The sequence below is a fragment of the Pseudonaja textilis genome, chromosome Z, assembly GCF_049901715.1.
Source record: "Pseudonaja textilis isolate UNSWEBS1 chromosome Z, rPseTex1.2, whole genome shotgun sequence".
Taxonomy (NCBI): domain Eukaryota; kingdom Metazoa; phylum Chordata; class Lepidosauria; order Squamata; family Elapidae; genus Pseudonaja; species Pseudonaja textilis.
The window spans coordinates 8,655,441-8,727,529 of NC_142008.1; the positions used below are offsets into that span (position 1 = coordinate 8,655,441).

The window sequence follows — 72,089 nt, forward strand, 5'->3', positions numbered from 1 at the left end:
TACATCATCTCCCTATTCTGGTTCTTGAGAACTATAGTTCAGTAGCCTATGTCAGTTATAGGTCTCTAGCCCAATTTCATAGATTCCTTTATGTAGTTCAGAACAGTGGTGGTATTCTACCGGTTCAGCCTGGTTCAGCCGAGCCGGTAGCGCCAATGAGCAGTGGAGACTGAACCGGTTCTCTCCAACACTCTGCTGTTTGGCCCACCTTCCTGCCTTGGCTCTCATACTAACCTTCATTCCCTGCTTTTGAAGTGCAGCTGCTTTGCAGGGCACAGCAGATTGCTGCACAGCAGCTGCTGAAGCGACAGGGAGAGTGCAGGATTGCAGGAGGTGAGTCCGAAAGACTCTGTGCCTGCGCAAAGTGCGTATTTGGTGTGCACACCAAACCTGTGGTAAAAAATTTTTGAAACGCACCACTGGTTCAGAATCAATAGTGGGTTTATTTTTTGCATTTATTTTATTTGTTTGTCAAACATGTACTAGATAACAAGTATAGGTATGAACATAAACACGAACAAAGGGAGTAAATACAGGTAAGTAGAGACAGTGAGACAGGGATGGTAAGCACGCTGGTGCGCTTGCGCATGCCCCTTTTAAGGGCCTCTTAGGAATGGGGTGAGGTCCATGATAGACAGTTTGAGGTTGAAGAGGGGTTGTGGTTGTAACAATGGAGTTGGGTAGGATGTTCTAGGCATTGACCACTCTATTGCTAAAGTCATATTTTCTGCAACCGAGTTCAAAATACAGCTTAAACCAAGCATGATAGTCTTTATGGGACAAATAACAGAGCAACAGAGTTGGAAGGGACCTTGGAGGTCTTCTAGTCCAATCCCCTGCTTGGGCAGGAAATTCTATACCATTTTGGACAAATGGCTTTTCAGTCTCTTAAAATCTATATGAGAATTTTAGATATTGAAAAATAAGATATAAGAATATACTAAGAAAAATGGAAGGAAATATGCTAGGATTTGGAATTGAAGAAATGAACATAGAATTGAGACGATAATTTTAGATAATATTGTAAAATAGGATAAGAGCACATGAACTGGGATTGGATAAGATAAACTTAATATTTAATAATGATAAGGATGACACAGTATGAAATTAAACAAATAAAATGAATAGGTAACTATGGTCATGTTTGTATTGAGATGTAAAACCTGGAACCACATTGCTTGCCAAATGAGAATTTTTTATTTAAAAAAAAAATGAAAACAGGGAGAAAATTGAATAATGGAATAACTAGGTATGTTTAACTGATATGGTGGTAGGCATTTGGAGAGAGTAAGGCTGAAAATAAATATTGAAGAAGTATGAATTAATATGAATATAATGCAATGAGAGATGTATGATATATTGATGCCATGTTAATGTATTGTTCTATGCAGATTGAAATAAAAAAAACGGAAAAAAAACTTTGTTGCAGCATCCATGACTTCTGGAGGCAAATTGTTCCACTGATTAATTGTTCTAAGTGTCAGGAAATTTCTCCTTAGTTCTAAGTTGCTTCTCTCCTTGATTAGTTTCCATCCATTGCTTCTTGTCCCTTTAAATGCTTTGGAGAATAGGTTGAGTAAGAGGTAAACATGGGGGACATTGCTAGAAGTTATTGATTTTTTTTTCTGGGCAAAATTAACTGCAATGAAAGTGCATGGTGCTGAAGACTGGCAGAGAAGAAAGATGACACCAGTTATGGGTGATGGAGGAACAGAAAACAATTTTGCTATCCATTGAAATTCCAAGCATAAATAGATTTAGCAATGTGGTGACTTAGGAAAATTCCAGCCGCTCAGAATCAGAGGTGGTATTCAGCTGGTTCTGACCAGTTCTGGAAACTGGTAGTGGAAATTTTGAGTAGTTCAGAGAGCTGATAAATACCGCCTCTGACTGGCCCCGCCCCCATCTATTCTCTGCCTCCCAAGTCCCAGCTGATTGGCTGGGTCTTCTTTGGTTGCCCTGCATGGGAGAATGGAGCTGGAAAGCAGATTAGTGGGGTGGGGAGGGAATGGGAGTATCCTTCCCCTGCCATGCCCACCAAGCCATGCTGCACCCACCAAGGCAGGCCTACAGAACTGGTAGTAAAAAAATTGAATCACATCGCTGCATTTACCATTTGGCCTGGTAAGGAGATGGCAATTAGTTCCTTAGGTGGGAATGTCCATTTAGATCTTGAGCAAAGTTGTTCTGGATCTTAAACCAGGCCAATATTTTTATGTCTGAAATACTGCAGCAAATGTCATTCTTATTCGCCCAATCTCATATTCAAACTCATCAGGTGTCATGCCCCTGTCGGAATCTGATTTGGAAGGGGAGGCTGAGCAGCTGCCAGGGAGTGGGCGCGTGGCTCCATTGGCTGTGGAAGAAACTGGGGAAGGGGAAAGCTGGGCAGAGCAGGGGAGAGGTAGAGCAAGGCAGAGGGAATTCGGAAAAAGACTCAGAGCCGCCTCCTCTTCATCCTAAGGCACACAGGGAGGAATGGAGAAGGGAACAACATGAGTTGCGTGGCTTACAGGGAAGGAAAGGGCCCTGATTCCCTTCATTAGCTGCATCTGGGAAGGCAGTTGATAAGAAAGGTAGGCTGCGTGTGGCAGGCTGTTGGGAGCAAATGTGACTTCATCCTGTGTTGTCGTGGCTTATATGTGTTCCTGGCATCTTCCCAACTGTGTAAGTTTTGCTATGCTTTCAAGGATGAAATTCCTTCTCCTGCCTGTCAAGTTAATTACTGCAGCTTGGTTTGTTTGGATTTTTAGTCACAGTTTGCATGTACCTTGTTTGGACTTAATTTTCTGCAGTCAAAGGCTCTGGGAGAGTTTTTTCTCCAGCTGAAGGTAACCTAGACATTGGGGACAAAGTTGGAGATAACAAAGGAGCTCTTCTTGCTTATTTGACTATGTTGCCTTTGTGCCACACCCCAGGTCATCACATCAGGTATCTGAAGTACTGAAGTATCTGTGATGTACTTTTGCCTCAGTCTCAAGAGAAATCCTGAGAAAATTATATTTCATACTGACAATCCTCAACTTATGATCACAACTGAGGCCAAATGCAAGACAGTTGTTAAATGACTCCATCTCCCCATTTTACAACCTTTCTTGCCACAGTTTTTAAGTGAATCACTTCAGTTGATAAATTAGGAACATGACTGTTAAGTGAATCTGGCTTCCCCATTGAAATTGCTTGTTCGAACATTGAAAAAGATGATAGCAATAGCACTTATACCGCTTCACGGTGCTTTACAGCCCACTCTTAGCAGTTTACAGAGTGTTCTTATTGCCCCCAACAATCTGGGTCCTCATTTTAGCTGAGTCAACCTTGAGCCTGGTGGGATTTGAAATGCCAAATTGCAGGCAAGTGGCAGTCAGCAGAAGTAGCTTGCAGTATTGCACTCTAACCACTGTGCCAATCACTGTTGTATCATCAGCAAACTTCATTTTATTTTAACAGAGGGATCATTTGAGATGCAGTCATTGGTATATATAGAGAAGAGAAGTGGAGATAGCACACAGCCTTGGGGGCCCCCTGTGCTGATTGTACAGGTATCAGATGTGATTCTGCCTAGCTTCACCTGCTGCTTCCTACCCAGTGGTAGGATTCAATGTTTTTTACCACCGGTTCTGTGGCTTGGTGAGCGTGGCTGGTAAAGGATACTGTAAAATCTCCAGTCAGAGGTGGTATTTGCTGGTTCTCCGAACTACTCAAAATTTCCGCTACCGGTTCTCCAGAACTGGTCAGAACCTGCTGAATACCCCCTCTGGCTCTATTTGTTAGGAAGCTTATGATCCACTTACAAGTATGTTCAGGTACCACTAGTTGGTTTAATTTACTTAGAAGAGTGTCGGAATGATGGTATTGAATGCTGAACTGAAGTCTACAAAGAGGACCCTTGCGTAGGTATTTGGAGATTCAAAGTGTTGTAGGATGTTATGCAGAGCCATGTTAACAGCATCATCTGTCGATCTATTTGCTCAGTATGCAAAGTGCATGGGATCTAACAGTGGATCTGTGGTGGTTTTCAGGTGGGACAGCACAAGCCTTTCAAAGATTTTCATAACTGCAGATGTTAGAGCAACTGGTCTGTAGTCATTCAGTTCCTTGATGGAGGGCTTCTTTGGCACTGGGATGATGGTAGCACGTTTGAAGCAAGAAGGAACATAGCACATCTCTAGTGCATCTATAGGGCATATTCTGTCTGCTGTTCAAGCCAATGTTCTATTTTTGATTGATATGACTCACTAGGAGACACCTATCCTCAAACACTTGGGGCCTGGGTCCCTGAGATAGAAATGTCTTTAAGATCTTCTCTGACAGCAAGGGTAAAATAACCCCAATGATTAAGTTTGGTACTCTTCAATGACTGCCAAAACGCACTTCCTGAGATTACTGCTTCACTCTGCTTGGATCCCAAAGTTAAAATAGAATGAGGTAGAAGGGACCTTGGAGGTCTTGGAGCAGGATAATCTATACCATTTCAGATAAGTGACAGTCTAGTCTCTTCTTAAAAATCTCCAATGATGGAGCGCCCGCGATTTCTGAAGATAAGCTGTTCCACTGGTTAATCGTCCTCACTGTTAAGAAGTTTCTACTTCAATCCAGGTTGCTCCTCTTTCATTAGTTTTCATCCATTGTTCATTGTCCTGCCTTCTGATGCTTTGGATAATAATTTGACTCCCTCTTCTTTGTGGCAGACCCTCAAATGCTGGAATACGGCTGCCATATCACCCCCTAGTCCAGTGGTGGCTAATCTTTTTGGGCTCCTGTGCCAAAGATTGTGGATACGCTTGCATGCTCACACTTGTGTGCCAGCACCCAGAAGGCAATGCACGTGGCCCCACACCCCCTACACATGTGCACACAATCCGGACCCATCCCTGCTGCCCCCTTACCTGCACTGCGCCTCACAGCTGATTTTTGGCTGGTTTGAGGCCTTTTCCGGCCTCCCAGAGGCTTGAGAAAGGCTTCTGCAGGCTTTGCAGGCTGAAAACTAGGTCTCTTTCATCCACTTCCGGTAGTTTTGGAAAAGCAGGAAGTGATGAAACGGGCCTAGTTTTCAGCCTGCAAAGTCAGCAGAAGCCTGTAGAAGCCTTCCTCAAGCCTCTGGGAGGCAGGAAAGGCCTCAAACCAGCCAAAAATCAGCTGTGAGGCACGTGCATGTGCAGTGAGGTAAGTTTGCCTGCTCGCATGCCGGCACAAATGGCTCTGCATGCCACCTGTGGCACACGTGCCATAGGTTCGCCATCACAGCCCTAGTCCTTCTTTTCTCTAGACAAGCCAAACCCAAGTCCTACAACCGTCTTTCATATGTTTTAGTCTCCAGGCCTTTGATCATCTTAGTCGCTCTTCTCTGCACTTTTTCCAAAGTCTCGGCCTCTTTTCTTGTAGCATGGTGACCAAAATTGGTTGCCGTATTCCAGGTGTGGCCTGACTAAGGTTTTATAAAGCGGTACTAATACTTCACGTGATCTTGATTCTATGCTTCTGTTTATACAGTCCAGGACTGCATTAACTTTTTTGGCTGCTGCTGCTGCTGCTGCACACTGCTATGCAGAAGGCCATCATTATTTCAAGGAGTACAGTGTCATATTTTGAATTGTCCTTCTTATTAAAAAAAAAATCTAGATGTTTACAGCTCATTCTGAGCTCTGGGAGTATTTTTTTTTTTTTTGGTTAGGTTTTGGTGTTTTTTTTTTTTAAAAAAAACCTCTTGTTTAATGAAGGAAGAAAAGGATGGGATGAAATCTTATTATAGCTCCAAAGCATTTCTCTCTTTGGAAGTCTCAGGCTTCTTATTCCCATCCCAAAATCATGTGCCACTCAGCCAATGTCAGATCTTGCAGTCTCCTGTCTTACACAGGGCTATGTGGTCATGATGAGTCATAGTATTCAAATGTTTTTTACTACCAGTTTTGTGGGCGTGGCTTGGTGGGTGTGGCTTGGCTTGGTGGGCATGGCAGGGGAAGGACACTGTAAAATCCACCTTCCCTCCCCACCCCACTAACCTGCTTTCCAGCTCTGTTCTCCTATGCAGGGCAACAAAAGAAGACCCAGCGGATCAGCTGGGACTCAGGAGGCGGAGAATAGATGGGGGCGGGGTCAGTCAGAGGTGGGATTTGCCGGTTCTCCAAACTACTCCAAATTTCCGCTACCGATTCTCCAGAACCTGTCAGAACTGGCCATGGTGGCATGTTTTGATAAAAATTGTGAGGTTATTATTGTTTGTGGACAGCTTTTCTACGTTGGCTTCCCTTGAGAATGTCTTATTAAAGAACTCCTGACAACTTATAAGAGATTTGGCTATTATCTTGCCTGTTTATGTTTACTGTTTATGTTATGCTTTTAAATCTGTTTGCTTGAACTAAGAATAAAGCTTAAAAATCTTTATATTTATTCATTGTCTTTGGATCTATCAGAACCAATTCCCTGGACCGATCACTGCCCTGACACTTGGCAAAACACCAAACTTCTTTTGTTGTGTTTCAACTTCCAGAACATTACGGTTGGTTTCATATCAAGTGTGCCAAACTTATGGAACACCCCAAACAGTCTTTAGAATAAAAGAGAAAATTCTGCCTATATTGCCACCAGTAGTTTAGGAAGTCATTGATCGATTCACCTGTAACTTATTATCAACTCTGTTCCAAATAAGTATCCACTGTTAACAATGTTTTGCCCACCAATCAACATACCTCATGTATGTTGCACAATTAATCAGAAAAGAGCTGAAATGCGTGTTTCTCCTCTGCTCATCGCTCATAATGAGGAAATTTAGTTTTGGAAGGAGTCTGAAAAAGGCCCTTTTAGGGAGAAGGTAGAGAGGGGGAAACTTAGAAAGAAGACACAGAGATACATTTTTGCATTCTATTTTATCCCATCAATCAATTCTGAACAAGCTATTAGGTAGCACAGAATAACTTTGGATGGATTAACTATGTAATATTTTCAGTAGATCAATAGTAGTCAATGCAACTTAAAGTCATTTTAACCAACTCCAGACCCATTAATTTCATTGGGTCGTTTTTAAATATACAAAATAAAATGGATGGGAAAGTCAATTCCTCTTGAGCTTATTTACTTATTTATTATTATTATTTACTTATTTCATAGTACTTGCAGAAAAAAATTATATCAGAACATCACTCCCAGCTTCATAGAATCATGGATTAAATAGTGGGAAACAATTCATATAAATTTTCTTGTGTCTCAAACAATATCAAAGATTTTAAATCAATGTTTCTCAACCTTGGGAACTCAACCTTGTGTGGACTTCAGATTGGCTGGGGAATTCTGGGAGTTGAAATCCACTCAGTGTAAAATTCCTAAGATTGAGAGATATTGCTTTAGATTCCTTCAATCCATCCATAATCATTGAAACTCTACTCTTTTTAAATGTACAGCATGCACACAATGCATGGGAAATATTTTTTTGCTTTTTGGCCCACATTATCTCTGAGCTCGGAGAAAAAAATGAAGAGGTTTAACAACTTAAGAATATCAGGCTTCATTTATTTAATTGCAAAGATAATGAGCTAATATGACCGTCCTATTGTTTCCTTTAAAAATCTTGCTTTAATTTTTCTAAATATGACCATAAAGCAAAATTAAACATAAATTGAGACTGGATATTCACATTTTCTATCTGAATAGCCTTTAAAAGAAAAAGAAATGTGATCAAAACCAGAAAAGCCTTGTTATTATATACTAACCAGACTGTGCATGGCACATTTTATTTCTATAAAACTATTACAAAATATTCAAAAATACATTTTAGTAAATTGACAGCAGTTATTTATCAGTTTATTAATGCAAAACATCCTTTTCCTGCCTGTACAAACTATTCTCCATTCTCACCATAATAGTCAACCTGTGCACGTTTTAAAAAATATTTTCTCATAAATTTCTTCTTGATTTTGAAGACAAAAATAAGAATTTCTTCCACCTCCCCACTGAATAAAGATGTGTAACAGTCTTGAGTTTGAAGAATGTGGATGAAAGCGTGCTATTATTTTTATACAAAACAAAATGTTTCAGAGGCAATAGAAACATATAGAAGATGACATTACATTTCATATTATTTAAATTAAAATAATATATTCTCATATCTTACATTATTTCAAAAGAAAATTGAAATGTGACTGTTAGGTATTGATCTCTCTTTCTATCTCTCTCTCTCAAAAAACAAAACAAAACACGAATTTACAATTCTGTGTATAAAAATATAATTTACGGATTTCCCCTCCCTCTTTGTTGTATGTTTTGTTCTGAGACTGGCTATTGGGAAAGATCAAATCCAGAGTGGGGGAGGGGAGTTCTGCAGGGTCTGTCAAGAAAGGCAAAATGACGGCCATTAAGATATGATCAAAACTCTAACCAGGTTTTTTTTTTTGTAAAAAGTAGGCGGAGCTTTGATCACATCTTCTGGTCTGCCATCTTGATTTGTGTTCACTGCTCACTGCGGACATCCCTGAGCAAATCCATGGATAGTTGGAAGGAGAGTCATTTTGCTTTTCGAAATTCTGGACATACATAGAAAAATAGAACTCTGTGCAGTTTTGCTAGGCAGCGCAAAATAATTTGCTTTTCCCTGTGAGTGTACAATTCACATGATAATAAATTATCAAAGAAACTATTTAAGGCTCTTGAAGTTGGGTTCATATTCCTTAAAACATCTATTTCAAAATACCAAACAAATAAATATCCAAGAGATGAGGACAACAAAACAGACAGACAAAAAATATAAATCAAATAAAAATATAATATATATATTTATATTTATAAACTAAAACAAAAACTTCCTGGGTTCTTCCTGTTTCTTGAAGTCTACTTTGGACCGTCCTACTATTATTGTTATATTTTTCTTTCTTTCTTTCTTTCTTTCTTTCTTTCTTTCTTTCTTTCTTTCTTTCTTTCTTTCTTTCTTTCTTTCTTTCTTTCTTTCTTTCTTTCTTTCTTTCTTTCTTCATCTTAGTTCCCCCACCCCATTGGTACTATTTTAATCTTCGGATGGGTATAAGTGGACTTGCCAGCTGTCACTCTCAGCTGGCCATGCCCAATGGGTGCATCATCTCAGAACCCAAAATCCAGCGGCCAATGTAGTAGAGAAGGCGGGAGTACCAGTGGACTCCAGCCAATGAGGCACCCTCTTCGGGTACAGCAGCTGGAAAAAGGAGAGGGGAGGAGAGGCCCTCAAGATTCAGCACTGCCAAGGCTGCGTGGGCAATGCGGAAAGGTGCAAACGCCCAGTGAGCCCAGCTGTGCTCCTCAATGACAGCATAACAGGAAGCCAGCACCTGGTTGATGAGAATGGTGCCCTGAGCGGTGAGTGGGGCATAAGCCCCCGAGGCCTCCTCCTTCAGGGACACGCTATGCACTGCCGCTGGTAACAGCGTCTGACCCCCTTGGGCCAGCACGTAGACATGTTGTCCAGGTTGTACGCGGCTGGCAAAGATAGGCTGGGGTTGGGAATGGGAATGATTGTGTGGTGGGGCCACAAATAGCAGGTGGGCAGCAGTGAGCAAGAGACGGGTCTGGGGTGTTTGCGTCTCAATCACGTAGAAGAGTTTGTGGACAGGAGGTTCCTCTCGGTCCAGGAAGGCTAGGAATTCGCTGTAGAACAGCTGTCCGTGCACATCTGCTGCCAGCACTCGGTCCCCTGGACGAAGGTCTTTCACCAGCTTTGTGCCTCCACCTTCCAGGTTCACCCAGGCGGATCCAGGGAAGCAGCCACCCGATTTGGCAGCCACCGAGTTTTCTGAGAGAGGGAGACAGAAATCAGCATTTAGAGAAAGGCCAGAAAAGGGAATAAAGAAAATCCTAATGCCTGGGCAATCATCCGTGTTCTAATAGCAGAAGCAAAGAATGTGAAATCATGGTGGGGATGCCATATAACACAACAATAGAATTGGAAGGGACCTTGGAGGTCTTTTAGTCCAACCCCCTGCTTAGGCAGAATACCCTATATTACTTCAGACACACAGTTGTCCAAATTCTTCTTAAAAACTTCCAGTGTTGGAGCACAGACAACTTCTGGAGGCAAATTATTCCAACTGTCAGGCACTTTCTCCTTAGTTCTAAGTTGCTTCTCTCCCTGATTAGTTTCCACCCATTGCTTCTTGTCTTGCCCTCAGGTGCTTTGGAGAATAGCTTGACTCCCTCCTCTATGGGGCAGCCCCTGAGATATTGGAACACTGCTATCATGTCTCCCTGAGTCCTTTTCATTAAACTGGATATATACCCAATTCCAGCAACAGTTCATTATATATGTTTTAGCCTCCAGTCCCCTAATCATCTTTATTGTTCTTTTCTGAACTCTTTCCAGAGTCTCAACATATTTTTTTACATTGTGATGACCAAATACTTAATGCAGTATTTCAAGTGTCGTCTTACCAAGGCATTATCAAGCGCTAATAGCACTTCACTATCATCTATCTATCTATCTATCTATCTATCTATCTATCTATCTATCTATCTATCTATCTATCTATCTACCTACCTACCTACATATCTATCTATCTATCTATCTATCTATCTATCTATCTATCTATCTATCTATCTATCTATCTATCTATCTATCTGTCGTCTGTCTATCTATCTATCTATCTATCATCTATCTGTTGTCTGTCTTTCTATCTATCTATCTATCTATCTATCTATCTATCATCTATCTGTCGTCTGTCTATCTATCTATCTATCTATCTATCATCTATCTATCTATCTATCTATCTATCTATCTATCTATCTATCTATCATCTATCTGTTGTCTGTCTGTCTATCTATCTATCTATCTATCTATCTATCTATCTATCTGTCGTCTGTCTATCTATCTATCTATCTATCTGTCGTCTGTCTATCTATCTATCTATCTATCTATCTATCTATCTATCTATCTATCTATCTCTCGTCTGTCTATCTATCTATCATCTATCTATCTATCTATCTATCTATCTATCTATCTATCTATCTATCTATCATCTATCTGTTGTCTGTCTATCTATCTATCTATCTATCATCTATCTATCTATCTATCATCTATCTATCTATCTATCTATCTATCTATCTATCTATCTATCTATCTATCTATCTAATCTATCTAATCTATCTACAGTAGCTATCTAACTAATCCATTTTAGGAGTAAATGGAATAAATAAAGCAAATTGAGGCAACAACAGAAAATATTTTAGGACAGGGGTCTCCAACCTTGGCAACTTTAAGACTTGTGGACTTCAACTCCCAGAGTTCCTAAGCTGGAAGTCCACAAATCTTAAAATTGCCAAGGTTGGAGATTCCTGCTTTAGGACATCCTGAGACAAAATGCTGCAACATTGTGTTTTTCATGCTGGCTGGAGAATTCTGGGAACTTAAGTCCAAACAACTGAACCTTGCCGGAGTTTAGAAATATTGCTGTAACAGATCATTGAATCCTGATGGCACCCATCCAAGAATTTAAACACCCTCAAAAGAGGAATTGCTCTAATTTGTCAGTCAAACGAGGCTCAGCGCCAGAGAATTTGAAGGTTGCCAGTATGATTTAAAAAGGGACCCAGAGGAGATCCAGGAAATTATAGGGAAGCTCTCCTTCCTGCCAAAATGATGAAAAACAAACAAACAAACAAAAAGAATATACACATACATACAGAAGAGCAAGCTGGCTAGGAAGAAACCAGCATGGGATTCACCAAGATAACACCTATCCAGCCAACCCACTGGAAATTTTGGAGAATGCCAGCGGGTCCATGGATGGAAGTGATCTTGCTAACATTGTATGCTTAGGTTTTCAAAAACCCTTCAGGAAAAACGTGTTCATCAAAAGCTCCTAAGGGAGCTTGTCAATTGTGGGTTATCAGGATTTGGCCTTTCTATGTATTGCTAATTGGGTTACAGACAGAAAGCTACGAGTAAAAGCAAATGGCCTTTTTTTAATAGACAGAATTGAAGACCCTCAAGGATAAGTGTTAGAATTAATTAAAATTATTTAAAATTAATTAATTTTAAATTAATTAATTAATTAATTTAATTAATTAATTAAAAATGTAAGAAGTGAGCTGGACAAGGCAATAAATGATACTGAAGTATTCTGAAGGTGGTACTGAAGGTGCCATACTGAAGGTGATAAAAGGAAGATCTCTCTGATGTTCAACCAAATGGCAAAGAAGGTTCAGTTTAAATATAAAATGATGCACATTGAGGTAACTTCCTCCTTGGAGTTAAATGTCCATGGAGATCCTCAGCCATCCAGGTCATAGTTGCCCCAAAGGTGCTTTTTCAAGAGGCAACTGGACTTCCTTTGTTTTTCTTTGAAGATGTTTCAATTCTCATCCAAGAAGCTTCTTCAACAGAAAAAAACAGGAAGTCCAGTTGCCTCTTGTAAAAGCATCTTTGGGACCCTGGGAGGTAACTTTCCCTAATTGTATTTTGAGCTTTGAGATGTCTGAAACTATCCAAGGAAAAAGATCTTGGATCACAGTAGCTCAAGACAACAACTCATATGCAGCAGTATCTCTGCATCTGCTCTATGCGTACAGTTCTAATAGCTGCACTTGAAAAAATAAATCAACTTACAACCACAATTGGGATCAGAATTTTTATTCCTAAAAAGTTGCTTGCTAAGTGAGTTTCATTTGATTTTACAACCTTTTTTGTGTCGTGTTTGTTAAGGGAATCATACAGAGGTGGTATTCAGCCAGTTCTGACCAGTTGTTGAGAACCGATAATGGAAATTTTGAGTAGTTTGGAGAACCAGCAAATCCCACCTCTGACTGGCCCCACCCCCATCTATTCTCTGCCTTCCGAGTCCCAGCTCATTGGCTGGGTCTTCTTTTGTTGCCCTGCACAGGAGAATGGAGCTGGAAAGCAGGTTAGTGGGGTGGGGAGGGAAGGCGGATTTTGCAGTATATCCTTCCCCTGCCATGCCCACCAAGCAATGCCACTCTCACCAAGCCACGCCCACAGAACTGGTAGTAACATTTTTTGAATCCCACCACTGGAATCATATCTTTATTAAGCAAATTTATACTCTCCCACAGACTTTGCTGATCAAAATCCAGTTGGGAAGCTTGCAAATGGTGATCGCATGATCCCAGCAGAAGCAACCATTGTAAAATACATGCCAATTGCCAAGTGCCTGGATTTTGGTCACATGACTGTAGCAATGTTTGCAAATGCGAAGTAACAAGTCGCTGTTTTCAATGCAGTTCTAACTTGGAATGTTTGCTAAATGAATGGCTGTAATTTGAGAACTATTTGTATAGTAGTGGTATAAAAAAAAGCACACAAAAAGTATCCAAGGTTAAAATGTTGGAGATTCCTTGGTGTAGGAGGTCATGAAAGAGAATAAAACCATATTTAGCCCGGTGATAGTTGACTAGAAGTAAATATCTATCCCTCAAAATGCTAAGGGAGGCAAGACCTTCCAATGAATCTAATCTAATGAAATCTGATTGGATGTCTAACAAAGAGATTTAAAACAGACCAGAAAGAACAACTTTTTCCAACAGCAGATAATTAACCTGTGAAATTCACCATCACAAGATATAGGAATGGCTGCTATGGGCAACTTTAAAAAGAAAATGAATAAAAAGGTAAAGGTTAAGGTTCCCCTCGCTCATATGTGCTAGTCTAGTCGTTTCTGGCTCGGGGTGGGGGTGGGGTGCGGTGCTCATCTCCATTACAAGCCGAAGAGCCAGGGCTGTCCGAAAACATCTCCATGGTCATGTGGCCAACATGACTAAACGCCGAAGGCACACAGAACGCTGTTACCTTCCCAGCAAAGGTGGTCCCTATTTTCCTACTTGCATTTTTTAAAAATGCTTTCGAACTGCTAGGTTGAGGGACAAATAACAGGAGCTCACTGAATACATGGAGTTCAATTTCATCATCATGAAGACTAAATTACTTGTAGGTTGTGGGCACTAAGCAGCCCATAGCTAATTGCAGAACCACAATGGTGAGTGGCAGAGGTCTCCATCCACTAAGTGGCATCTGGTAGTCATTGTGAAGGGTGCCTGCTGGATCCTTAGCAATTCCTACTAAAATGCAGCTGTTCTGTTCTGTAGGCTTATACAATAAATATTACATTCCTGGGACCATCACAAAGTTTTCCCCATTTCAAGAGAGTTGCATATAAACTGGCTATTAGTTTAACCAAGATATTCCACTACCAGTCACCAATCCCATGGATAATCCTGTGCAAAAGGGAAGTTGCTTTTGGGATAATGCAATCCACTCTGGCTCACTTCTTAGTCTTGCTTCTATTTCTCCTCTTGTAATTATCATTATCATCATGCATTCCTCTGTGGAAAGGGAAAACCCAGGGCTTAATCTAAGGAGCAATCATTTTCAGAAGCTTGTTTCTAAATGCCAGAGAAATAATTAAAACTAGAAAGGAGCACTCCCCAAAGCATATAATGCCTTGTAACTCAAGATCAGCTTTTGCCAATCCAGTGCCCTTTGAAGATGAACTGGACTTCAATTCCCAGAATTCCCACTCCAGCCAATCTAGAAAAGGCCAGGGGGGGACGGGTGCATTCTGACCCCACAAATGTTGGCCAAGTTTCAGGTGCTGTTTGACTGAAGGGGACCCAGCTGTGACCATGTTAGCAATTCATAGCTGTTGCCTCTTCTTCTTCTTCTTCTTCTTCTTCTTCTTCTTCTTCTTCTTCTTCTTCTTCTTCTTCTTCTTCTTCTTCTTCTTCTTCTTCTTCTTCTTCTTCTTCTTCTTCTTCTTCTTCTTCTTCTTCTTCTTCTTCTTCTTCTTCTTCTTCTTCTTCTTCTTCTTCTTCTTTGCCTTGATCTAGTCTCTGTCCTCTTTTACCAGCTTTCATCCATGATATATGAAAAGTCAGAGCACCGAACCCCAATACTCTGACACAGGATGAAATAGGTGCTGTCAATTGCCCCACTGTGCATTTAAAGTTGGGGGAAGGCAGCTTCTAGATTCCAGGGTTGCAGCATTGAGCTCTGAAACTACTTTTTAAAGATTAAATGCTGGGAAAACCCCTAACTCCTGGCAACGGTGCTGGGCTAAAGCATATGTGCATGATAAAAATGCCAGATGAGTAGCAAAACATGCCTGCTGCTTCTGAGGGCAGGCTAGGAGGCTTTGAAATCTAATCTCCCTCTTCCCTCCCACCCCTCACCCCCTGCATATTTGTACACCTGCTTCCTTACTTATGAAGTTAGCACGCATCACAGTAGAATTAAAGCAGAATCAAAGAGAGATGAGGAAAAGGCTAATGTCTTCTTCTCAGCTGCCCAGATGCTGCTCTTTAGTAATTACAACATGCCACAACTTTTCCAAGTTCGAGGATTTGATACTTCTTGGCCAGGTTGCCAGTTTAAAGGTGCAACGGGACAGACAACCTGTGATCAATTCCCCCGCCCTTGAAAGTTTAGAAGTCCCTTATCAGGGAATTAAAAGTGACATGCCATGATGGACAGATCAAGCTAGCAAAAGCAGAAAAACAACTTAAACAGTTTCCAGGTTTTTAAACCATCAGCTTTCATTCAAAAAGGGAGGGAAGATAGAACTTTTAGCACTTGATTTTAAGATTTATGCCTTCTCTAAAGTAGCCTTCCACAACCTGACGAGGCTCAAATATATTTGATTTCCATATTCCAGCTGTAGTGTCATGCTGTAAATAAATTTGGGGAGTTATAACTGCACATCTGGAAGGGGTCAGGTTTGGGAAAGGATGATTTAAATCTCTATGATGGACAGCATAATTCTTTTTAAATGCACAGAGTTATAACTACTTGCAAATAAGTAAGGTTTTGCAATCCAGATAGACTTCCTAATATACAACACTTTTACTGGATTATCAAAGGTCTCCAAACTTGGCAAGACTTGTGGACTTCAACTCCCAGAATTCTCCAGCCAACTTAAAGCCCACAAGTCTTAAAGTTGCCAAGTTTGGGGACCCTGAGGTTTAGCATGTGGACTAACATTCTAATAAACAGACAAAACCAGACAGAATAGAAACTAAGATGAATTTGGTGCTCAGAATACACATTTTTGCACAGCAAAATATTTCAGTGCTAAAAGCCAGCTCTTGTTTATTGAATCAGAGTGAAACAACATTGATTGTCATTCCAAACAATGCTGCAAAAATCTAATGGAATATTGCTGAAAGTTGGTAATGCAATTTTCTGATTGTATGAGGCCAGCAACCAAACACAAAAGAATTATTCCACAAAGCCTTGTCACCTCCACATCTGTCCATTCTTATATCAAAGGCTCACTGTACAGACCAAATCCAAGGAAGGCCGAATACCAGCATAATTACAGAAGTCGCAAATCAAATCTAACCTTTTGCCTGATGTGAAATTCACTCCAGTTGAAAACTAGCTCAGCAGCATCTCAGATAGACTTTGATTTATGACAATTGGGACCAGAATTTCCATACCAAACAAGGCAGTTGTTCCGGGAGTCATGCCTGATTTTTTTTTTTTTTGCCACGGTTATTAAATGAATCACTGCAATTTTTAAAAATGAATTGTACAGTCCTTAAGCAAACCCAGCTTCCTCAATTGACTTGGCTTGTTGCAAGCCAGCTGGGAACATTGTAAATGGTGATCACGTGACCTGCAACTATCATCAATACCTGCCAGTTGCTCCAAATTTTGATCATGTGATGTGGGGATGCTGTGACAGTTATAAATGTAGGAATTGGTTGTAAGTCACTTTTTCCAATGGCACTGTATCTTCAAATGGTTGCTAAGCAAATAATTGCAAGTCAAGGACTATTCGCCCTATAAGTGGAATTACTTATCTCTCTTGAATTTTTCGGGCTGATGCCCCTGTTTGAATGGCCTATCATCAATTTGGACCAACCTTGCAAACAGCCACTGAACTCTGCAGCTAGGCATATTCAGATAATCTTTTGCAAAAATGAAAACACATGCTCCAGTCTGCTACATTTTGTGACCAAAAGGAAGCTTGTGGAGCATTCTTCAACCCACCTTTGAAAATTCAACAGTCTTTAAATTCTGTCCACCTTCCTAGGAAGCTTTGCCCAATGAGCCAATTTAAGGCAAACACTCTATCTACCAAATTTCCTCACATCACAAGTGAAACTGCATAGAGAGGTGATAAAACAATAATTGACCAGAGCTCCAGAGACTGACTTCTGTCTAAGGAGGCCAGTCCATTGTTTGAGGTAAAAGCAAAGAATTCTGGGCAACTTTTGCCCATATGAGGCAAAGGCATCATTTAACTATAGAGCTGTGCATCTCTGTGACCATGGAAACACGGTTACTATGGAAACACTGTTGCTAGGGTGAAAGGAGAACATGCAACCTCACATGTGCTTCACATAAAACCTATAGTCCTGGATTCCCATTACTCATAACATTTTTAATTTATTATTGGCCTAGTTTTTCAACATATGAACCAAGAGGAGGTTATAAACTGCTAAAAAGTGTCCCAAATACTCTTCTTAAACATTGTTAAAGTGGCAGCCCATTAACTTCAAACCCCTGGTCTTCCCCCTATATTTTCCATCATGGTGCTGAAATATTCGTAGTAAAACACCCTAACTATTCATCAGTCTGCCTAATAATCTGCACTATGATTGAAGCAGACAACCTGAATACAAATCAGGTCTGGTCTAATCTTTGAACCCACATCCAAATTAAAAAATAAACTCACGAGATGAACAGATAAAAATAAAACTTATGAGGAAAAACACATACTGATAAAAAGGCTGCTAACAAGAGCAGCACTGTGGTCAGAATGCAGTATTGCAGGCTAACTCTGCATTCCCTCTGCCAGCAGTTCAATTCTGACCAACTCAAGGTTGACTCAGCCTTCCATCCTTCTGAGGTCAGTAAATTTAGGACCCAGAGTGTTGGAGACAAGGTGCTGGCTTGGAGAGGGCTATAAAACACCATGAAAAGGTACATAAGTCTAAGTGCTGTTTTTACCACTGTTTTAACTACTCGGTTCATCTTCCAGAAGTTGGAAGCTGGAAGAGGGGAAAAAGCAATATGGAAAATTCTGAGAGTAGAAATCCAAACTTAAAGCTGCCAAGATTAAGAAATGCTGCTTTAAAAAACAATGTATTATGCAGTGACCAGATACACATATGTATACAGGTAGTCCTCGCCTTATGACCACAATTGGGCGCCAACATTTCTGCTGCTAAGTGAAACATTTGTTAAGTGAATTTTGGCCCATTTTTGCCACAGTTGTTAAGTGAATCTGACTTCTCCATTGCTTATCAGAAGATCACAAAACATGACTCTGGTGCAACTGTTATAAACATGAGTCAGTTCAAATTTTGGTCACATGACCATGTTGGATGCTGCAACATTTGTAAGTGTGAAAAGCGGTCATAAGTCACTTTTTTTCAGTGATGTTGTAACTTTGAACAGTCACTAAATGAACTGTTGTGACTGGAGGATTACCTGTACTAAATTTCCATGCACAACAAAAATTGTACAAATCTCATCCCATGCCAGCACCATCACACAGCTTTTTATATGAAGTTCCTTGCATATTCAAGGGCTGTCGACCTAACTTACCTCGCAGGACTGTTGTTGAGGCAAAAGGGATCAGGCAAGAAGATCATATAAGTTACCTTGCACTCTTCATAGGGAAGATAAGAGTATAAATTCAGTTAAATATATGCTTGCAATTAAATTTTCTTGCATGGAGATGAAATCTTCCATGTGAAAGCCTAGAGGGTTTTTTTTCCCCCTTAGAAAAGACAGAAATAATCAATAAGCAATGCTATTTTTTCTTCTTCTTCTGAAATTCTGGTGGGATTTATTTCCTCTCCCCCGGCCCCTCCTTAAATATCAGTGTAATTAATACAACCAACTTCCTTGGACATATTTATTGTGTAAAACTCCTTAACATCTTTCCCCAAGAGTAGAACATAATGGGTGGAACCCTAACTCACCCCAGGAAATTAAACATCAAGAGCTCAGACAAGAAATACTTTTCAAGCTCAAACAAGGAGCACTTTTCAAATGCACATTAAAATTTGATGTTTTCTTTCTTGCCTGAATACGTATTTACTTCAAAAAACCCCTGAGGACTTCTTGTGCTCACCAAAGTTAGAACAGCCAGCCGTGGAATGCTATTCTGAGATATAATAAATTTCCTTACAAAACCTGTAGGAGGTACTTTACCTTTATGTGCACAGAACCTTACCAAGGACTGGTTGGCCTGATAGTTGTAATATTATTAATGTTGTGCTAGTTATTAATATAAGCATAAAAGGGCAAAGGTAAAGATTTCCCCTGTCCAGTTTGTGTCGGACTCTAGGAGGTGGTGCTTATCTCTGCTTCCTAGCTGAACTCTCAGCATTGTCCAAAGATGCTTCGGTGGTCATGTGGCCAGCATGAATATATGCCAACGTAGCAATAGCACTTAGACTTATATACCGCTTCACAGTGCTTTTACAGACCTCTCTAAGCGGTTTACAGGATCAGCATATTGTCCACAACAATCTGGGTCCTCATTTTACCCACCTCAGAAGGATGGGAGGCTGAGTCAACCCTGAACCAGTGAGATCCAAAGTACATGAAAATAACCATACCTGAGTATTATTGTTGGCCTGATATCATTGATAGCCATTGACTTCAGGTCAATGGCAACACTCAGTATAATACTGATGATGAAATGATAAAGATATGACAGCTATCTCAATCTGTTTCAAGGAAATTCATCTTCCATGCTGGAAATAGAGAAGCTGAAATCGAGCAAACTTGAAGAGTTCTAGCTTGATAAAACCTCAAGGTAGTTGGCTCGTATGTTCATGTGGTCTTCTGTGAATCCTAAAGCCTGAGCTTAGATGGAGCTGTGAAAATTATAAAACCCCCAAATTGGATGGAGAGTCCATAAAGGACACTGAGTCCAACCTGTTGTTCTGTGCAGAAATCCATATTACAGGATCCCAATACCTTTGCTTCCTACCTCTGCTTCAACATCTCCAGCAAAATGGAGCTCGTTATCTCCCTTGGGAATGGACTACTCTTACTATTGTAGATGTGTTTTTGAAATATTCTGTTGGCATCTGCTTTCCTATAATTTGACTCTGTTCAGAGGTGGTATTCAGCCAGTTCTGACCAGTTCTGGAGAACCAGTAGTGGAAATTTTGAGTAGTTTGGAGAACCGACAAATACCACCTCTGACTGGCCCCACCCCTATCTATTCTCTGCCTCCCGAGTCCCAGTTGATCGGCTGGGTCTTCTTTGGTTGCCCTGCACAGGAGAACAGAGTTGGAAAACAGGTTAGTAGGGTGGGGAGGGAATGGGGATTTTACAGTATCCTTCCCCCAGGAGTGGGAAGGGAATGGAGATTCTACAGTATCCTTCCTCTGCCGCACCCACCAAGCCACTCCATGCCCACCAAGCCACAGAACTGGTAGTAAAAAATTTGAATCCCACCACGGATTTCTGTTACTCAAGTATCAAAGAAATGGCTCCTCTGAATTAGTGCATCTTTCATTCATCTGTTACTATATTTGACAGTACAGTATCAGCAGTAGAGTCCTTCCAGTTTTGGGGTTTTATAATCTCCCAGGATTTGAAATAAACTCCCAACATTAGAACCATCATTAAAAAGGCACAACAAGGAAAGCTCTTTTTGCATCAACCCAGGGAATTCTGACTTCCCCAAGGGCCATTGATATGGTTCTATAGAAGAATCGTTGGATCTGTCATTTGTATAATTGTCTGGTTTGGTACAGCAATCAACAAGACAGGTACTTCAATGGGTAGTTAGGACTGCAGAAAAAAAACAAAAACCAATTGCAATCACCCTGCCTTCCATAGAAGATCTGTATATGGCACAAGTCAGAAGGAGGGCTGAGAAAACATCTACAGACCCCTCACTTCCTGGATATAAACTGTTTCAATTCCTCCCCTCGGGACGATGTTATACAGGATTGCATGCCAACAACTAGACACAGGGATAGCTTTTCCCTTCTGCCATCACTCTGCTAAACACCTAATCCACCTAATTGTCACATATCTATGTATATTTACGTATCTTGAGTGGCTGTAGTATTATTATCCTTCTTATCTTTTTTACTATGTTCTGTTCTATTCTATTCTATTCTATTCTATTCTATTCTATTCTATTCTATTCTATTCTATTCTATTCCATCCCATCCCATCCCATCCCATCCCATCCCATCCCTTATTCCCCTTTCATTTCTCATTCGCATTCCTATTCCACCCCATATAGCTGATGAGCTGCCTCATCTGCCCAATTTTTGGTACAACAGAAATATACATTAATTCCAAATATTCCATTCACACTTTTCCGTTTGCTTGACAGTGTTTCCCCGCTTCCCCTGGAGAGCAGGAATATTTATTCTTTTTCTGGCCAAAGGCCACCTTTGACCTTTGCTTCTTACACTGACCTTCATCAAGTCTGGGACTCTCCAAGACAAAGCGTACAACGCCAGGGAGAAACATGAAACTCGGTTTAAACTTAAACACAGTTAAATGCTGCTAATATAACACCTGCTAATATGACCCTTCCTCTTATATGAAAGGAAGGTATGCAGAAACAATTGTAGGAGAGCTCTCCTTATGGGGGGAGGGGAGGCAGGCTCGGGGTGGGGGCTCCAGTTGTGTACCTCTCAGGTTGAGCAAGTAAGACGCGTGATGGAAGAAAGCATGAGAATGAGATGTACAGAGCTGAGGATTTTTGCAGCTCCATCCTTGCCAGCTCCACTTGAAAGGCATTTGGACAACTGCTGCCAGTCAAATGATAGTAAACGAGAAGGATCAAAGATCCTGCCGTGGAGTAAAGTATGGAGCAGGCTTGGAGCCAAAGGGTTACTTCCTGCCCCAACAAGTCTCAGCTGGCTGAACGGTCTTCTAGGGAAAAGGTTGCCTTTGCAGCTTCAAAGGGATCAGCTGACTTACACACCCACTCTGCTTTCCTCTTTTCAGTTGACTCCACAAGCAATTGGCACAAGCTAGTTCTTTAAGAAAACCTCTGGTAACAAGGCCAGTTTGCTCATCCGATTGGTCATGGGGATGCTTTAAGAGTCAGCCTGAACTCGGTCGTGGTTTCAGCGCCTGGTCCTTCCCTTCCTAGATACGACCTCCCAAGATTAGACATTGCTCCCCCCAAAAGCCAGGCTTGGTGGCTTTCAGAGAAACCAGTGAGCCTTGTGAGCTTGCAGCCTTGGCTAGCTTTGGAGACTCTATGATGATGTTTAGTTTGCAATCTGCCCGAAGATCAAAAGCCTGATGAATAAGCATGATGTGCTCTTTTTGGCTTAGTTTTCATATCTGCTCTTACGTGATCCCTGGCTTTGATGTTTTGCCCATGCAAAGGTGGCTTGTCAGCCCAACCCAACTGCATTATGGTCCTCAACCAAATCCTCCCAAAGATCCTAGCTAGAAAATTTAAAAAGTGATGGTTGCCAATCTGCTGAAGCGCCTGCAAAACCCTGCTCTGGGACAATATAATTTCTGTTCTCAGCCCAGATGGACTATGATGTGCTGACTGATTCACATTTTGTACCACATGTTGTGATTTGTTTCACCCTTGCTTGTGGGCTAGCTTGGAACTATGCTAAATCAGAATATAAGACAGGTTCAGTTGCACTAGACCAAAAATCAATCTAAAACCAGAGATTTCCACAGATTGTTCCTGGGATGGACACAAACAGGATATAATATGTGTGCATAAAACCAGAAATATCCTTTAATGAGACACAGCAAAGATTTCTCTTAGATAACAACAATTCACCTGCTTTCTATTCACGTTCCCTTCTGTGTTATTATAAATAAGAGGAAAGAAAGTTAATGCTTGAAGTTGCAAAGTGAGTGTGTAAGAAGCAAAGATGCTCCTACTTAGAAAATAGTTTCAGAGAAGTGGCTACTGGTTCCGATTTTAAAAATAATCGCACCTAGGGTTCATTGCACAAAATGTATACAGAGCATGCTTTATATGTATAGTTAGAAGTGTCCAGTATCAATGCACCAAAGCTATAGAAGCACTGGCATTGTCAGAAGGTGATTTGTATAAAGACGAACTCACGCCGCTACTCTGGCATCGCTAATACTACAACTCTGAACGGTCATCATCCAACGAAGTTGAAAAGTTGAATATTCAGATCAAGAAAACGAGATAATTATTCTCACCATACAGAGTCTACCTGGGGATTCCTCGCGCAGTGATAGCCAGGAACATAGATAGTTTTAACTGAGGATTAGACTATTCCATGGGGGAAAATAAGGTTGTGTATTAGTTCCAGCAAGAGGTGGCTTAAACTAGCAGTTTCTAAGTGAATTACCAGTAGCAACAGCTATTCCCATAATTAATGTGCATCCTAAAACAATTTGAGGCTGCAGTGAGCAATTTGCTGGAGTTTGCTTAGCATCTTTTGAGAGCAACGACCGGAAGCACTTTAGATATTGTTCAACCATAATGTGTGATGCTCCTAAGAAGAATGACTAGTGAGGACTGATACTGGGAGATGGATCTCAACAACTCGTGTAGACCCCCAGAGTTCAGCTACTCCCACTTTATAATATGGAATATAATGTGTGAATTGCCCTGTTGGCGATATCTATAGCGGGCCTGTTTTTCAAAAACAGCAAAATGGTTGCAATACAAGCTCTGCCCTTTTGGCATCTTTGAAAGAGGTGAGAGATGAATGACAATTTTGATTTTGACAGCTTTCCCTTCTACTGGCTCTAGAATCAAATAGAACTGTTAACATTTATCTATAATGCTCCATCCTATTGTGCTCTGTGAGATTTTAAACCTGTAAAGCATTTCAGATTTTTTTTTCCTGCCTTGCTCACTCTATTTATAAACCCGTTTATATTTCTTTTAGAATAAGCCTCACCGAACTCAGTAGAGTTGTTTACGAATAGGACTAGAGGCTCAGCTAGACTATTTAAAATAAGATTACTCTGTCTTCTCTCAGTTTTAAAATATGGGAGGTTCTTTCCAAACCCAATAGTGAGGTCAATCAAAAAGATAAGTGAAAAAAAAAAAGATAGGATTTATTCACTGGTGTCCAATGTGTCAATTTCTCTTCCACATAGGAACTTCTTTATAAGTTTTGGGGCAGCCATAAAGAGATGGATGCATTTTTGAACGATGTTTTATAGCCCCATTGATTTTTACTCTTGTTATTTACATCGTTTTATTGACAGCTAAATGGTGCTGTGACGTCTTTATGGCTTAGTTGGGTTTAAATGGTATAATTGTTCTTTTTATGGCAGTTCCTGATCCTAATTGATTGTGTACCATGGACAGGGTGCAAAGAGTGATTGGATAAGGTTCAAGTCAGATAAAATGGATTCTGTTGGTCAATCTAGGATGGGAAGGGCAGCTGTTCTAAAGAAGTTTTAAGGAGGAGATTCTGAATTTGGGAGTATTTTTAGATTCAACTATGGTCCTGGCAATCCAACAACTGTTTTTGGCCATTAATATTTTTGTTCAATATTGGTGATAGCAGGCAATATTGCACTCTATTAGGCAAGGTAAATTTGTTCACAAAATTCCCTACCTCCTTGTCTGTACTGTATTGTGTAGGGTTATCAGGTCTGATTTGCAAAAATTTCAGCATCCATTAGATGGCAGCAAAGATGGTTTATATACTTCTTTACTGCCATCTGGTGGTCAACTGGCCTCAGCTTGTTGCCTGCAATATGTTGGCCAGTACAGATAGTCTTTGACTCGTGTTAATGTGATAACAACTATGACACACTGGTAAAAAATTACTTGCAAACAGTCCTCAAACATACAACTGTTACTTCAAGCCTGTGGTCCAAATTCATTAGTTGACAAATGGCACCTATTTACAACAGTTGCAGTGTCCCAGGATCACATGATCTCCATTTGTGGCCATTTCAACAAAATGGGGGAAGCCAGATCTGCTTAACAAATACAGGGAAAAAAAGCTATAAAACCAGGTACAACTTACTTAATGACTGCACTGTTTAGCGATGGAAAGTTCGCTCCCAATTGTGATTGTAAGTTGAGAACAACTTATATTATGGATGCCAGATGGATCTCTGCATGGAACTGCTATTGGATTGCTCAAACTTCCTAAGATGCTTCTTTTGACTTTTTACCTCTAACTGGTTCAGACTACGATACCTGAAAGATTACCTCTTGCACTGTGTGCATACCCACAATCTAATATATATATTGTGTTTTAACCAGAAATGCTCTTCTTTTTTTCTTTTCATCCCAGTAGCAACAAAGCTGGAAAGTAGGTTGGGTGGAGAGAAAGTGATTGACACAAAGTCACTCGGTAGAGGAGGAAGATAAACTAAATCAAGCCTTTTTGTAGTAGCACTCTGAGCTAGGAACTGTTCCAAGTGAGATCATATTTACTAAGTTTTTGGCTTGCATGATGTACCTCAAAGACATTAAAAATATTATTTTATGGCTTAACACAATGGTCATTCACTCATGCACTATGTTAAGACAGCACACTGAAACGCAGCAATTCAACCCCACTTTTAAGTTGACCCAGCAACACTATTTTGCGAAGCCTTTGGTGACCCCTAATTGATTTAAGGTTGTTTTGACTCGAGATCACTCTTTCTTTTGTTGTGATCGAATTGCAATGAATTTGGGAAGGGGGTTATTTAGAGGGCTCCATTAGGTTGGAAAATCATCTATAAGTATATTTCACATGAACATTATGGATTAATGAAGGCATTGAAACCCCTTTTCTTTTTCTGATCTGTTTTTGAGATTTCTGCCATGGGTTTTTTTTTTTTGGCTTTGTTGTTATTTCTTTTTTTAAAATGTTTTTCAGGATTTGTAAACTACCAGAATCAGTGGGAGTTGGACAGCATATATACTAAATTTAGCATACTGCTATTATTATTATCATCGTAGGTGTTGTTATTGTTAATGTTCAACTTTTAATTGGTAGACATGTTATTCCAGACTGCAAGTAAATTTCCTGAATTTACTGGGACCTCTGAATTCACATGCATAGAATTCTGCATTCTGTCAATTAATTTTTTTTAAAAAAAATGAACGACATGGAAAAAAATGGGTTAAAAGAAGGCATTTCTGAGTGAATGTTAGAACAAAAAAAACCTTCACAGTAAGAGTAGTTTGGCAATAAAATCAATGGCCCAAGGAAGGGTAGAGCTAGCTGCCTACCTATCAGTTTTATTGAAGCAAATATTATTTATCTGGGTTGTCTCACACTAAGTAGAGGTTTCAAGGAGGTAACTTCAGAGGTCAACGAGAATATTCTGAAGGAGAAATAAGATACTAATTGGCGAAGGCCATCTATCTAACTCATTCCTAGTCCTAATTTATAAAATATGAAGACAGTTCCTTTACATTTAAACTGATGTCACATTAGATTTCAGCCACTTTGGCATAGTGGTTAAGGCAACAGATTGGAAACCAGGAGTCTGGGAATTCTGGATTCAATTTAGGCATAAAACTAACTGGGTAACCTTGGTTCAGTTCTCAGCCCTAGGAAGGGAGCCATGGCAAACCACTTCTAAAATTTTGCCAAGAAGATCGCAGGACTTTGTCCCTGCAATTGCCAAAAATCAACACTGACTCAAAGGCACAAACAGACATTAGAGATACTAAATTGTGACTAGCCGTGAGGGCATTGAAATCTTGTCATTGTGCCTACAAGACATGTTTACCCATGAATAAATAGACCATGATTAGCTCAACGTGATTTTAAGGGATATAGCCAGGAGTGTCTACAAAGTATGGTTAAAAAAAAAGAAGTCAAGATGGTGACCACAAAGTTTAACTGAAATTCTGCCTTTTTTTTTTATGTCTTTCATGACACTCCTGTTTATACCGAACTATAAACTAAGCCTATAGTTAGTTTCACATAAGATGCTAATTTAATAAACAGCTGACTAGCTTATGAGTTCAGGGCACAGTAAGGAGCCTTCACAAGACTGGCCAATATCAGCAACAGAATTATGATTGCAATTTTCCCTAGCTGTCTCTTTCAAAAGAGATATCATGGGGGCCAGAACTAATTTTTTCTGCTAGGCTTCCCTAGTCATCATGCTCATCCAGCAACAAAAAGATAAATTACTATGGCCAAAGTACAAGCAGGTTCTTTGCTTGATTGTAATTAAACCAAAATATTCTCCTGGTTGTTTTTTTTTTTTTTTGACAACAAAGGTTATTAGGTCACAACTGATCTTCGCTTTCTCTCTTTCCTCCTTCCCTTTATAGTTCTTTATTATTTTTTTTGGTGGACTATTTTCAGATCCCATTTCCTTCTAAAAGCATAATGGACAAGAAGTCCTAGAGATTTGATTGCTCTCACACCCACCTCTTTTTCTCTGAGGCTTACAGGCCGAGCCCTTATAGTATAATTTAGTTTAGTTTAGTTTATTGTCATTGCACCTCGTACAACAAAATTAAATACCATCTTCAGTGTACATTGTCACTATGAAAATAAATACAAACACACATCCTTCACATTCTATACATTGAATTGAAAACCCCTGATATTGCATTAATATTGCACTACACTATACTAATTCAACAGAACTACTGCCCTGGAAAAGAAGCTGTTTCTCAGCCTATTTGTCCTTGTTTTATTAACCTGTACCGTCTGCCAGATGGTAATAGTTTAAAAAAAAAAGGGGTTACACCTTGAAACCAACCCTAAGAATGCCTTCTGTCTCAAGAAGAGCAACAAAGAAAAGAGAACAAGATAGATCAACTACTTTGTCCACTTTGGGAGCAGGGTGGGGTGGGTGAGGAATGAACCCTATCCAGAAATTTTGGCAGAAGTAAAGAGCATGAATGGCCGTGGTGCCCTATCTGAAGAAGCAAGCAGCATCTTCAGGCACCCTCTTTCTCACCCCAAGCAACAGCGTCAACTCCAAGCTAGTCTTTGTTTGCACACTTGGGGTGTTGATGAATAGGTCTAGTTGTGTAGCAGCTCAGCAAACATGCCAGCTAACCAGTGGAGGTGTGAAAACCTTGCCCTGTTGAACAGACCCTTCTCTAATTAAAATCCAATAAAGAATCGGCACTGTCATTCCGATCTGGGTAATAAAGAGAGGAGATACTTCCAAGTCTCCACCCTAACCCCCATCCACCCCCTATTTGTTCAGGTGCAGGGAGGCTTTTCTGAGACCCATTCACACACACACACACACACACACACACACACACACTCACACACACACACACACACACACCAAATCCTCCAAGGCCTATTTGCACAGACCAGGACACATTTCCAAAACACTCAAGATGTGTATTTGAATTTGAAATAGAAGGGTGGGTTCTTAATAGCCCTTCTGGCACCCCCAGCCCACCCCCAGCCCATTATCCCTGTCTCTTTTGCAGCTCCTGTCCTCCTCCTCCCCCCCCCCCATAGCTATTCAGGGCCCATATTTGGGGGTGGGGGGTGGAATCGCCTCCTTTGCATTCCAATCTCCAGGATGATACTTTCTGCAAATAGAAGTGGTCTCTGAAAGAAACGCCCCTCCGTGGAAACCCTTCCCTCTTTAATCTTCTCATCAGATTCTCAGCCATGAACCCAGAGCCTGGCCCTCCAAAACCAGCTGGAAGAGGCATTTTCAAGGCACCCTCTCAGGAAATCTCTCTTGTACAGTCACACGACCTCGTCTGACTTCTTCCCTTCCTTCGCAAACAGCCCAGCACGCACTGCCTGTGAATGCCCGGATTTGGCCCTTAAAGGCAGATTCTCCCCCCTTCGGAACCCATCAAATTGCACCCGATGAATCCAGGTGGTTGGGTGGGCGGTGGGAATGGAATCTGTTTACTTTGTGTTGGCCGTATGGGTGGCACGAAGGTAAGTGCGCCCACCTCAGAAGGGTGCTACGGTATAGCAAAGTCAAAGCCACCAACCTCAGGTTCTCTTAAGCATCAACCAATCAAAATAGAGCTGGAAGGGACCTGGGAGGTCTTCTAGCCCAACCCATTACTCAAGCAGGAGAGTCTATACTATTTCAAACAAGTGGCTGTCCAGTCTTTCCTTAATAACCCCCCCGCCCCCCCCCAGTGGAACAGCTACCCTTTGGAAGTTGTGGGAGGTTCATCACTGGAAGATTTCCAGAAGAGACTAGACTTGCATCATTCAGAAAAGGTGTAGAGGCTCCTGCTTGGCCGGGGTGGGGGTGGGGAGGGTTGGGCTAGATGATCAAAAGGTCCCTTCCAACTCTGATAATCTGTTAATCAGTGATGAAGCACCTACAACTTCTGAAGGCAAACCGTTCCACTGGTTAATTGTCCTCACAGTTAGGAAGCTTCTCCTTAATTCGAGCTTGCTTCTCTCCTTAATTAGTTTCCATCCCATTTTTTTGGGGGGGGGTGTCTTGCCTTCTGGTGCTTTGGGAAATAGTTTGACTCTCTCTTCTTCTTGGCGGCACCTCATATATTGGAATAATGCTAAACTATCACCTCCGGTTCTTCCTTTCCTTAGACTAGCTGTGCTGTCCCAGCCAGTCTATGGGAATTGGATAGTTACTTAGGAATTGTGAGCTGTCCCCTTAAGGGAATGCATCATGGTAAATGTAGTTAAAGGTATCCTGGGAAATGTAGTCCATGTCACGTGATCACATCTGTAATCCTGATTGGTCACTAAATCGACCCTCAAAGGGTTGGGGGAGGTTTTTCTCACTTTTGCCTGAACTCCCTAACTCATGGCAGCTTCTTTCTATCATTACGAGATGGGTTAGAAGATAACCATCTTTTACCAACAAGGCGGATATACAAAGGATTGGTCATTAAAGAAGGACTTCATTACAAACGTGAGTTATGAGGATACCTGATGAACCAATAAATGTACTTTGTTATGGATGTCTTGTTGAGTTATCTATCTGCATCTGTACAGCTTCAAATCCACCTCTGTGCAGAAGACAGAAAAGTAAAAGATGGTTATCTCCTAACCCATCTCGTAGCGATAGAAAGAAGCTGCCATGAATTAGAGAGTTCAAGCAAAAAGTGAGGAAAACCTCCCCCACCCTTCGAGGGTCAATTTAGTGACCAATCAGGATTACAGATGTGGTCACGTGACATGGACTACATTTCCCAGGATACCTTTAACTACATTTACCATGATGCAGTCCCTTAAGGGGACAGTTCACAATTCCTAAGTAACTATCCAATTCCCATAGACTGGCTGGGACAGCACAGCTAGTCTAAGGAAAGGAAGAACCGGAGGTGATAGTTTAGCATTATTCCAATATATGAGGTGCCACCAAGAAGAAGAGAGAATCAAACTATTTCCCAAAGCACCAGAAGGCAAGACCCCCAAAAAAATGGGATGGAAACTAATTAAGGAGAGAAGCAAGCTTGAATTAAGGAGAAGCTTCCTAACTGTGAGGAAAATTAACCAGTGGAACGGTTTGCCTTCAGAAGTTGTAGGTGCTTCATCACTGATTAACAGATTATGGGGGACAGCACACTAACCATATCCAACCACTCCCATAACTGTTCTTCATATGTTTTAATCTCCAGGCCTTTAATCGTCTTATTAATCACTTTAATAATCCTTTCAAGACAGATCACACTAAAAATCTGGTGCCCTGTTGGTCAGTGCTACTGTTATTATAAATCTATAATAACAGAGCCTTGCAGGTCCGAATGCATTTCCTCCTTTCTCTTTTACCTGATTGGTGTTTTCCTCCTGTTCCTCCAGGCTCTTCTTTCTGCCCTCTAGAGATTTTGGCCTCCTAACATCTTCAGCCAACCTATAGGGTTTGTAATCCAATGCTTCTGGAGGGCCACAGGCTGCAGAAAGTTGTTTTAAGCTAGGAGCTGGTTGAACGAACAAGCTAGGACGGGGGTCTCCAACCTTGGCAACTTTAAGACTGGAGGACTTCAACTCCCAAAGCTTTGCTGGCTGGGTAATTCTGGGAACTGAAGTTCTCCAGAGTTAAGGTTGCCAAGGTTGGAGACCCCTGAACTAGGAGATAGGAAATGCTCTGAACTTGGCCCTCAGGTGCACTACTTCAGTGATGGCTGCTTTAAATTGCTACTACTCCAGTTTTCTGCTGCGTGTTTATAGGAAGCGTGGGGAACATTTGGAGCATTATTGATAGAATACAACAAGGTAGTCGAGGATTATCCCTGTCTAGGATTACCCTCCAGAACGATCCCAAACAGAAAGCTAGGCAGAAGCGAGATTTTTTTTCCCCCTTCTAGCTTATGTTCCAGATCTCTGCTTGCAAAACAAAAACAAAACTCCAAACCCTTCTGCATGCATCCACATGAATGTAGGTCAGATTCTGCCAGCAAGAGTTCACACTTGTTGTAGGCTCAAGTGTTGGCTCCCTGGATCAAAGGAGAGAGGGCTGCCTCTACCCCTCCCTTTGTGGTTTGGATCAAGCTAAGTCAGGAGAATCAGTTTGGTGTAACCGAAGTGCGTAAGACATCAGGATAGAAATAATGCCATGAGTTCTAGTCCTGCCTTTAAGCACAATGGCCACCCAGGTGCCAGTCCCTCCCTCCCTCTCTCTCTCTCTGTGTCCTGGGAAGTGGGCAATGGCAAACCCCTTTTGAAAATCCTTGCTGAGAAGAGCGCAGAGACACGTCAGGAGTCAACACTGACTCCAAGGCACAAAATAAACATTAAATTAAAAAATCCCAACATGACTGAATCTGAATCCAGAAACCAAGGTGAACATTAATCTTGGAAAAGGCAACATTGCCCACAAAGGAATGACAACAACCCGGTTCAGAAAGGATAGGATAAAAATACAGCTGGTCCTCCACTGATGATCACAACTGAGCCCAGAAGTTATGTTGCTAAGCGAGAGATGCGTTAAGGGAGCTTTGCCCCCATTTTACCACAATTCTTGCCACGTTCGTTAAGTGAATCACTGCAGTTGTTAAACTAGCAGCACGGTTGCAAGGTCACAAAAGGGAATGACACTGCAACCGTCATAAACGTGAATCAGTTGCTAAACACCTGAATGTAAGTCACGTGGCCACAAGGGATTCTGACTCAGTCATAAGTGTGAAAAATGATCACAAGTCACTTTTTTTCCGTTGTTGAAACGGCCACGAAATGAACTGTTCATAAGGCAAGGACTACCTGTAGTATGTACTGCACTGCACACAGTGCTCTGGACTCCAAGAGGCATAAGAAAGAAAAGTCCAAGAAGACCAAATGGACATATTCCTGTCAGAGTTAAGATGCCAAAGACAGTTTACTTCTTCTTCTTTTTTTACTTAGTTCAAAAGATCCAGCAGTCTTCTAGCCCTGCTTTTTGAGAAATAATTACAATTGTCACGGACACTGGGCTTTAAATGAGCGAAGTGACATCTCCAATTCTATGGCAAGCTAACCACCTGCAATCTGCAAACTGAAAATCTAAAATATATGGTATTGGCACGTACAGTACCTGGGATTACAGTTCACACTATTTTAAGATGTGCATCAGGGATTTTTTTAACCTATACCTTGCAAATAATAATAATAATAATAAAATTGGGTCTTTGACTTGACAAAAAGCTAATCACCAATGAAAAATAATTGTTAAAGACTCTGGTAGACGGAGAGGAAAAAGAACAGTCGCTTTTTAGGAAATTTACTTGGGGAATCGAGTCCTGTAGTTCGTTTTACCCACTGCCTTGGATGGAATTTCCACACCCACCCCCCAAATCACGCTGTTTCTCTTAACCCTTGCTTCGTTCTCACGTCAGCCGATATATTTAGAGACAGTTAATTATTTTTTCATATATTTAGAGACAGTTAATTATTTTTTCATCTCGATTGCGTGTTTCTTGGCACTTCGGGAGTGTTTTCTTTAAGCGCCAGTCAACAAAGGAGGAGAGGGAGCAAAACAAGAAGGCGTCTCCGCCAAAACACACACACACACACACACACACACACACACACACACACACACACACACACACACCCATTTACTGTTAACTGTTTTGCTTGAAAGAGACAATTTATGCAGAAGGCGAGCAAGCAGCACGCGCGCCCTGAAGGCTGCGTTTCTCAACCGGACCAGCAAGGGGCGCTCGTAGCACGAAGCAATTCTGAGACAAGCTGAGGCTGAATTTTATTTATTTATTTTTTTAAAAAGCGGAGCTCTGGAAGAAACGGGCAAGTTTTCCGCCCTTTCCCAGCTACGGCAAAAGGAAGAACGAGCTTCTTCTGCAGGTTGTTTCATTACCCCACAATTGAAATACCAACGCCGGTTGAAGCGGTTCGGGGGCCGCGGGGCCGGCGGAGAGGCGAGAAGCGTGTTCTGCTTCCCTTCGCTCTTTTCCACCCCCCCAAGGGAGGAAACCGGAGCTGGTGGTTTCGGCAAAAATCCCAATCCGTGGCGGGACACGCGAACAAAGTTTCCGCGAGGTCACCTACATGCTCTGAGTCGGCGGGAGGGGGGGCGGGGTGGAGGAGAGGGCAGGGGGAGCGCAGGGTAAGATCCAAAGGACCAACTCAGCGCCGCGATCCAAGCTCAGCCTGCTTTTTAAACGCGTTGTATCTTCACTGGCGCAGGGGGGGAAAACGCGCAGGCGATGGAGCCAACGAGGGTGAAGGTGGAGCTGCCTCCAAAGCGGTACGCGGGATCCGCCTCGGTTTCCTAGCACTACTCTGGATGAAGGAACTCGACTCGCTCCGAAACATCCCTACCGCATGGGTACCATTCGCCACACCTCGCCCCCTTCTATCCTCTCCTGCTTTAAACGGCCCATTCGTCGTGTTGATGTAATTTGTCCCCGCGTGGCCAAAATGAACAGAACGAGGGCTAACGGGATCTCTCTTGTAATAGGGGTGTGTGTGTGTGCGCGCGCGTGCCTGTGTGTGCTTGGGACGGTTTGGCTTTGACAAACTGAGCTGTGGCTGATCGTCAAGAGCCTCCAAACTTGTGCTGGCTGGAGAATTACGGGAGTTGAAATCCACAAGTCTTAAAGTTGCCAAGTTTGGAGACCTCTTGGTTAAGGGTCCAGAAAGACCCGGTTTGAGTCCGGGGGGGTCTCAGCTCCCCTCTGAAGTAGTGAAATAGCGTGGAAACGACGTGGGAGGGGATACTCGACGCTGTGTTGAGTAAACCCGCTCCGTTCCTCACTGGGCTCTAGCTTTAAGCCCCGTTCTTGCAGGGGAAATCTTACTTAGGTCAGCGTTCACAAGACCCGTCCAGAGCTCAAAGGAAGCCAGCCAGCAGCTTCCCTCGTTCCCACCCATCTGTGAAGACGCGGCCGAGGCAATTGCAACAGAAGCTTGAACTCGGGTCTAATCACAACCTAGGGTGCCCCAGCAGAAATAATCGAAGCGCCCAACTTGGGGTAAAGAGCAGATGCCGACCGACCTTCGCTGGAAACTGGGTACAGAACCGGCCAGCATTGGATGCGCAAGGCCGTTTCTCGACTGGGCGGGGCTTAGCGGAATTGAGCGGGGTGGGGGGTGCGGGGTGGGGGGACAGAACGCCCCAAATCCCCTTCGTTTGAGGATGCCCGGATTGGGTGAAAGGGTTTAATCTCTAGCCATCCTCGAGAGTCGAGGCTATTTCGGCCCTCTACATTTTTCATAGCCCTCTTAGACGCAGTTTTTCCTGCCACTTCAGGTCTGCAGGCCCCCAGGAACTTGGACGAGGTCCCTGACATTTCCCTCCCTCCCTCCCGTTTTTCTGGTCCTTCTTGACTAATTGGAGATTTCTGGATAACAGTTTATGGTTGGTAGTACGTAAAGGAGCAGCTAAAGAAAAGGTTCGTTTTATTCCAATGCTTTTCAGACTTAGAACTCGGGTGGGCTCTCCTAATTCTGGGAAGTCCTCTCTTCTTCGAGTTGCCAGGTTTTGAAAAACGACGGTGTGACTTACACCCCATGTTCCGTACAAGAACTCAAACTGGCATACCAGAATACATATTCCATTCTTCTACTTTTCCCCACAACAACCATCTGAGATGGATTGGGGAGTGAGAGAGAAAGAGACAGAGAACAAGCACTTGGCCAAGCATCTATGGAGGAGGGTGGACTGAACCTGGCCCTTCCAAGTCCTCCCTCCCTCCCTCCGTGTGTGTGTGTGTGCGTGCGCGCGTTGTGTGGATGTACTCGCAGCAGCCGTCCTTCTTATCTCACATCTAACACCTTAGGGAGGCTAAATAAATGGAAAACTCAGCCAAAGCATTCTCCTGCTTCCAACTAGCAGTATCAAATCTCTGGCACCCCCCTCCCCTCACTCCCTTCAGCATAAAGAGGAACACCTTGCCCTTTTACAGTAGTTGTTACTACTACTTTACTCCTTGCCCCTCCTGTAGAGCGAGGTGCGTTTAAGGGTGATCTCGGTTTCTCCCTAGAGAATGGAGAGCGCCGAGGAGGACGCCACTCATCCCGGCAGGTGTGTCCGCTATCATCTTGTTCGTTTTAAACCAATCCTCGCGTTCCCTGCACCCTGGGCCAAGGTTGGCAGACCCGCCACGCCTGGGAGGATGCTGCGGGGGTTTGCGGGGGGGGAGAGAAACGTCGCGCGCGCGCTGCTTACCGGCTTTGACAGAGCAGTGGATGTGCGCCTTGGACTCGTAGTAGACCCAATCAAAGCCGGCCTCGACGGCCAGGCGAGCCAGCATGCCGTACTTGCTGCGGTCCCGATCCGAGGTGGTGATGTCCACTGCGCGGCCCTCGTAGTGCAGCGACTCCTCAGAGTGGTGGCCGTCCTCGTCCCAGCCCTCCGTGACGCGAAGCTTGACGCCCGGCCACTGGTTCATGACCGAGATGGCCAAAGCGTTCAGCTTGTCCTTGCAGCGCTGCCGGGAGCAAGCAGAGGAGAAGCGAGCGTGGCGGCGGGAGTCAAGAACAGCCGGCGGCGCAGTGGGGTAGGGATGCTGGGGTGGGGTCGGGGGGATTGTCACGGCCGGGCTGGCCGGCCAGGGGAAGCGAAGTCCCACAGAGGGAGCCAGACCTGCGTTTCCCTCCCAGCTGAGATATTCTATTGGACCCCAAAGTGGGGACACTTGTGGAGAGCTTCCAGCTCCCGATGGCAACCAGGTGGGTCATCTCAAGAGCTTTGCAGTCCAGAACAGATGGCCCCGACTTTCTCTCCTGCCTGGGTAATGACAATACAATAATTTACTTCCCCTTTGTTTAAAGGGTTCTTAAGCCTCCCACCTGTATAAGCGTACAAAGCTTGCAGGCCCCTGTCAGGCAGCTGATATTTTGCCCAAGTTTGAGCATCCTAAGGCAGGTTAGTTCCCACAGAGCCAAAAGTCTAGAATAGCTGAATTTTAGAGCACCTACCCCCCTCCCAAACTTGGCACCTTTAAGAGGTGGGAACTAGCTGGGGAATTCTGGGATCTAAAGCCTGGGATCTAAAGTCTTAAAGTTGCCAAGCTGGAAAAACACAGCTTTAGATAATTCGTTTACTTGTGAGATTTGAGTAGAACCCCCTGCGCATTTTTTGCCCTTTCCTAAGGATGGAATGCAAAAAGTGGGTAGGTGGGAGATGAGCAAGAGATACACCAGAGATATCACCAGAGATACACAAGCTCTGGAAGAAACTGAAGCAACCCTTTTCCCCCACCCCACCCCACAGGGACCTTCTGATATTTGTTCTACAAAGCTCTACTGGCTGAGAGGATGGAGGTTCTTGAATAAGCTGTGCTTCTGTGCCCACGAAAGTGAAGCCAGACCTGGGAAGATAGGCTTCCATCAGGTTGCTCGATTTTGACATGCTACCACATCTACTGTCTTGGAGTGGACCTTCATCCTAAGACCCAAAGTTGAACCTTGGAGAAACTCCTGCTTTGTGGGTAGAAGGTGGGGAGCAAAGGGAGACCCAGTTCCAAGAATGACTCTCCAAGGGCTCCCCCAGAGTCACCCCAGTCCAAAACTGGATGCAACAGCCCACAAATATCTCTGGCCAACCTGCCTTCTGAAGTCAATTTGACAGAACTCCAACTTTACCAGTTATCAAATCATCTGTCCAGTTTAGCTGAGAAGAGGCTGGAAGACAATCAGTCCAAGGTCATTATGTGTCCTGTGGCAGCAATAGAACCTCTAGATGGACTAGAAAATATTTAAATAGTTTTGTATATTGCCCAGAACCCACTGGAGTTGAGAAGCCAATAAAATAAAATAAATAATAGATTAACTATTTTAGGAGAGAGAGATTGACTGGATCCTGACAGGATTAGAGCAGAACCATTGCTAGCTAGGCTGGGGATTTAAGTTTCCTATAGTTAATATGTCTGTCTAGTTAATTTTGGTGGGCTTATTCAAGGATAAGATTTGGAATCAAGACTTTGCCTTGGCAGGACATGGGCTATGGTTGGAAGTCTTACTTCCTTGGTGGAAAATGACTGTTGAACATCCACTGAACTAGTTTCCTTCCCAGATAAATGAAAGATTGTTGGCATTGACTGAATTTGCCAAACACTTTTAAGGATGATGATTAAACAGTTGTATTCACAAGCATGCCTAACTTGGTTAGTTTTAGCTTGAATGGGAGGGGAGGTAATATATTTTGCTAAATCAGACTACTTGATTAGCTTGATGGTTGAATGGTCTAAACTCCCCAAATAGATTAATTGAATAGACTTGGATCTTTGGGAATGGGGCAACATGCAAGGTTAATAATAAATAAATTCTATTTCACTTAATGTAATTAACAAATATAGACTGACTGTGAAAAGATGCAAGTTAGTAAGACAAAACTTTCCTAGCCTGAGAAGTAAACTATCCACCTGTTTGACTAATGGGGCTTACTCCATAAGAATTTGGATATTCACATTTGGCTTCACATGTCATATTCTTGAGTGACTTCTATCCAGGAATCATCTTAAAATGAATGGGGAAGAAGAGATGGGAAGAAGACTTAAAGTATCCTTCTTAGATCCTGCAGCAGCTGGAAGCATCTATTTTGGTTTATAAAAGAACCAAAGAGGAAAAAGTGGGCCAAATTTGGAGATTGCAAATTTGGAGATTGCAAAAACCGCTTCAAGGTATGAAGACATATGGATCTAGATAAACACAAGTTATTTGTATGCACAGAAAAATAAGGTTAAATTCTTAAGTTTTGTACCTGAATGAAGTTTCTCTCATTTCAGCAAGCAAACACATACACTTAGAAACACATCCCTACACACACACACACACACCTGCAAAAAACCTGTTTTTGTATGATTCCTGGACAAGGCTGTTCCATTTTCTTGGCAAGGTTTTTAAAAGTGGTTTGCCATTCCCTCTTTCCCTAGGGCTGAGAGAAAGTGACTGGCCTAGGGTCACCAGACTGGCTTTGCATCTAAGGCAAGACCAGAACTCAACCTCTTACTTTCTATCTCAATCCCTTAAACCATTACATCAAATTGGTTCTGATCACCCTATTCACAATCTGAGAAAATTTAAGTTTTCCTACTTAAAATTTTGCTGGCCTAACAATAGTCTGCGATTCTGCACCAATCCAATCCTTAGGCTCTTGCAAATCTCATCCATCCAGGATGGATGTTCCCCAATATATAATTCATTAATTATTATTTGTGAATAGATAAGATGTTTCACTTCTTCCTCTGGTCTGGCCCTGTTAATACTTGTTTGAGCTTCTACGATCTGTAGCTAGGGGCTGCGTTGGGATTCCATGACCCTGGAAACTAAAGTCATTAGCAACTTGGCCATAAGTTCCCACAGACTGTGGATTCAATGGAGAAGGAAGCAAGGGGGACCTTGGTGTATCCTACTAGTAATCTCCTAGCATTCTCTCCCCAAAGGCCAGCCTTCAAAACTTTTAAGTGAGGCCGATTTCTAAGCAAGTGGCCTCTGAAAGTAAACAATCCTTTCCAAACCAACGTTCATTTATCTCAAACTCCATGAATTAGTCTTTTAAAGCTAGGGACAACATCTTTCTAGAAGCACCCACAAAAAGCAAATAAAAGACAGGTCAATGTTCTATTGCATTATAATAATAATAAAAAAAGGATTTCTGGGAGAAAAAAATAACTAAGAGGAGGTGGAGTTTGTAGAGCTTTGCGGTTTTGTTGCAAAGCATAAATAGGCCTCTAAGATTACAGCAACTCTAGAACAAGCCTTTCCAGAGGCCAATGACTTTACACTTGGCAATTTCTTAGACTTTCTCCCAGGAATACCTTTTACCATTTCACCTCTCCAGCAAGAAGTATAAGCCAGCAAGGCAATTCCCCCCCCACCCCCCCAGAGTCAACATCAGCAACATTGTCCTTTAAGACCAACTGGGGTGAATTTGGCACTCTTTTATTAGCCTTTTATATATTTTCTTCCATATGAAGTTTAACCCTGTAGAACTCAATGGAGTTTACTTTGGTATAAACCCAAGTGGGATTGCTTTGCAAAAGGGGAGAAATTGCACACACTAGTTCCACACACCCTCACTCCAACTTTCTCTTTTCTAAAAGAATGGCTTCTATAATTTCCAAATGCCCGGGCATTCTGGAACTTGCATCTATGGAGATTCTCAGCCATCCAGGCCACAGTTGTCCCAAAGGTGGTTTTCCTAAGAGATAGGCCTCTTGAAAAACCACTTCTGGAACTTGTAGTTGCCATCTTATTGAATGAAGGCTGGCAAAGAGAGATACACCTCAACAGTTTTAGAAATCGCTGCTGCGGATAACTGCTTTAAGAGTGACATCTTTGTGGGAGGTGGGGGGGTGGGGGCAGATTTAAGAAATAATCGTCATCTTGGTTTATGTCAGAAGGCTGCTGCTGGGGAGGCGAATGCGTAAAAAAGCACACCAACTCGGTGGGCAGGTTAAGCGGAAACACGAGTGGGTTTTTCCTACCCCTTCACCGCACCAACAGTAGATCCAGGATCTCTGCCGACCGGATGGAACTGCGCTTCTTCCGTGAGCGTCCAAAAGAGCCGAGAGATCTGGGGCTACGAAGAATCCGACGCCGGTTGCCCAAGGCGCGCGGCTGGACTGGAGGAAGAGCCAGCGGAGCTCAGCCGGTTCGGGGTTCTCGAGCACGCGGAGGGGACTTGGCCGGCGAGGAGAGGGGAAGGAAAGATCTACAGAGCCGGCTACAAAGACGGCAGCACTGAGCACCTTTGGCTTCCATCACTCCTCTAAGGCATCTTATCTGCCCGGTCCTTTCTTTTTGCAGAACGGCTCGGGCAGAAAAGGGCCGAGTGTGTGTGTGTGTGTGTGTGTGTTGCGGGGGGGGGAGCTAACTGACCTAAGTATGCAGATTACTCCTACCTTCTCCCGCCTCGGCGCTTTTCGCTTTCTTTTCCCCTCTGCTGAGAAGGAAGGCGGCACGCGTAGGGTATCTCTTCAGGAATAAATCCTATCGGGTGCAACCTCGGCCTCCTTGATTGAGCGGGACTTCCTGCCGCCCCCACCCCCCCACCCCCGCGCATTCAAGCCCCGAAACATGCTAAGAGAACATTAACGGACTTATACTGCAGCGGGCTGAGAAAGGGCTCGTGTTTTTTTTCCCAGACGAATCGCAGCTTTGGTCTGGCACCCTTACGTCCCCCATAGATCTAGTTCGGAGTAGGGCACGGGAGGCGGGGGGGGGCAGCTAGAAGGCCGCCGTCACCTGCCTGGAGAAATTCCTCCCCCTGCAGCTGTCAGGTTTTGCCTCTTTCTCCTCCCCTCCTCTAGTTAATATTAACTGGTGGCGGTGGCTGGTTGGAAAGGTGAACGCTTCTCTGCCGGCTTCCCCTCCCCTCTCGGCCCCGCCCCAGGAGGGAGACCGCCGTGTCCAAGCTGCCTGGCCGCTGCGTGAGGCAAGGGTCAAGGCGGAGACCCGGGGCCGCCCAGGTGCATTTCCGCCGCCAAGCGGCGTTCTCTGTTAGCGAATCTGCCCGCTACTTCGGGCGCCGAGGGCCGCCGCGGAGGGTAGTAGACTCGCTTCTTTTCCTGCCTTCATGCCCAGCCTCCACGAGCATCCCCTTGTCCCAGCGCACGTCCCCTAAAATCTGCCCCGGAGCCCGCTCTTTGCTCCCGAGCGAAGGCTATTTTTCCGCCCTCGCCAGAGCGCGCCTTGGTCGGCCGAAGAATCCGGAAAGGAGTGAGGCGAGAGGCGATGGCGGAAGCTCCCGGGAGTGCGTCTAGCGTGGCGGGGCTGGGGCGCGGTGTTTGCTGCGTCTGAGGGAAGTTGGCGGAAGGTCAGAAGTTCAGAGACTTCAGCGAAGGCTGCCAAGGAGGCCGGCCACGGAGAAGCAGGGGAGTGGGGAGTTCTGCTTTGCAGGTGCCTCGATCCACCTAACAAGGGAGCTCCAGGGCGCGTGGGAAGCGCGCGTGGGGGCGGGGAAGAACAGGAAAGGCGGTGGTCAGAAGGGGCTACGCTTCCCGGTCCTCTCCGTTGCCTCTCTACTCCCCATCCTCGACCCCACGAATCCAGCCAAATTTACCTCCCTTCCAGACACATCTTCTCCTTTCCTTCCCAGGCCGTCCAGATTACACTCCCATCACCCCCCAACTCACTAGCGCTGGCGTAAAATCCCGTACACCTGGAGGAGCTTCCAGACGGATTCTCCGGGAGTAGGACCCGCCCAGGTGCATTTCCTTTGCTCTTCTCAGGATGTCGGAGGAGCACGAAGGAAAGTGACCTGCACCGGCAGAGTCAGGCGCGCGGGCGCGCACGCACAAGACCCCTTGCCGCGCACAGTGGCGGCGGCGGCGGCGGCTGGCAACGTTTTTCCTGTGGCTTTCGCGTCACTGCCAGACCCGCCAGGAGTCCCCAGCCTCTCCGGCCTCCTGTAGCCAGGCTCCAGGGTGAAACCCGAGCCCCGGCGATCGATCAGAGAGGAGTAAGTGGAGCCGAAAACGCGAGATGCGTTTGACTTGCACCCGCACAGCTAGCCCGGCTCGCGCGTCTTTGAAGATGAGTGGGGGAGGGGGAGCAGGGGCAGGACGCAGCCAAAAGGAAGCCAGGAGGGCGCGAACGCCACCCGGGAGCTTGAACCCCAGGGGCGCTGGTCCCACCGTCGCCTCGCCTCGCCTTCTGACGAGCGCCTTCTGCTCTCGGGGGGCCTTTGCTATCCTGGAGGCAGCGCTGTCGCGGCCTCGGCAGCTGTTGGAACTCGCGTCGCACACGGCTTCCAAACCTTCCCAGGTCCCGTGAAATTTAAGGTGGTCAGACGGAGATGGCGGGCAGGTGCGCTTCCCGTAGCCCCAAGCCAACTCCTCGCCGAACTGCAGGGTGGGACGCGAGCAAAGGACGCCGCCGCCCCCTCCGCCTTTCTAGGGGCGACTCGGGAGGAACTGAGCTAGCTCTCTGGTGCTGAAAGTGGGGCTTAAACCTCAGGATCGCGGGAGGGGTCGGGGAAGGAAAGGCAGCTGACCTATTTTCGGAAGGGGACGCAACCGACGGCAGTCGCCCGAGGCTGGCAGAGCGGTGGAGAATTTGAAGAGCCGCCCGAACTCTGGAGGTGGAGCGGAGCCTGATTCGCAGAGTTCCGCCTGACCGAATCAGCTCTCGGTCGTTATTCGCTTGGAAAGCTGATCGAGGGACGGAGGGTGGGCGCCTATTTTTAGTCCTCGTCCTCTGAGGTCGTGAGAGCTGGGCGCGCAACCCGCGATCTTCCATCCCGGGTTTGCTGTGCTGATTAAGTTTCTCGTCTTTCCCCCTCGGGTGGTTTCACCGGTCTAGGGCGGAGGGGAGGAAGCGTGAGCATCTTTGAAGGCGATCAATGCGCTCTCAGACACAGTTGCCAAAGAGAGCCCAGCGGATGCCGCCTTTGACGATGATGATGATTATTATTATTACTGTTATCACCCTGCTCCTTGGACTTCACAATCGCCCGCGGCAGATGCCATCCTCGCGGCTTGCGCGAGGCGACGGGGAAAGAGGGTTAATCTAAACCAACCTGGTCAGGAAGAGAAAGAAGCGGAGGCGGGCGACTTCGGTCTCCGAAGGGAAAGGCAGAATCCTCGCGGGTATAGATCGGTGGTGGGGTGGGAGGCTAACACGAGCAGCAGGCAAAGCCGCCAGCTAACCAAATCGGCGGGGCAGGGAGCGGCCGAGCGCAGCCCTGCCTGCAACTATCAGGCTGCCATAATTCACACGCGGAGTTTCCTCCCTCCGAGGAGGAAGGTCGCGGCAACAGACCTGCTATCCCCAAAGGGCTCTCCCCCACCCCGTCGGCGCACCCCTTCCCCGACAGCTCCTGGGGACCGGGGTCGCCGACGCCCGGGAAGCTGAGAGCCCCGGAGGGAGGCAATGCTGGCGGATTACAGCCCTCTCCCCCTCCCCAGGCCGGAAGGCGAGCAGGTCGGCAAGAGGCGAAGGGCGCGTCTCTGACCTGGGTCATCAGCCGGTCGGCTCCCGTGTTCTCCTCGTCCTTAAAAATAATGTCCGGATTATAATTGGGGGTCAGCTCTTTAAAGCGCTCCGAGTTCCGAGTGATCTTGCCCTCGTATCTGCCGCTGGCGCCCAGCGTCTTCTCGGCCACGTTGGGGATGAACTGCTTGTAGGCTAAAGGGGTCAGTTTCTTCGGGTGTCTCCTCTTGCCGAAACCCCGGCCCGGCCCGCAAGCCAGCCCGGCGGAGAGGAAAAGCGCGCCTAGGCAAAGCGGGAGGAGCCCAGTTCTTCTCAGGAGCAGCATGCCGTCCACGGAGCAAACGGCCCCCTTCGGCTTCCCCCTCGCCGCCCCCTGCGCTCTACCGGGCTCGTGGCTCGGGTGGGTGCGTGTGAGTGTCAGAGAGCGCGCCCGCTGCTGCCTTTCTCGCCCGGGAGTTGCCCTCTTCCCTCGGCTCCTGGCTTCTCCTTCCTTGTCTCCTGCCGCCTGCCTGCCCGCCCGCCTCCTCCTCTCCTCTCCTCTCCTCTCCTCTCTCCTCTCCTCACGGTGACTTAGCCCCCGATCTCTAGCAAAGCAGGTGCATCTTGGAGGACGCTTGCGATAACGGGACTCATCGGAGTTCAGGATCGTGGCGCGAAGAAGGCAGGAGGACTGCGGGCGGGGAGCGGGAAGGGGGTGGGGGGAAGCGACGATGGAAACGGAACGAAATAATAAAAAGACTGGGATCTAATGGGAGCTGCAACGCCTGTGAGTGAAGACTGGCTCTAGTTCTATATTATAGCTGCCAGTGCCGAGTCCTGATTGGTCGAGGCGGAAGCTGCTCGCCTTCCGATGAATTAACCCTGAAGAAGGCAAAATGGGGGAGGAAAGGGGGGGAGGAAGCGCCCACAACAACAAGGTGAGATATATAGATGTTTAAAAAGGTCTCGAGAAATTCTCGCTCGCTCCCTCCTTATATCTGACGGGTTCTGAAGTGAAAGTGGTGGAAACGGCGCTTTCTCCGGATAACATCAATTACAGTTTCTTTTCTCTCTCTCTCTTTCCCTCTCTCCCTCCCTCCTTCTCTCTCTCCTTCCATCCTTCTCTCTCCTCCTTCTTTCTTTCTCCCTCTCCTCTCCCTCCCTTCTCTCTCTCTGTCTCTCTCCTTCTCTCTCCCTCCCTCCCTCTCCCTTTCTCCCTCTCTCTCCATCCATCCCTCTCTCTCTCCCTCCCTCCCCTCTCTCTCCTTCCCTCTTTCTCCCTATCCCTCCTCCTTCCTTCTCTTTCTCTCTTTCTCCCCCTCTCTCCCTCCCTCCCTCCTTCTCTCTCTCTCTCCTTCTCTCTCCCTCCCTCCCTCTCCCTTTCTCCTCTCTCTCTCCATCCATCCCTCTCTCTCTCCTCCCTCCCCCTCTCTCTCCTTCCCTCTTTCTCCCTATCCCTCCCTCCTTCCTTCTCTTTCTCTCTTTCTCCCCTCTCTCTCCCTCCCTCCCTCCTTCTCTCTCTCTCTCCTTCTCTCTCCCTCCCTCCCTCTCCCTTTCTTCCTCTCTCGCCATCCATCCCTCTCTCCCTCCCTCTCTTTCTCCCTCCTTCCCTCTCTCTCTCCCTTCTCTTTCTCCCTCACTCTCCATCCCTCCTCTCTCCCTCCCTCCCTCCTTCTCTCTCTCCTTCTTTCTTTCCCTCTCTCCCTCTCTCTTTCTCTCTCTCTCCCCCTCTCTCTTCCTCCCTCTCTCTCCCTCCTTCTCTCCTTCTCTCTTTCTCCCTCTCTCCCTCCCTCCCTCTCTTTCCCCCTCCTCTTTCTCCCCTCTCTCCCTCCCTCCTTCTCTCTTTATCCCTCTCTCCCTCCCTTTCTCTCTCTCTCTCCTTCTCTTTCTCCCTCTAGCTCCCCCTCCCTCTCTCTCTCTCCCTCCTCTCCCTTCCTCCCCCTCTCTCTCCCTCTCTCTCCTCTTTTTCTCCCTCTCTCCCCTCTCTCTTTCTGCCCCTCCCTCCCTCTCTGTTTCTCCCTCTCCACTCTGCCTCCTTCCTCCTTCTCTCTCCCCCTCATTCGATCTCCCTCCTCCTCTCTCTTTCTCCTCTCTCTCCATCCCTCCCTCCTTCTCTTTCTCTCTCTCTCCCCTCTCTCTTTCTCCCTCGCTCTCCTTCCCTCCCTCCCTCCTTTTCTTTCTCCTTGTCTCTTTCTCCCTCTCTCTCTTCATCCCTCCTCTCTTTCACCCCCTCTTTCTCCCTCCCTCTTTCTCCCTCTCTCCTTCCCTCCCTCTCTCTTTCATCCTCTCTCTTCTCCTCTCTCCCTCCCTCCTCCTCTCTTTCTCCCTCTCCCCTCCCTCCTTCTCTCTCTCTCTCCCTCTCTCTTTCTTTCTCGCTCTCCTTCCCTCCCACCCTCCTTCTCTTTCTCCTTCTCCCTCTCTCTCCATCCCTCCCCCCTCTCTCTCTATCCATCACTCTTTCTCCCTTTCTCTCTCCCTGCCTCCCTCTCTTTCACCCCCTCTCTTTCTCCCTCCCTCTCCCTCTCCCCCCTCTCCCCATGTCCCTCCTTCCTCCTTCTCTCATCTCCCCCTCTCTCTATCTCCCTCCCTCCCTCTCTCTCCCTCTCCCTCCCTCCTTCTCCCTCCCTCCCTCTCTCCCCCCTCTCTCCCTCCCTCCCTCTCCCTCCCTCCTTCCTCCCACTCTCCCCCTCCCTCCCTCCTTCTCTCTCCCTCCCTCCCTCTTTCCCTCTCCCTCCCTCTTTCTCCCTTTCCCCCTCTCTCCCCTCTCCCCCTCCCTCCCTCCCACCCTTTCTCCCTCTCTCCCTCCCTTCCTCCCACTCTCTCCCCTCCCCTCCCTCCTTCTCTCTCTCCCTCCTCTCCCTTCCTCCCTCTCTCTATCTCCCTCTGTCCCTCTCCCTCCCTCCCACCCTCTCTCCCTCTCTCCCTCTTTCTCCCTCTCTCCCTCCCCCTCTCCATCCCTTCCTCTTTCTCTCCTCCCCTCCTTCCCTCCCTCCCTCTCTCTTTCTCCCTCTCTCTCTCCCCTCTCTCCCCCTGCCTCCCTCCTTCTCTCTCTCTCCCCTCTCTCCCTCTCTCCCCTCTCCCTCCCTCCTCTCTCTCTCTCCCCCTCTCTCTTTCTCTGTCTCTCTCTCCCTCTCTCCTCCCTCCTTCTCTCTCCCACTCACCCTCTCTCCTTCACTCTCTCCCTCCCTCTTTCTCCCTCTCTTCCTCCCTCCTTCCCCCTCTCTCCCCCCTCCCTCTCCCTCTCTCTCTGTGTCCCTCCCTCCCTCTCCCCCTCCAACTTAAAAGATAATAGGCAGCAGGTTAATATTTGTCAGCAAGAGTAAGACAAGATGTATATGCGCATTCACACATTACCTGTCAGCCTGGAGGTTGAATATGGTCTGGAAAATTTAAGGAGCCGATAAAATATGTCATTGGGGTATGGGGGAGGCTTCCTTGCCATTTTACAAACCGAGGAAATCGTATGCAGAGTTAAGAGTTCCCATTTTAAAAAAAAATGACATAGTTGGTCATTACAGGTGCGTCCTCCTAGGTTTTAGAGGACAAGCAGCGGAGAACATACATTTGTTTCGAAAGGGCCGTTTTTTAATCCCCCATACAGAGATGGCGATCTTGTAATAACTTTCTAACGTGGGAAATAGCTCCTGTTTGTAACACAGAGGTGTAGACTCGAAGGGCTCAACCTCGGGGGAGGATGGATCTGAAAGATTTGGGAAACAAATGTCTCTTCTTTTATAGCCCAACCATCTCTGCTGCACAGAGTTTAGGCGAGCTACGTATGTGGGACGGCAGTGGCAAACTGTCTTGGGGTTTAGCCCCATAGATCTCTGGGTGTATTCTATCACCCCAAGAGTGAGGGAGGCTGACAGAAATCACACAGAACTCACAATAGTACTTTTTATTTTTTTCAACTGAGTTGTTAATTTTTTTTTTCCAGGCAGCTGCTGAAGAATCATCCACTTGACACTCAGGGTATTTGGGGATGGATTGGTGGAGACTAGATAATTATCCTTAATCTTGGCTTGTTATTTCTCGCTGGCTGGCAATTGCAGACCTGGAGAGCCTGAGATCTGGACTGAGGACTTGAGATCTGGAGCTGCAGAAGCTATTGAATAGACAAAGGTATCCAGAAACTAATAAAATAGGCTTGGGCGCAGATATGAAACTACCTACGACTAATCTTTTTTTTTTTTGTCTCTGTATGAAACCGGGGTTGTTCTGCTCTGTTTCAAAAGGCAGAAATGCTTTCAAGGATTGAATAAAAATAAACCCTTGTAAATGAAGATATATGGATGGTCTATCTCAGGGCTTCTCAAAGCTGCCTGGGAAATCCCAGGAACTGAAGTCCACGCTTGTTAATTTTCCAAGTTCAAAAACACTGGGCTAATATAAGCAAGGACTATAACAGCGTGGCCGTTACTTTGCAAAGTAGAAGAGGCAAGCGGGTTTATTCCTAGCAAGTTTAAAGAAAATTCCCGTTGTGAAGTTTTCTTTCTTCTTTCCATCTCAGATCCAAGATTTTGAGGTTCCTCAGGGCCAAATACTTGTGCTCAGTTAATGGTTTTCAAACTTTGAAAAAGTACGTGCGCCTAAGAAGTTTTGGATCTACTTATTTTTAAAAGAGGAGAACTATTCATAACCGGGATTGAAATATTGGATGCCCGGAGGGCTATTTCCCTCCCTTTCCATTCCCTACCCAATTTTGAGTTAATGCTTCTTCATTTCCAGCAGGTCTACTGCTTTTCTGCCCAAATCATGTGACACTCCCAAAAAACGTTATTAGCAATGTGTGTCTCTCTGCTGCCACTTAGTGGTTGTCCGAAGTTTGGAACTCCAGATAGGATAGTCCTAATTTTCAGGAACTTGTTCCAAATCGGCACCAGCCGCTCTATATTCTACTGTCTTGGGATGCCCATAGAAATCAAGCGCCATAAGTCATCAAGGCAGGCTCGAGGTTCAACACTGGCGATATTAATCCAAGTGGGGCGGGAAGAGGAAGTTATGAATTCCGAGTTCAATGATGAGAGATCGATAGAAACTCTGGACTCCCAGTGGGAAATTGACAAGGTGTAGAAAGAGGCCTATTGCAAGCAGAGGAGTTTATGTCTGGAAGTTTATGGGTTTCTCTGGGCGATGGAGAAAAACTTGGAAAAGTTGGCAACTGAGGGGTGACAATCAGGTCTCTTTCTCTCTCTCTCTCCCAGTTTCTTCCCTTCCCCCTCCGGATAGTATTTGGGTTCTCCGTGTGTAAACAAAGGCCTCTGAGCAACCTGCGCATTACAGAGAGCCGATTTTGGGATGTGGGGATTTTCAACTCATCGGTGTGGTTTGGGCCAAGATTATTATTTTTTTTAAAAAAAATATTCTGGTAACTGCTTCCCACCATTCTTCCTTTGACACAAAAAAGAGCTTCGACTCAGCGGGAGGAGCTGGAGTGAAGAGAAACAAGGGCAGGAAAAGTGCCCACGGAGGTTACCCGCATCTGAAAAGGGGAAGGAGCAAAACCGCTCCTCCCCCCACCCCACCCCACCCGGCAGGACCCTCCTCTTTTCATTGAGACCAGGAAAGGAAAAGCACCAAAGAGCAATTCACGTGAGTGTCGGTTTAGCCTAGGAACCGGGAGCTTCTGTGAGTTCTAGTCCTGTTTCAGGCATGAAAGCTGGCTGAGTGACTTCGAGCCAAACTTCCAGCCTATAACAAGGTTGTTGCGGTGGTGGGGGGGAAGAGGCAGGAGTATTAGATATGTTGCCTTGAGTAACACCCATCCACCCACAGGTGAGGGGGGTGGAATATGGGAGAAGGTCTAAGACAGAGGTAGCTGGGGGCATCTCTAGCAAAGCAAAAACTAGGAAGGAAAGCAGAGCTCCTGTTTGCCACAGTTGGCAAGCCAAGGTCTCCAAAATTTATCAGGCTCTTCCAACTTTAAAATAGGGTTAGGTGACTGTCTTACAATTGCTGAGATCCCGACGCTTTGCTCACTCTGCAGAGACGGTGTTGAGAAGGAAATTTATTAACAAAAGGTTAACTCTCTTCCAATATTCTCGATTTCCGCCGATCTTTAAACAAATAAAAAAAACAACCCACTTTTTCCTGGGAATGGGAAGGGGACGTCCACAGGCTGGGTCCGAATATCCAGAAGAAAGCTGAACTTAATGGAGCCTTAACTCATCAGAACCGAATTTTTCATGGGCTGCCTTTGTTCTCCAGTGGGGACAACAAAGCAGAGTCCGTCCCACCCCCCCTGCAACTTTCTCCGCCTTTTTGCCACGTGACAGGCCCAGCCTGCTGGGCACCTGCCCGGCTCCAGCCCTAATGTGTGTATCTAAGTAAACAAGCCGGCAGGTGACTCGCTTCTCCCGATTTTTCTAGGCTAAGCCATCTCCTATGTATTTCGCGCGAGCTGGTGTGGCCGGCCTCTTTGCTGCCAGTTCTTTTGCAAGGGGGAACTTAAGAGTCTTCTGCACGACATCTGTTGCCTCGAGGCCCAGAGGCTTCGCGGCGATCTCCTCGCTACAGCCGTGCACGCCCGCCCGCCTTCATCTGCCCTGCCACCCCTCCGAAAGCTGACGAGCGGGGGTCCTCGGAGCGCCATGAAAAAGGCCAGGTTGTGCCGTCTGGCTAAGCCTCGCCTGCCTCCAGCTGCAGTGGCTTTCTGGGCGAGGGTCCCACGCGCTTCCGAGGACCTTAGCCCAGAATCTTTCGACCGCTAGCCAGTCGCCCCTTCTCTCCCGCTGCCCTCGTGCAAAGGCCTGGGCCCTGACGCCGCGGAGTTCTCCCTCTCGGGGACCAGGCCACTAGAGGGGACGTCAAGATCGGCCCTTCCTCCCTTTCGATCAACCCCCCACGCCGTCTTGGTTGTCACGCAGCAAGGCCGCCCGTTTCCAGCACCTTCCTGAGGGACTGGAGCAGCGTGGTTTTTTCTGAAGGCCGGAGGAGCTACCTGTGGCTAGTATCCTCTCTGCCAACGGGACCAAGGGCCATACCCCGATCTGGGCCAGAGAAGAATAAAAGGCAGGCGGGCGGGCTTGGGGGCATGTGCAGAGCGCCTATTGAGCTCTGACGGCTACCAGGCGTGGGCTGCAAAAATCCGGAGGAGTGTTTGTTTTTTGAGGGGTGGTCGCTTGTTTCCTTGCATCCTCCAACCGTGCTCCGGGAGGCCTCCCTAAAGTGCCCTAAGTTCTCCGGTATCGGAAGACGGGACGTCGCTTCCACACGACTTTCGAAGAAAAAACGCAGGCCGGGAGGCCTCTTGGAAACTCGAGGGAAGGAGCGCAAACGGCGAGGTTCCTTCGTGCTCCCGGCCAGGACCTTGGCGACTTGTCCTTCCAGTCTTATCCCTCCCCCACCTCCGCGCCCCGCTTTGCATCCTTTTCCCTGGAGAGCAGAGGGCGAGGTAGTGGTGGGGCCACAGCCTTCCAACCCTCCCCCCCGATTTCCGCCGGGTTGTTGCACCGCACTGCCAGCTGGGCCCGAATATGGGTCGGGGTGGGAGCAGCAGTCGGCAGCGTCGTGCAGCAGCCTCTTCACCCTCTGCGAAGAAAGATCTTTCAGCTTGGCCGGCTCTTTAAGGCCTGTTTTCCTTCTTTCCAGCCAGCTGTCTCGCCCGCCTTCCTTTGGAAGGGGGGCCTCCTTCTGCGCTGAATACCCCAGTCCCGTTTAGGTTTCGGCTGCTTCCCCACTGGAGGTCTTTAACACCCGAACCTTCCCGTCATGTCAGGGCTATTCTTTCCAGCTGGTTGACCATGCAATATCTAAAAAGTGAAAGAAAAGAAAAGAAAAGAAAAGAAAGAAAGAAAGAAAGAAAGAAAGAAAGAAAGAAAGAAAGACACCAAAACTTCTCCTGGCCAGCCATCAACACCTAAATAAGAGAGGATTAAAACCAGACAAACATTCAAAAAGTAAACAGCCCCATTTTACAACCTTTCTTGCCTCAGTTGTTAAGTGAATCACTGCAGTAGTTAAGTCAGTAATATGGTTGTTAAGTGAATCTGGCCTCCCTATTGACTTCAATCCCCAAAAAGACACTGCAATGGTCATAAATATGAGTCAGTTGTCAAATGTCTGAATTTTGATCACATGGCCATGGGGATGCTGCAACGATTGTAAGTACAAAAAATTGTCATAAGTCACATTTTTCAGTGCTGATGTAACTTCAAATGGTAACTAAATGAACTGTTGTAAGTCGAGGACTACCTGTATTCAATTTCCTTTGAAGTACTTATGTTTTATGCAACTTTCATGTCTCATACAGCAGAACAGGCTGAAAAATATTCTTGTACACAATCACTTCTTTTTTTAAAAAAAAACTATTACTCACAGCAGATCCTCCCTCTCCCCTCTCCCTCCTTTTATCCTTCCCTCCTTCCCTCCTTTTCTCCCTCCCTTCTTTTTTTCCTTTTCTTTCTCCCTTTTCTTCCTCCCTCCTTCCCTCTCTCCCTCCCTTCCTTCTTTTATCTCTCCCTCCCTCTTCTTCCTTCCTTCCTCCCTCTTTTCCTTCCTTCCTTCCTTCCTTCCTTCCTTCCTTCCTTCCTTCCTTTCTTCCTTCCTTTTCTCCCTCCCTCCCTCCCTCCTTCCTTCTTTTCTCCCTCCTCTCTTCCTTTTCTTCCTTCCTTCCTTCCTTCCTTCCTTCCTTCCTTCCTTCCTTCCTTCCTTCCTTCCTTCCTTCCTTCCTTCCTTCCTTCCTTCCTTTTCTCCTTCCCTCCCTTTTCTTCTTTCCTTCCTTCCTCCCTTCCTCTCTCCCCTTCCCTCTCTCCCTTCCTTCCTCCTTTTCTCTCTTCTCCTTCCCTCCCTCCTTCCCTCCTTTCCAATTCTGGAGGCTCTGAGCAGCGAAATCTGTTGCCTTTCTACTAGCATTTGCAGTTCTTTAGAATTTCTCCACATACTTTTTAATTCCCAGTAAACATTCTATTAAACTACCTCTACCCAAGTTGCTGGTTCCCTCTGCTTCTTTCCTTTTGTTTTGCCATTTTATTTATAACTTGCTATCATTCACTCTGTTTTCCATGTCAAACACAGCCTCCTTGGGCTCTGCTACATGAGTGCAAAAGGCTCCTTATAATATCACACAATATATCTAACATGATTCATTGCAAATCATTCAAGTTCTCAGCCAACAACATTATTTCATCTGCATACGAATGTGTAAATACATTCATGTCCCCAGCCAACACCCCTCTGAAAATGCCACAAGCATTTCTTATATGTTTATGCACACGTACATTAAACAGTGAATTGTATAAAACACATATTCTTATCTTACTCTCTGCTCCATATCAAAACTTTTGCTTTCTGTTGATTCTCACAATTTTTATTCCATCATACACTTATGATCTTATCTGCATTTGGCCTCCATTCAGCCAGAATCAATATTTAACTTTATATTTCCAAAAAACAATTCCAATTTTTCCCCAAATTGAGGTAGTCCTCGACTTACAAGAGTTCATTTAGTGACTCTTCACAGTTACAACACCACTGAAAAAAGTGACTTAGGACCATTTTTCACAGTTGCAACCTTTCCAGCATCCCCACGGTCATGTGATCAAAATTCAGGTGCTTGGCCACTGATTCATACTTATGACCGTGGCTGTGTCCCAAGATCAAGCCAAGTCAATGGGGAAGCCAGATTCACTTAACAACCGTGTTATTAACTTATCAACAGTGATTCACTTAACAATGGAGGCAAGAAATGTCATAAAACAGGAAAAATTCACTTAACAAATGTTTCACTTAACAACAGAAACTTTGGACTCAATTGTGGTCATATGCCAAGGACTACCTGACTATAATTTACTTGTTTACAGGTAGTCCTCTACTTATAACCACAGTTGGCCCAAATTTTCCACTGCTGTGCAAGGCGGTTGACATTAGTCAAGTGAGTTTTGCTCCATTTTACAACCTTTCTGGCTACAGTTGTTAAATGAATCATTGCAACTGTTAATCATGTGGTCATTAAGCAAATCTGGCTTCCTCCATTGACTTTGCTTGTTGGAAGCCATCTGGGAAGGTTATAAATGGTGATCACATGACCCCGGAAAGTGCAGCCATCATAAAGTACAAAACAGTTCTCGAGGCCCCAAATTTTGATTATGAGGCTACCATAGAGGTTCTGGAACAGCCACGTGAAAACCAGAGGTGGTATTCAGCAGGTTCTGGCCAGTTCTGGAGAACTGGAAGCGGAAATTTTGAGTAGTTCAGAGAACCGGCAAATACCACCTCTGACTGGCCCCACCCCCATCTATTCTCTGCCTCCCATTGAGTCCCAGCTGATCGGCTGTGTCTTCTTTTGCTGCCCTGCACAGGAGAACGGAGCTGGAAAGCAGGTTAGTGGGGTGCGGAAGGAATGGAGATTTTGCAGTATCCTTCCCTGCCACGTCCACCAAGCCACACCCACGGAACGGTAGTAAAAAAATTTGAATCCCACCACTGGTGAAAACTGGTTACAAGTCACTTTTTTAAGGTGCCATTCTAAGTTCAAATGGCCACTCAGTGAATGCTTATAAATCAAGCACTACCTGCATTTCTATATGTCTTTCAATGAATTACCAGAGAAAAATCACCCTATTTTTAATGCTTCTATTTTGCATAATGCCACAGTGCACTTCCCTCCCCTCTTTGTTTTTTAATATCCCTTTTTATTCATAATTCTGCCCAGGCCTTCTTTTCAGGCTCATCACCCTATAGTCTAATATTTTCCTTGGTGAAAGGGAACGTTAAGAGCATTCTTCCAATTTTCAGGCACTTTATTAAACAAATCATTTCAGTCTAGCTAGTCCGCAAAGAAACCACAACCACCTTGTAATAAATATTCAGTTATTATTGTGAACTCCTGGACCCTTATCATTTCCCAACACTGTCAGTGTGGGCAGTGTGAACACTTCAATTAGTGCATATTATACCTGTGCTCTGATCGATCCATTGATTACCAGTTTACTTTTAGGTTCATTTCAGGGTAGTGATCTATAAAGACCTACATAGCACGGAGCTGGGATATTTGAGGGATTGTGTCGCCGCATCACATCTACCGTCTCTGTCAGGTCCAGTAGGAAGGGCATATTATGCTTCCCATCCATAGAGAAATGTCATCCTTTGGAACCAGGAGCAGAACTACTTAATAAACAATTTCAGGTTTTGTATATTGTGTCCATAGGGGAGACGGGGTGGCTCAGTGGCTAAGATGCTGAGCTTGTCGATCAGAAACGTCGGTGGTTCAAATCCTGTAAGTAGTGCCGCATAACGGAGTGAGCTCCTGTTACTTGTCCCAGCTTCTGCCAACCTAGCAATTTGAAAGCACATAAAAATGTAAGTAGAAAAATAGGGACCACTTTGGTGGGAAGTAACAGCATTTTGTGCACCTGTGGCATTTAGTCATACCAGCCACATGACCATGGAGACATCTTTGGACAGCGCTGACTCTTTGGCTTTGTAATGGAGATGAACATTGGCCCCTAGAGCCAGAAATGATTAGCACATATATGCAAGGGGAACCTTTACCTTTTATTGTGTATATATTTATTCAATGTTCCATCCTTCTGTTTTCTGGGAACGTCAAGCAGGCATACCCATTCTTTTCTTCCAAAGTATATCCTAAGCACATCTCTATGCCCCAACACTTTGTCATAACTGACTCTTTCAGATCAAAGAATCTGGGTGCCTTTTTGGACATCAAGATTTGGCATGGAGCATGCTGTTTGGGGAATTCTGGGAGTTGTGGAAATCCACACGCCTAAAAAAGTTGCTGAGCTTGTGGGAAAAAAAGTCTGCTCTGTGAGAGGCTAGAATGGCTCAGAGACTTTTCAGCAGGGGTGGTATTCAGTAGGTTCTGATCAGTTCTGGAGAACCGGTAGCGGAAATTTTGAGTAGTTTGGAGAACCGGCAAATACCACCTCTGACTGGCCCTGCCCCCATCTATTCTCTGCCTCCCGAGTCCCAGCTGATCGGCTGGGTCTTCTTTTATTGCCCTGCACAGGAGAACGGAGCTGGAAAGTAGGTTAGTGGGGTGGGGGGATTTTGCAGTATCCTTCCCCTGCCACGCCCACCAAGCCTGCCACGCCCACAGAACCAGTAGTAAAAAAAAATTGAATCCCACCACTGCTTTTCAGGGTGTCGAACAATGAAGCAGCAATTCTCATCCATGTTCTTCAACTTGCCAACCCAACTGAGGTTGAACAAAGTTATCTTCTACATTTTAGGTGAACCAAGGAAAGCACATAGACCCTCTGAAAGGAATGGAAACGTGCATCTCCTGGAAAACTCCTGTAAACCTTTTTCATTTTTTTTTCTTCTGCCTCAAGATTATTTAAAAGTATGTTTATGGCAAAGGCTGGGGTACTACCACATATTTGTTTATGCTTCACTGCATGATGTAAACCTGCCCAGGGTAGTTAGTCAACCGTGCTTTGTGGCTTAAGAATTACGCAATGCCATCTAACTGTGATTTATTCAACAGGCCACAGTTAAACCCAATGTGAATTTATATGTTGAGTGAACAGAGTCCTAAAAGGCTTGTTTTGTCTTGAAGCTGATCACTTTCCTGGGTGCCAATGATCTTCTCAAATGACAGTGCTTATTACCCCTGTGAATTTCTGCAAAATTTCTGCAAATCGCTGCCACTGCAAGGTAAGCCCAAATATGATGGACCTCAGGTGTTCCGTGTCGCCTTCTTTATTCATGAGTCAGTAATATAAAAGATGCGAGCTATTTTTATCTTGTCTTATGCTAAATATAACTGAAGATGCAGAGCGTCGTTTTGCATTATTCAAAGTTCCAGAGCATCTTCTCCAAAGCAGGGTTGTCTGAGCTCTTCCTTTGACAGTCTCCAAGTTTCCATGCCTGAGTGTAATTTGCTTTTATGAATGCACTGGCAACATGTCCCTTGGCACTCAAGGAAGGGAAAACCCCAGTTATTAGGTAGTTTTCAAACGCTAGTATAATTATGCTCCTAACAAGCACACTTCTTGCACTCACCTCCTTTAGATAATAACAATTATCACTTTAGTAGGTGTTAAAACTGGATATTTTTTGGGAACCGTTTTAGGACCTGTGATATTTATCAAGGAAAAGTGGGCCAGCCATTTTACTTTATTTTTATTTATTTATTTTATTATTAGCAGAGGAACATTTTAACATGGGAGGAAATCTGTGCAAGATCACACAGAAGCATCTCTTCTTCTTGGTCCCTCTCCAAACTGAAGGGCCAGGAGAAATGCGTGAGCCAAATTGATTTGCTCCAATGAAACCTGCAGATTGACATCTTGTTGAATTTTTGCCAGTTTTTAGTTTATGTCAAACTATGACATGCATCTTGGGTGGATGGAGCTTTGCTTAGAAATGGGTAGATTCATTCCTTGGGTCTTTGTCCCTGGCAAACGGGCCTTCCATGAATTGAAATCTTAATCTGCTGGTTGTCTTTCCCATCGAACTCAGTAAGGCTCAACCATTGTGTTTCTCAATGGACATGAGTGGGGCAATTATTTTGAATTGTCTTAAATCCTGCTCTAAGTTAAATGACATGGCTTGCATGTTAGTATAAGGCACTCATTGCCTGAGCTGGACCCACATGGGCAGTCCTCAATGTATAACTATTCATTTAGTGAGTGTTTGAAGTTACAGTGGCACTAAATAACTAATCCACCCATCTTAACATTGCCAAGTTTCAAAAAGCACTGCTCTAAATGAAAGTGGAAATGTCTTACATTCAACTTCTGTTGACTTTATGGAGATTCTGTGAAGGTTGGGGTTTTTTTTGGCACAGGACAGAAGTACTTTATCATTGCTTTCTCCTGGGATGTTTCCAATTTCCCACACTTGTCAACAACCCTGGGATTTCCTGGTGGCATTCAAACCAAGTTGCTTACCCTTCTAGACAAGGTGAGCCACTGCCAGCTACTGAGTCATCTATGTATGTTTGCATGCATGCATGTATATATTTTTATTTATTAGATAAATCTAATTAAATATAATCTATATTGCTTCTTAAGTAACCCAAAATGGTGAATATGCATAATATTCCTTTCTCCTCCTATTTTCCCCACAACAATGACCCTATAAGATAGAATGGGCTGGGAAAGAGGGAATGGCCCACTATCACCCAATTGGCTCTCATGTCTAAATCAGGAGTAGATCACACTGTTTCCTGGTTTCTAGCCTGGTGGTTGAACCACTAGTTTATGCTATACTCTCCCTCCCTCCCTCTCCCCCTCTCCCTCTCCTCCCTACCTCTTTCCCTCCCTCCCACGCTCCCCTTCCCTTCCCCTTCTCCCTCCTTCCCACTCTCCCCCTCCCCATCTCTCCCCTCCTCCCTCCCTCCTTCTTTCTCCCTCCCTCTCTCTCCCTTCTCCCTCTCCCCCTTCCTTTCTCTCTTGTCAAAAATTACATTTAGAGGTGAGAAAAAACAGTCAGCCATTAAGTTTTAAAAAAACAAAACCCACCATCAATATATTCAGTGGAGGAACAACACAATGGACACCAGAGAAGAAAAATGAAATCAAATTCAATCAATGTTTAAAAATATCTGGGTGGTATGCTCTGATATCCTTTAGATACAGAGTTAGATTTTGGACAAATGCCTTTGTGGAAAGTGATTGATTGATGATCTGTTATATCCAATGTTTGATCAACACGCCCCTCCCCCCAATCATTCAATAACTTGTGGCTCAGTTTGGAAAGTGGGAATATTGGCAGTGATACTATCAGATCCGTAGGGGAAAAGAATATTTTCATACACTGGAAGAAGTTGAAACTGACTGGTTTTTAATGTGCATTGTACACGTGACACACATGAAAACCAGGTTGAGTTTTGATAGCACCATTGTCTTGACTTTTAAGATCACACTCTGTGGACAACCCTTACACCAGGGGTGTCAAACTCACATTGTCAGGGCATCATCACATGACGCATCAGGATTTCCCCCTCCTTTGCAAAACCGGGTGTGGGCGTGGCCAGCGCATGATGCATCCGCCTCATGGGCTGTGAACTTGATAGCCCTGCCCTACACTGATGCAAAGCTTCCTTCCTGGGTGGTCTCATTTTCAACGGAAAGTCTCAAGGAAAGGGATAGGCCAACCTTTTCCTCTTAGCAACTAACTTGTTTTTCAATCTCAGTTAATCCTATTCACAAGTGACAATCTGTCCAGGTTCAGGCTGGATGACCACAAAAGATAGGCAACAGATGTTGGTTAAAGATAGGAATAGCAATAGCTATTAGAGTTATTTACCACTGGTAAATACCACTGGTATTGAAATATAAGTTTGATTTATATGATTAACATGATCTGTATGACTTATATGATTTGAATGTATTTGTCTATTAGAGGCAGGTCTTAAGGCAATTGTGGATATAAGAAATCAAAAAGGAGGCTTTCTCCTTTAATTTGAAATAACTTGATGGTATAGTTATATCTTGACTAAATAGGATTATTGGGTTAAGGTACGTAGTGATAAATAATCTTAGAGTAGGATATTAAGAGTTTAAGAAGAATATATATTGTTGTGAGTATAGAGAATCAAAACCTTGACCCCGCTTTTATTGTATAAAGGAGAAACTACAATACATTGTGTATAGAAAGAAATAGAAAAGGGGTGCTTGAGTCAGATATATAGAGATACATGTAGATATAGATCTTTCAATTGACAAATACCTGACTACTGGATTACTGCTTAAGTTAAAAGTGAATTAAGAAACTAAAAAAGGGAGCTTTTTTGTCTTTCCTTCTCTATTGGGGTGACATTTGAGGTTATAATTACTTTGATTAAGTATTGTGTATTGAACTAAGGAAATATAGTGATAAATAAGTTTTGATTATTAAGAGATTAAGGGGAGTGTATATCTAGGTGATTATATATAAACGGAAATTAGATTCCCCCTTTCATTATAGATAAAAGGGGGAAAAAAGAATAAATTTAATACTTTGTGCATAAGGAAAGGCAGGAGGGCTTTGTCTGAGTAGGATATTGTTAGATATATAATGATATTGACTTTGAGATAGAGAAAGGGATAACAAGTGGTGCTAATTCTATATAATTATAATAAAGAGATTTGAAAAGAAGAAGGAATAAATTGAAAGTAAGAGATTAGTTTAAAATAAATGGCAAAGGAGATAATAAAATAGGTAGAAATAAATAGAGCTTGAAAATAAGACAGGTGCCATGATATCAGCCTGGAGAATGGCAAAGAAGACAACATCTAGTCCAATGTTGGCAATTACATCACCGGCCCGTCAAAAGGCAATTGAGGGAATGTCAGGGGCAGAAAAACAAACTGTAGCCAATATGCAAACAATACAGACTTCGTTAATGACCATTCAAGAAACCATGCTTAAAATGCAAGAACAGATAAAAATGCAAGAGAATATTTCACAAAATTATATGGAATTGAAAGGCAATATTAATAAATTAGAAGATAAAGTTGATGCTATACAGCAAATAATGCAAAAGAATGAGCAGAAACTAGAAGAGGTGGAACTTAGAACAATACAAAATGAAAAGAAACTGGAACTAATGCATAACTGGATGCTGACAATAAACAAAAGATTATAAGAACAGATTATCCACCTAGAGATGGACCCCGCTGCCTATTACTTGAGGTTTCAAAATATCATTGAAAGTAGAGATGAAGATCTGAATGTGCTTATAGCAGAATTACTTGCACCAGCTTTACAAAGGGACACCCGAGAGATCCTGCTAGAAATCGACGTGGCCTATAGAGTTCAGATGAGTTACACTCGACGTAACAGGTTACCCAGGAAAGTCCACATGCAATTTGTCAGGAAACAAGTTCATGACATAATATACAAGATAACGCGAGGTGAACCATTGGTTTATAAAGATAAAGAAGTGCAAACCCTGAAGCAGATTCCCAAGAAGGTGCATGAACAGAGAAAAGACTATAAGTTTTTGGCAACATAACTTATCCAGAAGAACATAATATTTTGATGGTTAATTCCAGAAGGCTTGTTGGTAACATGGCAGAAAAGAGGATCAGGATAGATAACTTAGACAAGGCACAAGATTTCTATGAGCAGATTGGAAGAACAGAAGAAGAAAGCAATGGTAGAGAGGAGCTAGAGACAGAAAGCCAAGAAGAACAACAGCAAGATATAGGAGGCCTAGAACAAGAAGGAGAGAACAAAGAGGAGATGGAAGGAAGAAGATTAAGAACATGCCTGCAAAGAGAGACTAGAATAACAGAAGACAGATAATATCCCACAAATAGAAAGATGGAAACGAAGCTATTATCATTAAACATAAATGGTCTAAACTCACCCATTAAAAGGAAACAGATACTATCTAGATTAGCCAAACAGAAATTAGAAATAATATGCCTGCAAGAAGTCCATATTAAAAAACAATTTTGGAAATGTTTAGAATACCCTTAATTAGGAAGGTTATTTGTAGCCCTGGCAGATCAAAAACAGAAAGGGATAGCGGTATATGTTAAAAAGAAATTAAGGCAATAGAAAAATATGTAGACCCACAAGGGAGAATTTTGATACTTGAACTAGAATTAGGGTACAAGCCAATATTATTAGTTACCGTTTATGCGCCAAATGACAACCAAAGTCAATTCTATAAGGATTTACATGAGAGAATCGTTGAGATGGGACAAGATAATGTATGCATTGTGGGAGATCTTAATGCAGTAGTAGATATAAGGAAGGATTATTTTAGTAATGCAAAGAACAAAAAGAAAAGGAAAATTTTGCCCAGATCCTTTTACAATATGACACAGGAACTAAATTTGATAGATCAATGGAGGAGAATAAATTTGGGGAAAAAAGAATTCATGTTCTACTCTAACCCACACATATCTAGATTAGATATGGCGTAGATGAACGCAGAACTAGAAAACCAACTAGATACAATAGAGATTATGACAAATGTATGGGCTGATCATAACCCATTAAAAATAATTTGGAAAGGAAGGAAAAGGAAGAGTAGAAGGTAGATACTTAATCCCCAAATTGTAGAGAAAATTAAGAAAGAAATGGAACTTTTTAAAAAGGAAAATACAATGGAGCAAACATCATTACAGAATATATGGGATACAGCAAAGGCAGTCTTGAGTGGGCTGGTAACAGCATATACAGCGAAAAGGAATAAGGAAAGATGGCAAAATCAGAATAAATTACAGGAGGAGATTAAAGACCTAGAAAGTAGATTACAAAACAAAAAACACAAGATGAAAAATTGAGGAGAGAGATGATTCTTACTAGGCATAAATTGAACATTATAAATCAGGAAGAGAGAGTTAAAGAGGTGAAAAGGGCAAAACAGAGCTTTTTTGAACATGCAAATAAACCAGGGAGGTGGTTAGCCCATAAATTAAGATTAGAAAGAGAAAGAAGGTTGATACAAGAATTGGAGGATGATGATGGAAAATTAGAGTATCGAATGACTGAGAAAAAGAAAATAGTACAAAAATATTTTGAACAACTATATAGGGAGGATGGAATAAACCCTGAGAATATAGAACAATATTTGAAAAGGAAAGCTCTCCCAGAAATTAGAGAGGAACAGAAAGAGATATTAAATAAAGAAATAACAGTGATGGAATTGAAAAGGGCAGTTGAAAGGCAGAAAGATAATAAGACGCCGGATGGTTTTCCAGTGGAACTGTATAAATGTATTTATGAATGTCTTGAACCAGTGATGTTAGATGTATACAATGAGGTATTAGACTTTGCCAAAATACCTGATTCATGGAAAGAAGCGAATATCTCACTAATTCCTAAAGAAGATTTAGATCACAAACAGATTAAAAATTATAGGCCAATCTATAGACATAGACTATAAAATATTCACAACAATAATGTCAGAAAGACTAAAAATTATATTAAATGAACTTATTGACCAGAACGGGTTTCTACCTTCTAGACAGATAAGGAACAATATAAGGATAGTATTAAATGTATTAGGATACTATGAGGCCCACCTGGGAAAGCAGGCAGCATTGATTTTCTTGGATGCTCAGAAGGCCTTCGACAATCTTAGCTGGCAGTTCTTGATCCAACAGGTCGAAAATATGGGGTTTGGATCTAAATTCAAGTAAATGATTGGCACAATTTATTCGAACCAAAAAACTAGGGTAATTATAAATGGGGAGGTTACTGAGAACTTTAAGATTATGAAAGGTGTTAGGCAGGGATGTCCAATGTCACCTCTGCTTTTTATCTTGGCCATCGAAGTACTTTTAAATCAGATTAGACAAAGAAAGGAGATAATTGGACTGAAGAGCAAAAAAGGTGTTTGCAGACGACTTGGTGTTTTTTGTGGAAGATCCAATGGAGTCAGGGACCTATCTAATTCAAGAATTAGAAGAATATGGGGTGGTAGCAGGACTAAAAATTAATAAAGGTAAAACAAAAGTAATAACCAAAAACTTGATAGAAAGTCAAAAACAAAAACCAATTGGAAAGGAAATTGGTATTACAAAGTGTCAAAAAACTTAAATATTTAGGAATTTGATTAACAGGAAGATGCTCTTCCATAAAAGAGGATAATTATATGAAATTACTTTCATAGATAAAGAAAGATCTGGTCAATTGGGGAAAATTACAACTATCACTATTAGGCTGAATAGCAGCCATAAAAATAAACATACTATCAAAACTATTTTACTACTTTCAAACAATACCTATAAAATTGGATAAGAATTTTTTTCAGGAATTAGATACGATGGTAATGAAATTTATATGGATGGGGAAAAAAGCACGAATAAAATTGAAAACGTTACAAGATAGTAGAACGAGAGGCGGCCTTGGACTCCCAAAATGGGAAACATATTATCAAGCAGCAATTTTACTATGGGTTAAGGAGTGGATAAACTTAAAAATAAAAGAATTTTATGATAGAAAGTCATGACCTCCAAATTGGGTGGCATGCCTTTCTATGGGATAAAAAGAATAAGATCCACTCTATTTCCATAGACATTTGATAAGGACTCACTTTTACAAACATGGGGGGATACATTATTTGAAAAGTCCAAACTGGATCTCACCTATGGAAGCTATATTATATCCAAATACAAGGGACATTAAAAATGATTAGATATAAAGAATTGGTAGATGAACGGGGGAATTAAAAACACTGGATAAACTAAAAGAACAAGGAATAATATTAGACCGGTGGGTATATTTGCAAATTCAAACTAAATTTAAGAAAGATGTAAAGGAGCTAGGGATAGATAAAGATTTACAAAAATTGGACCAAATCTTGACAGGCAAGGACATAAAATTTATAACATGAACATATAATTATTTACTGGAGGTAGAACTAGAGGAGGAAATTGTTAAGGGACCAGTGATTGCCTGGGTGAGAAATGTGGGTGATAATATAAATTTGGATGAGTGGGAAAAGACTTGGACAGAGAACTGGAAGCTGACTTTGTCAACGGCATTCAAAGAAAATCAATATAAAATGTTTTGTAGATGGCACTTAGCACTGGCATGACTGGCGAAAATGTATCCAACCTTGAAACCAGAATGCTGGAAGTGCAAACAAAAGAAAGGAACATTTTTCCATATGTGGTGGCAATTTATAGAGGTCAAAAAATACTGGAAGAAAATACAGAGATGGCTTTTTGAGATTACAAAATATAAATTGAATTTGGAACCCGAAACATTTTTATTAGGTATGATCAAAGGGAATTTGAGTAAAGATAAAAGATACCTTATTGTACACATCTTAATTGCAGCAAGAATCACGTTAGCACAAAATTGGAAGAGTGATAAAATACCACCAGATGAAGTTTTGATTCAAAAAATAATGGACTGTGCTGAACTAGATAAATTCACTGTGGAACTGAAAGGCAAAGAGGATAGAGAATACTATGCGACATGGGAGAGGTGGTACGAATGAGTGAAGGATAAGGATAAAAATAATGTATAGTCACAAAATAAGAAACATGTGTATACAATGACACAATAGCTGTTAATGGAAATGAGATTTTTGTATTTTTTGTTTTTAAAGTATATATATATTTTTAAAAATAGAGTTATTTACCACTTTATAGTGCTTCTCTAAGTGGTTTACAGAGTCAGCCTATTGCCCCCAACAATCTGGATCCTCATTTTACCCACCTCAGAAGGAATGGAAGACTGAATCAACCTTGAGCCTGGTGAAATTTGAACTGCCAAATTGCAGGCAGCTGGCAGGCAACAGAAGTAGCCTTAACCACTGCACCACCGAGGCTCATGGAGTTAGGCATTCAAGATAATGGTTGTTTGGCTTCATTTATTGTGACTTATCAATTGGAGAACAGAGCCTCTTAGCTAGCAAAGGGAATCAAAACGCAATTTAAAAGGGAGAACTATGCCTGAAATTTAATTAATTTTATATCAAAAGATCTTTCAAACATTGGGTTGCAAACCGAATAACAATCTATTCATTAATTAAACTTATATGCCACTCATCTCATTCTGCAAAGCGACTTTGGGTGGCAATGGTTCAAAAAACGATTGGCCGTTATGGTTGAATCAAGATATTATAGCAAGATGTTTTGATCAACTAGAGACATTAATAATTGACAGGTGCCACCATCTAGCCAACTTCAGCTGATCTACAAATGAGCCAAGCTGATTCAGACTTAGTATTTTGATGGGAGACCAACAGGAGATCCTAGAGCTGCTTCAGCAAATTGAACAAACATTCTGGAAAAAAGAAACAGCAAACCACTTCCATATTGCATCTAGGGAGTTGTCAGGGTTCAAGAACTGGATTCACAGGGGTTTCCCATCAATTTCTTGGTTCATATGAGAGGTGGCTTTTTTAAAAAAATATCCAATGGCCTTTAAAAAGTCATGGAGTGCCCTCTTCTGGATCAATAATACAGAAGCATAACTATGAATCAAGGATGACCTGCAACTGAGATTTGACTCAATTTGTTGCAAGCATGTTGTATTATGTTTAATGGGATTTATTTACAGATAAACATTTATTATTGATTTTCTTGATGTGTTCAAAGTATGCTTGTTACCGTATACAGAATATCAAAAGATTAAAACCACAAGAAGAAAAGCCAATATATATGATTAAAGGAGTTATTGTTTTAGACGAAGCTCTGACTGATTAAAGATGAAATTTAAAGATACAGTTTAAATATCTTATTTTAAGTTCCACAATAACAGTTGCTAGGCTGGATATTGGAAGGTGATGTGAGATACAAAAAAACAACTGTGTTACTGGCTAGGTTCATGCATTATGCTAAATCATCTTTTTCAATCTTGGTAATTTCTCAGCAATGGAGAATTTTGAAGTCTATCCATCTGAAAATGGCTAAAACAATAGAAATTTGCTTGGTTGCTTACTTGCAGAGGTTTTCTTACCCACCTAGGTAACACCATCAGTGCTGTGATTCAAATAATAAAAGACAGTAGAGCAATTGTGCCATTCCAACTGAGGTGTTGTGTTGTTCATCTAAACCAGTGTTTCTGAACACTTAAGACCTGTGGATTTCATCTCCCAGAATTCCCCAGGATGTTGGCTAGGGAATTCTGGGAGATTAAGTCCGTGTGTCCGTGTTGCCAAGCTTAAAAAAACACTGATCTAAACAAACCAGGTTATAAATGGATAAGAAATGCAGAGAAGAACTAAAACTAAACAAAAAAACCAAGATGGCTTATGTTTATCCAAAGAGGTCCACTATGTTTTTTCCAGCTGTTATTTAATATATAATTAAACAATTCCATTTCCAAATGGAATGCTCTAAACTAAAGTGAAGGTATTTTGGTAGATAACAAGACAAGCTTATGATAGAATCCATTAGTCTTGTACCTATTAGACAATGAAACTGTACCAAAATCTCAAAGTCTTTTTTTTATTAAGAAAAGCACAATGAGTTCCCATTGCATTTCACTGGACACAATGAGTTTAGGGCTACATTTTGGATTTTTGAAAAGATGACCTATTACCATGTCTTTCGCACACAATTGCTGTAAAGAGAGATGCTAAGAGAAACCTGAAAGCATGAGTTATGTTCAGACAGAAACAATATCCCTTAGTTCTAACAGGATGAAGTTGGCTTGTCCAAAGTACACAAACATACCAGTTGGATCAAGAATCACTATTTGGGTAGAGAGGAGGAACAAAGGCTGCCTGCCACAGTCCATCAGCCAACCATGGCAACCAAAATATTAAGTGGCCCATGGTAGCAGGCGAGGTATGTGGAGCATTCCCTTAAAATTGTCTTGTTCCTTGACTTTTGCAGACCATTTCTGAGTCTGGTCCTTTCCATGTTTTCTCTCCCTTCTTGACATATTTACATCTTTGCTTTTCAGGATATTTTGCTTAAGTCACTCAAAAGTTAGCAATCTGCTTGTATGTACACGATGAATAGGAAAAAACAACAACCCTAAGAAGGATGTTTCAACCCTCTCACCCTTGGGATGGATATTGGTGAAAAAAATACTTGGATTTGAGATTAGAGGTAAATAGATAGGTAGGTAGGTAATCATGATAAATAGATAGACAGACAGATAGATATTATTAGATAGATAAATAGGTAGGTAGATAGGTGATAGAAAGACAGACAGATAAATGATAGATGATATGATGATAGATAGATAATAGACAGAAAGACAGACAGATGGCTAGACAGATAGATAGATGATATATAGAGGATAGACAGAGATATATATAGCTATCTAGATTATAGATAGAAAGATAGAAATATAGAAAGATGTACATAGATCAGTGGAGAGCTCAGTAACTAGATAGACAGACACATATTTGCTTAACTAAACTCTTATTTACGATTATTTTTTTCTCTATTTGCAGCTCAACTAAGACCTGGTTTGTATTATAACAGGGAGAAGAAAATGTCCAATGGAATATTAGAATTGTCCATGAGCCTGGACTTATGGTTGTAAGTCATGAGTTTGATAAGGAACAACTCATGTGATTTATGACCCTTTTTTGCAGTTGTCATTAAGCAAATGTTAAGTGAATACTGGGGTCATTAGCAAATGCATAATTTTTTTTGCCACAAACTGGAAGTGAATGCTGGTTTCTGACAAAAAAAATATATATGCTGAAAATCAAGGTCATGTGACTGCTGCAAATGGCCCTAAATGAGAATCAGTTGTCAAATGCCCAAAATATAGTGTCATGATTGTATGTGTGTGTGGCAGGTGGGTAGGAGGGTGTGTGGGTGGACATTGGAATTTCAAAACTGGGGGTCGTAAGTAACCCTGGGGAGGTCCTTCTTAACTCTGAATGGTTGCTAAGAAACAGGTCGTAAGTTGAGGAGTATCTGTATAGATAGATCTACTGGTATTCCACTCATGCAAGCAGTGATGTTTTAACTATTAAGCAGACTAAGCACGTGCTTAGGGCACCAGAACCAGTAGTGGAAATTTTGAGTAGTTTGGAGAACCAGCAAATGCCACCTCTGACTGGCCCCACCCCCATCTATTCTCTGCCTCCCATCGAGTCTTGGCTGGGTCTTCTTTTGTTGCCCTGCATAGGAGAACGGAGCTGGAAAGCAGGTTAATGGGGTTGGGAAGGAAGGGGGATTTTGCAGTACCGTTCCCCTGCCACGCCCACCAAGCCATGCTCAACAAGCCACACCACGCCCACCAAGCCATGCTCACAGAACCAGTAGTAAAAAAATTTGAATCCCACCATTGCAAAGGGGGCGCCACCACAAAGTTGAGAATATGGCTTGGTTTGTACAGTATGTACGAAGGTGGGGGGGACACCAAGATTTGTCAGTGCTTAGAGGACCAGTGAGACTTAATCTCACTGCAGGACGTGTGGTTTACATACCAATTCCATCCTTTTTCAAAAACAAAATGGAACAGTTATGTGCTCTAGTGTATGCTACCAACATGGCTACCAACCAGTGGTAGGATTCAAATGTTTTTACTACTGGTTCTGTGGGTGTGGCTTGGTGGGCGTGGCATGCCTTGGTGGGTGTGGCATGGCTTGGTGGGCGCGGCAAGGGAAGGATACTGCAAAATCTCCATTCCCTCCTTATTCCTGAGGGAAGGTTATTGCAGAATCACTGCAAAAACATTTGTTTTTAATTATTTATTTGATTTTTCAATCGCTTACAAGATAATAGTTATGAATACAAGAAATGAGTACATATAAGAAAAATAAAAGAAACAATAGGACAGGGATAGTAGGCACGTTGGTGTGCTTATGCACGCCCCCCACAGACCTCTTAGGAAGGGGGTGAGGTCAATAGTAGACAGTCTAAGATTAAAGTTTTTGGGGTTTGGGGAAGAAACCACTTATGCTGCCTTCGGTCTGATCTAAGTATAGTATATAAAATCATGCATTGCAATGTCCTACCTGTCAATGAATACTTCAGCTTCAACCATAACAATACAAGAGCACACAATACATACAAACTGAAGATTAACCACACCAAACTTGATTGCAGGAAATACGACTTCAGCAACAGAGTGGTCAATGTCTGGAATACTCTACCTGACTCTGTGGTTTTTTTTCCCCCCAAACCCCAAAACTTTAACCTTAGACTGTGTACCTCACCCCTTTCCTAAGAGGTCTGGCGGGGAGGTTGCATAAGCACACCAACGTGCCTACCGTTCCTGTCCTATTGTTTCTTTTATTTTTCTTATATGTATCCATTTCATGTATTCATAACTATGTTTATAGTTATACCTGTTATCTTATAATCTCTTGACAAAATAAATAAATAAAATCTCCATTCCCTCTCCTCTCCTGGGGAAAGGATATACTGGAAAATCCCATTCCCTTCCCACCTCACTAACCTGCTTTCCAGCTCCTTTCTCCTGTGTAGGACAACCAAAGAAGACCCAGCCGATCAGCTGGGACTCGGAGGGAGGCAGAGAAGAGAGGGGGTTAGTGGGGCCAGTCAGAGGTGGGATTTGCCGGTTCTCCGAACTACTCAAAATGTCTGCTACCGGTTCTCCAGAACCAGTCAGAACCTGCTGAATGCCACCTCTGCTACTAATTCACCAAGCAACTGCATATGCAAATATGGTAGGTATTTACAATCTCAGCTTTCACATTATTTTGCCCATGTAAATGGAGATCATGAACCTCTGGTTCTCAAACCGTGCCGCCAGACTCGAACTCCTAATCCGTGAGTCTTAATTGCATGCTTCTCCTTATGTCATGTATGAATATGCAAAGTGCATATTTGGTTGCCCAAGCAATGCATGCGGGGTGGAAAATCCCCATGGCGGGGTTGATTTGAAGGCATCCCTTGGCTAGCCATACAAACTGAGGGGGAAAAAAAAAAAAAGGCCGCTCAGAAGGCGAGACATCTAATTGTGTGTCATAGTCTAACAAAATGGATGCAAATATGTATTTGCATCTCATTTGCATGTCTGATTCATAATCCAGGAAGGAAATCAGGATAGATTCTCTGTACACGCTGATCTTTCTCACTGGATTGGCAGGTGTCCATTTGGTTTGTTTGCTTACTGGTGCTACACCACAGCCACAACAACTACCTTAGATCTGCCCAAATATTCTTATACCCAGAGACATTCACAAACATTTTTTTTTCTTTTTGGATGCATTCCCTCCTTTCTCCCTGCCCTCTGACAGTAAAACAAACGAACCTTTAATGCTTCCCCATTTTTAAAACATTTCCCAACATTGCAAATTTGAATCCCAAGTCCCAAAATAATGGAAAAACTTTGTGAGGTATAGCCATTTTCTGAGACCAGGACAGAGTTTAATATTTATTTAATTAAAATTATTTTCATTTATTACTTTCTACCCAGTGGTGGGATTCAAAATTTTTTACTACCAGTTCTGTGGACATGGCTTGGTGGGCGTGGCAGGGGAAGGATACTGTAAAATCCCCAGTCAGAGGTGGTATTTGCTGGTTCTCCGAACTACTCAAAATTTCCGCTACTGGTTCTCCAGAACTGGTCAGAACCTGCTGAATACCATCTCTGTTTCTACCCACCTTTGTTGTTTTTATAAATAATTCAAGGAGGTGAGCATTGTCCAACAAACGTTTCTCCTCCTGTTTCCCCACAACAACAACTTCGTGAGGTGATTTGGGCAGGGGTGGGCTTCAAAAATTTTAGCAAGGGGTTTCCTGCCTGGTGGCTGGGTGGATGTGGCCATGGTCGGCATGGTGGCCTAGTCAGCCTCCTGCACCACGGTGGGGAGATGGACAGACGGTCGGAGTTTTTGCCCTCCCCGGGCCCCGGAGGTTTTCCTCGAGCCTCCAGGAGGGCGAAAACGGCCTCCCTGAGCTCCAGAGGCTCTCTGAAAGCCAGGCCCATTTCCGTCCTTTCTGAACTTCCGGGAGGCCCATTTTTCACCTTCCCTGAGCCTCCATGCATGTCCTGCACTTGCCTGCATCCAAAACAGGCCATGTGGGGACTCCTAGGAGGGGCAGGTGGGCGGGCCCAGCCAGGAATGGGATTTGGGGGTTCTCCAAACTGCACATAATCTTAGCTAGGGGCTCTCCTGAACCCTCACAAACCCCCAGCAGCCCACTCCTGGAGTTGGGCCGAGAGAGAGTGACTGACCCAGAGTCACCTTGGTGGTTTTCATACTTAAGGCAGGTCCCTAGAGCAAACTGGCTTTGTAGCAGAACTTGACAAAGTTATTAATTATTAAATTTATATGCCTTCCATCTCACTATCAAGTGACTCTGGACAGCTTATGTTACCATAAAAATTAGAATACAAAAACCATTAAATATTAAAATAGCAGAAATGGAATAAAACTAGCAACCAGTTAAAAAAAAGTGGGGTGGATCTTCTTTCTTCCAAAGTTTAAGAAGTTTCTATATATTTCTCCATAATTTTAGCATGCTTTTATACATTATATTCTGATGTTCTAAAAGAAAATGAAATTAAGTCAATGATGATGCTTTTATCACTATTTTTTTCCCCTATAAATGGGGGGACATTTAGTTCCTTGAGCCTGCTGTCTGGGCCAGACTTCCATCCAATATTGGCAAAATAAAATAAAATAAAAACCAGGATGCAGATAAATATAAGTTTAGGTGGTCCTTGACTTACGGTCATTGGTTCAATGAATATTCAAAGTTACAACCTCATTGAAGGAAAGTAATCGTTCTTTTACACTCACTGACCATTGCAGCATCTCCGTGGCCACATGATCAAAATACAGACGCTCAGCAGCTGGTTCATATTTATGACAGTTTTAGTGTCCTGGGGATCATGTGATTCCCCACTGCAACCTTCTGATAAACTAAGTCAATGGGGAAGCCAAATTCTCTTCATTGTGTTATTACCTTAACAACAGCAGGGATTCACTTAACAAATTGTGGCCAGAAAGGTCATAAAAATGGGCCATTAATGACTGGAAATTCGTTAATGGAATGGAAATTTTGAGCCCAGTTGTGGTCGTGAAGTCACTATCTGTAGCAGATTTGGTATGGAAAGCTTCCTTTGCTCAACAAATAGAGACACGCCCATCGTTTCTATTATAGCCAATAATGGCTCTCAAGAGCAGGTCTGTCAAACTGGCGGCCCATGTCATGCACAGGCTACACCCACCCCAGCTCCGCAAAGGCAAAAAACCATCATGTTACATCATGTGACGTGATCGAGTTTGACGCTCGTGCCTTAGAGCAGGGTCTCCAACCTTGGCAACTTTAAGACTTGTGGTCTTCAACTCCAAGAGTTGAAGCACTTTCCCCAAATATTCCACAACGTAGGCTTTAACTTCCAAATTCCTTAACTAATATGGATGTTGCTAAGAATTCTGGGAACTGAAGTTCTACAAAACTGAAGTCAGCTAGGTTGGGGAAGAAAAAAACCCTATTATATAGAAAGGCCAATTAGACTGAAAGCTGAATTTTAGGATGAATCCTGGACAGTGCTTCATGAACTCTATGGCATATCCAGCTTTACCTTCCAATATTTTGGCATCACTCTCTGTTCAACCATTTAATTATCCTACTGTCTGCAGGAATTTCATTTTTAGTTTAGAAATCTAAGTCAGTAGCTCAGCACTTTCATTTGTTTGGCAAAGTATTACTTCTGCCCATGCCTTTAGC

General features: G+C 43.5%; 1 protein-coding gene across 1 annotated transcript; it reads right to left on the reverse strand.

The window, feature by feature from the left end:
- Nucleotides 1-7,486: 7,486 nt before the first annotated feature.
- On the reverse strand, nucleotides 7,487-43,900 carry SHH (sonic hedgehog signaling molecule). The gene is made up of 3 exons (XM_026718320.2): nucleotides 43,151-43,900; nucleotides 35,420-35,681; nucleotides 7,487-9,748 (listed from the first exon to the last, which is right to left on the reverse strand). The coding sequence occupies exons 1-3, from the start codon at nucleotides 43,451-43,453 to the stop codon at nucleotides 9,033-9,035; spliced, it is 1,281 nt and encodes a 426-aa protein (XP_026574105.1). The 5' UTR covers nucleotides 43,454-43,900; the 3' UTR covers nucleotides 7,487-9,032.
- Nucleotides 43,901-72,089: the final 28,189 nt, after the last annotated feature.

Excerpts from the sequence above, each read along its gene's own strand:
- SHH (XM_026718320.2), bottom strand. The coding sequence starts at position 43,453 with ATGCTGCTCCTGAGAAGAACTGGGCTCCTCCCGCTTTGCCTAGGCGCG. Across the intron at positions 35,682-43,150 it reads CCGACCGGCTGATGACCCAG|CGCTGCAAGGACAAGCTGAA; the intron begins GTCAGAGACGCG and ends TGCTCCCGGCAG. Across the intron at positions 9,749-35,419 it reads CCACTGCTCTGTCAAAGCCG|AAAACTCGGTGGCTGCCAAA; the intron begins GTAAGCAGCGCG and ends TCCCTCTCTCAG.